Here is a 72089-nt window from a genome sequence, read left to right as displayed (position 1 = left end):
TCTCAAATCTTCATACAAGTATCACAACGTCGATTAACCACAGAATTCAATTAAGTCCTATTTCGATTGTGAAAACCTTCAGCCATGAATTCAGAGACATGTTCATCCTAGACGTTAGGAGCATCCTAAGACTCAAACAAACAAAAAGACTATAAAACCAACAAAATAAATTATTTTTTAAATTTTTTTTTTTAAAACTAAAATAAAGGTGTAAACTAAAATAAACTAAACTAAAATAAAGGTGTAAACCCACCCCCACACTTAGAATCTACATTGTCCTCAATGTAGGCAAGAAATATGGTATATAGACCCTAAATATGGGGGGCTACGAAAATAAGGGAAGGGTAAAATAAACAAACAAAGACACAAGTACAATTCAACCTAAGCAAGTGAAGGGATAGAAATGTCAAACTCTCGTTGATGGCTCCTCCACAGCTTCGGTTGAAATGGGTTGCCTCCCATGCAGCGCTTAATATTTATAGTCCTTCAGCCTGGACTCTTCTCCTTGTTCACACATCATGGGGTGCCTCCTGGAGGGGTATCTCTTCCAATGTGTGCCCCACAAAGGACTCATAGTAGGGCTTGAGACGATGCCCATTTACCTTGAACTCCTTCCCCGTCTGCTCACTCTTGATCTCTACAGCACCATGAGCAAACACATTTGTAACTATAAATGGGCCAACCCAACGAGAACGAAGTTTACCTGGGAAAAGCTTAAGTCTGGAATGAAATAACAGAACTTTCTGGCCCACTTGGAAGCTTTTTCCGCGGATCATTTTGTCATGGTAGGCCTTTGTCTTCTCCTTGTAGATCCATGAAGCATCGTAGGCCTCATTCCTTATCTCCTCTAGCTCATTTAGCTGTAGCTTCCTATGCAGGCCCACTTCATCATAATCCATGTTGAACTTCTGGACAGCCCACCAAGCCTTGTGCTCTAGCTCCACTGGAAGGTGGCATGCCTTTCCGTAGGCCAACCTAAAGGGAGACATCCCAATAGGCGTCTTTTAGGCTGTTCTGTAGGCCCACAATGCATCATCTAATCTCTGGCTCCAATCCTTCCTTGTTGGGCCCACTGTCTTTTCGAGTATCCTCTTGATCTCCCTGTTGGACACCTCTGCTTGGCCACTGGTCTGAGGGTGGTAGGGCGTGGACACCTTATGGGTTACCCCATACTTCTTCAGCAAAGCCTCGATTGTCCGGTTGCAAAAATGAGAACCTCCATCACTGATCAGCACACGTGGCACACCAAACCTGGAAAATATGTTAGTTTTCAAGAAACCTGCAACCACTTTTGAATCGTTAGTCCTGGTGGCTTTTGCTTCCACCCACTTTGATACATAGTCCACAGCCAATAGTATATATAAACAGCCATTAGACGAAGGAAATGGACCCATAAAGTCAATGCCCCAAACATCGAAAATTTCTACAGTTATTATTGGGCTCATGGGCATTTGATCTGTTGGGCCAAGATTACCAGTCCGTTGGCATCTATCACAAGAAATACAAAACAAGTTTGCATCCTTGAAGATAGTGGGCCAATAAAATCCACAGTCTAAGACCTTCAAGGCCGTTCTACGAGGCCCAAAGTGGCCTCCACAAGCCTCACTATGGCAAAATGACAGAATTGACCTATGCTCAGACTCTGGGACACATCTCCTAATGACTTGGTCACTACAATGTTTCCATAAATAGGGCTCATCCCAAATAAAGTGCCTAGCCATTTTCTTCAATTTATCCTTACTAGCTTTGGAAAGTGTGTCAGGAAATGTCCTAGTGACTAAATAGTTAACTATATCCGCATACCAGGGCACACTAACCTCTATCCCAAAGAGCTGCTCATCTGGGAAAGTTTCCTGTAGGGGCTGGACGTCCTCCTCATGTACTATCCTGCTCAAATGGTCCGCCACCACATTCTCACTTCCCTTCTTGTCCTTGATCTCTAGGTCAAACTCCTGAAGCAACAGGATCCATCGAATCAATCTGGGCTTGGCCTCCTTCTTGATCATCAGATATCTCAAGGCTGCATGGTCAGAGTAAACAATTACTTTAGAGTGCAATAAATAAGAACGAAATTTATCTAAAGCAAAGACTACAGCCAAGAGTTCTTTTTCAGTGGTGGAGTAGTTGAGCTGGGCGTCGTTGAGGGTCCGAGAAGCATAGTAAATAGCATAGGGCTTCTTATCCTTCCTCTGGCCCAACACAGCTCCAACAGCATAGTCTGATGCATCACACATAAGCTCGAAGGGTAGACTCCAATCCGGAGGACAGATAATGGGGGCCGTGGTCAACAACTCCTTGAGCTTTTCAAACGCCTTCTTGCAATCCTCATTGAACACAAAGGGCACGTCCTTTTGCAATAGGGCACACATAGGTCTCGCCACCTTGGAGAAGTCTTTGATGAACCGCCTGTAAAATCCTGCATGGCCAAGAAAAGAGCGTACCTCCCTCACAGTTGTGGGGGAGGGTAAGTGACGTACAAGATCAACCTTAGCCTTATCTACCTCAATGCCCCTAGCAGATATTATGTGTCCTAACACTATCCCTTGTGTCACCATGAAGTGACACTTCTCCCAATTCAGCACAAGGTTAGTTTCTACACACCTCTCAAGTATCAATCCTAGATTCTCTAAACAAGTATCAAAATCTTTACCGAAGACACTAAAGTCGTCCATAAAGACTTCAATAATATTTTCAATGTATTCTGAGAAAATGGAAAGCATACATCTTTGGAAAGTACCTGGTGCGTTGCATAAGCCGAAGGGCATGCGCCTATAAGCAAAGGTCCCAAAGGGGCACGTGAAGGTCGTCTTCTCCTGATCCTCGTGGGCTATGCAGATCTGGTTGTACCCACTATATCCGTCCAAGAAGCAATAGTAGGAATGGCCCGCTAAGCGCTCCAACATCTGGTCAATAAAAGGCAAGGGCATATGATCCTTCCTCGTTGTGGCATTCAGCTTCCGGTAGTCGATACACACCCTATGACCAGTCACTAATCTCTGGGGCACTAGCTCATTATCCTCGTTCTGTACCACTGTCACCCCAGACTTCTTGGGCACCACTTGCACTGGAGAGACCCACTTACTATCAGAAATGGGGTAGATCACCCCACAATCTAGCAACTTGATCACCTCGTCTTGGACCACCTTCATCATGGGCGGATGTAGACGCCTTTGGGCTTCTCTTGTGGGCTTGGCGCCATCTTCTAACAGGATCCGGTGGACACACGTGGTTGGGCTGATCCCCTTGATATCTGCTAGAGTCCAACCAATGGCAGTCTTGTGCTTCTTCAACACGTCCACCAACTTCCTTTCTTGCTCTACCTCCAGCGTTGACGATATGATCACTGGGAGGGTCTCCTTTTCTCCTAGGTACGCGTACTTCAAATGCTCAGGGAGTACCTTCAATTCCAACTTGGGTGCCTGAACAATAGAGCGTAGCATTTTATTAGTAGAAACCGGAATTGACAAATAGGAAATTGACCTCTTTATAGGCTGAGCCTCCAGTGAGGCCACAGTCATGATCACTCTAGGCTCCTCAACGTCCCACTCAACCTTGGGGATAGGTTCCCCATTTGCATCATATCTGACCCCCTCCTCTAGGGTCAGAGCCAATTCATCCTCAACCATTGCTTCAGAAAAAACCTGTGCGAGTGAATCAACTACATCAATAGCAAAGCACGGTTTCAAGTCAGAAACAGGGTACCTCATGGCTTCAAGAATGTTGAAGCGTATAACATCACCATCAAACTCCATGGTGAGAATCCCTTTGTACACGTCGATCTTCGTTCTTGCAGTCCTCATAAAGGGACGCCCTAAAAGTAATGGAGTGGTATTTAGGGGTGATTCCTCCATGTCCAATACGTAGAAATCCGCAGGGAATATCAGATGGTTTACCTGCACAAGAACATCCTCAACATACCCTTGAGGGTATTTGTTAGACCTATCAGCAAGTTGAATGACAACATTATCCCTTTTAAGAGGGCCTAGACCTAGGGACACATACAAATTATAAGGCATAACATTTATGGATGCCCCTAAGTCTAACATCACATTTTCAAACCTGGTGTCACCAATGATACAGGGAACAGAAAAACTCCCTGGGTCCTTTAACTTTGGGGGTAGTTTCCTCTGGATAACGGCTGATACCGTCTCGCTCATTTTCACCACCTCTTTCTCTCTTGTCTGCCTCCTTGTGGTGCATAGCTCCTTCAAGAACTTGGCGTATTTAGGCACTTGTTTGATGCACTCAATCAGGGGCATATTCACTTGAACCTTCTTGAAGATTTCCAAGATCTCTTGATCAGATTTATCTTTCTTCGTCTTGGCAAACTTGCTTGGGAAAGGTATAGAAACAACTGGGTTAGTCTTAACTAAACCACTAGAGTTAGGAATTGTACCTTTGGGTGCCTCAGCTTGGGGCACGTTAACTTCCATCCTTGATGTAGCTAGGTCCTTCTCAACATCCTCCTTAGACACCTCCACAACGTCTTCTTCTTCATTATGGGCCGCTTGGGTCTTCTTGTGGGCTCTGGGAGGGTCAACTAGTACGCGTCCACTCCTAGTGATGATGGCTTGGGCGTGCTCATTCCTTGGGTTAGGCACTGTGTTGCTTGGTAGCTTCCCTGTTTCAGCAATCCGACCCATGAAATCCACCACTTGGCCCATTTGATTCTTGAGCTCTGCAATATCCTTTGAATGGGTCGCCTGTCCTACAACCAAAGCTTGAGTAGCCGTGTTAAGTTGTTGTTGCCCCGCAGCAAGGGACTTCAACAGTTCATCATAATTAGGGGCACTCAAAGTATTAGAAACAGGAGGTGGAGGGACAGAATTGGGAATATCAAAAGTTTGAGGTACCTGAGGCCTCAAAAACAAACCTGGTGGGCGCTGAGAATTCTGACCTGGGCCTTGAGGTGGTCTCAAGGTGTTATCATTGTTGGCCCAACGAAAGTTGGGGTGATCTCTGAGCCCAGGATTGTACGTATTGGAGTCAGGGTTGTACCTCGGGCCGCCTTGACCTCCATGATACCCTAGGGCGTTAACAGATTCCCATCCTTCTGGAGAGGCAAGCTGGGGACATTTATCAGTGGGGTGCCCTTGAGTCGAGCACATCCCACACACTTGAGCCATTGCTCCTCCTCCATTACCGTTTAAGACTTGAGACAGCAGAGTAGACATCTTGTTGACCTTGTCTTCAAGAGCAGAGTTAGTGGACACCTCATGTACCCTCCGTTGAGAGGAAAGCACCCCCTCATATTGCTGATAGTTTAGTGCACGATTAGTAAGTAGCTCCCTTGCATCAGCAGGTGTCTTATCCATAAAGGACCCTCCAGCAGCAGCATCTAACAGACCACGCTCATTAGCGGTGAGTCCTTCATAAAAATACGTAAGGAGGGACCCCTCACTCATCCCATGGTTAGGGCATGATGCTACAAGACTCTTAAACCTGTCCCAATAATTGCAGAAATTCTCCTCATGTCCTTGCGTGATTCCACTAATCTGCTTCCTCAAAACAGTGACCTTTGAGGCAGGAAAGTACTTCGTAAGGAACTCGCCCTTCATCCTATCCCAAGTGTTGATAGTCCCAGCAGGCAGCTCAAATAGCCAAGTCTTGGCCTTGTCCTCCAAAGTAAAGGGGAATGCCTTCATCTTCAAGATATTGATATCAGCTCCTTTAGGGCACATACTCCCACAGACAAACTCGAACTCCTTGAGATGCTTGTTGGTGTCTTCACTACTCATCCCATGAAACTTGGGTAGGTGATGCAGAAACCCACTCTTTAACTCAAAATCATCATTAAGCCCCTCTCCTGGTTCTGGATAGGCAATGCATAAGGGCGCAGCACCCCCACCTGTAGGATTAGACAGTTGCCTAATAGTCTCAGCCATTGGTGCTTGTACTTGCTCAACACGGGCGTGCTCTTCCTCTTCTTCCTCTTCTGTGTCTGCAACGTCCTCTTCAGTGACCTCCTCTTCTTCCTCTTCAAAGACTTGTTCTTCTCCTTCTTCAGAATGGTCAGGTTTGTTGATCTCCTCGGTTGATCTAGTTGAGGAGTTATAACCTGAATAGCTAGAGTCCTGAGAATCCCTCCTTTCTAGAGGAGGGCGGTCTGAAAAAGTGAGTTCTGCCCTTTGCTTAGCACGTTCCAATTTCTCAAAGAGCTCCTTAGTCTTATCAGAGACAGTGGACATTCATGGACCTTTAAGATCAAATCAAGTGTTAGTAACATATACAAGGTTCGAAATACAAACATTATGTCTTTCCTACTTTCTAAGTTACTTTTACATTTACATACTTAGGTACTGGAACAGAGGACCTCGTTTGTGCAATGGGACTATAGAACAGCTACCCTCGACAAGGTCATGTTTAATCCAATATACCTTAAGCATGTCACACAACATTTTTTTTATTTTTTTATTTTGAGTTTGTTATAAACATAGTTAATATCTCAATTGATTCCAAGTTGTAAGTCGAGCCCAATAGAAACCACTACTATTGGTGAGATACGATATAGGGATAGTCGCCTAGACATAAGTCTCTTTCCTTTGTTTCAGAAGGCCGGATGGCCAGATTAAGAGTTAAGTGAGAGGGAGGACTCATTTTGGTGATACTACGGAGGCTACTCCCTCATTGAGGTTTACGCCCCTATCGGCTTCTCCCACATAGTGGTTTACGCTCATTCTATAGTATCTCTGAGATCCAATTGAACCCATCACCCAGGGTCCCAACCTAAGACACCATCCGTATGCGCCCCTTACTCAGCTGGGAAATTAACTTATGTGTTAGACCGTTCTCCAAGTGTTAATAAAGGCCGCCCTCAACCTCAAGAGACCTTAGCAGGGTACTAATGAAGGGTTTAGGCCAATATTAACAAAAGGGCCCTTGTCTACTCATACGATTTTACATACTTACAACAATTAAGTATTTAACTAAATTCATGACAACATACAATTTACAACATGCTTAATCTAAGTGAAACACATACAATTTACAACATGCTTAAAAAAAAAAAAAAAAAAAAACTTCTACAAATTGTACAACAATTATAAAATACATGCTTAATTTTGTAACACTCATAAAACTTAAACTAAATCACAATTAAAGCTTGGCCTAACATAAATTGCAATTTGTCACCATTCCACAAGTGTAGTACAAAAATTTGGCATGCATTCTATACAAACAACAAAATCGATGACACTTTAAGAGTTAGGGATTTTAACAATCCCCGGCAACGGCGCCAAAAATTGATGCAGCTAAAATAGCCTCACAATTTAACCCTGCAAAATGTAGTTGTCAGTATAGGATAAGCAGGGATCGTTCAGTCCGGGGATTGTAGGGTACACCTACACAAAAAGGTCAATTAACAAATAAAAGAATAAAATGGGGGTTTTGAGATTTGGTTCCTAATCTACTTAAAATAAAAACAAAACAAATAAAACTATATACAATGATCGACTTCCCTAACCTAGACCAATACCACTCGGAAATTACTAAGTGTAAAAACAGAAAATTCATTTCAACATGCTACAAAAACGTGCCCATCTTAAATGCCTAGATAAGAGCCGAAATGGAAAGCCTCAGCGGATCAATCCATTTATCTGATTCGTTCTAATGTAGGCTTGGATCGGAAAAGTCCTTACCAAGCCTAATACTACTAATTTTCGAAAACACTCAGCGTAATTCTCTTAACTAGTAGTATTATCTAACCCTCGAATCAACTCACATGTGCAAATTAACCATTACACATAGAATTTAACACGTAATTTCCAGAATCGTTTAATCATTAAAGCATGATTTTTACCACTTTTTAGAACTAATTGCTACTTGTTTAACTCAGCGCCTTAACAAATAACAATTACCCTTGGCAAATTAAGCAAACACACAAGAACTCTCACCATTATTCTTGCATGCAAACATATGAACCTAACTCTGAAAATTACCTAAACACATAAAAGGGCACAAGATTGTGACATGCATCATCAAAGAATTCTCGAAATTAACTCAATAATAAACTGAAAATCTCAAAAATATTAATAAAAATATTCTGAAAATTTCATGTCTCCAATTACACAACTCGCAAATCCAAACACACAAAACCGAAATAAAAATTGTAAGTAGAGTCATAGTTACACTTTGAAGCTTTCCTCAGCGGCTTGGCAACAAGGTGATGAACTCGTCTCTGCTATGGTGGTGGAGCGTCCTTGACTCAGCGCCTAAGAACTTCGTAGAATGATGGATGGATGGTGGTCACGGTCTTGTGAGTGATGGAAGTTTAAGGAGTGAATTGGGCAGAGTTTTGGAATAGTTTTTGGCCAGGAAGTGATGGAAATTCTGTTCTGGACGTTGCCTATTTATAGGGGAGCATTGGTTGGCTTTTGTCGATCATACCCTTCATCATTGGACGGATGGGATTGCATCATAATTCCTTTAATTTTCCAACTGAAAACGTCTCCTTTATGGCCTTAACTCCTCTCATAATGGGGTCTTTTAACAGCTGAAACGTCTTTCTCCTTTATTTCCCTTCTTCATTGCTTGGTCAAACGTCTTAAATTTCCTACAAAAAGGTGGAGAATATCAGATTTTTTTAAGAGAAAATAAAGGGAATTAATGTAAAGACCGCAAAAACGTCGACGGTAAGGAATCCTGATCCCGTTAGGATTTTTTTCATAAATTTCGCATTTTGCGCCTATTTTACGCCAAACACTGTACAAGACTCTTAAACTGACTCGATGACTCAAAACACGAAACTTAAGGGAGAAACAAGTCTAAAATGGGGCATATACTCAATAATATCGTCGCACTTTATGCTCCTATCAGGCACATGTAGAACTATATCAAGTGTAATAAAATCTGTCAAAATGACAGATCCAGCACTAGTAATAGGATAGGAAACACCATTTGCATTGGTTACGCCGGATTGGTGAACTGGGGTCAAATTTTGAAGGTTGCTAGAGTCATTAGTCATATGGTCTGTTGCGCCTGAATCAATTATCCACATATCTTTCCAATTAAAGTCAGAAATACTAGACAGAGAAGAACTCAGTGTACCTGAATCAGTCATGAAAGCTAAGGCAGGGCCACCAGTGTAATCACCTTCAGTTGGTTCTTTTGGAGCTGGTGAGGCAATCTGAAGGGCCGCCTTAGGTTTTCCTTTGGGCCGATAGCCTCTTGCTTCTTTCTCTTGGGTTTCCTTAAGACGGGCAACATGCCCCTCCCACCATTCTGGATAACCTTTCAATTGAAAACAATTATCCACAGTATGCTTCAGAGACTTACAATGAGTGCATTTCATAGGTCCTGGAGTGGGTGCTTTCCAAGAGGAGGCAGATGACGAAGACTGGGAATTACGAACATGTGGTGGCCGGTATTGAGTGTGCATGGCGGATCCTTCAACAATTGTTTCAGACATCATTTTTTGAAGCCTGTTATGTTCAGCACTGACTTGAGAATAAGTCTCTTCAATAGAGGGCAGCGGCTTTGTGTTCAGAATTCTACTTTTGACACCATCGAGGTGTGGATTAAGTCCTGCCAAGAAGAAGTAGACACGATGCTTACTGACCCTTTCTGCCATGTAGGCAATAGACTCTGCATCCTTGAGTCGGAGAGGATCTAAGATATCAAGTTCTTGCCAAATCTTTTTCATTTGGCTGTAGTAGTTATGAAGAGGAGCTCCATTTTGTTTGGTGGAAACCGAGTCAATTTGGAGTTCATAGTTTCTGGTATCATCTTGCGCAACAGAGAAAGTAGTCTTGACAGCATCCCATATCTCCTTAGCTGTCTCCAGTCCTTCATAATTTCCTCGTACATCTCTGTGCATAGAATTGAGTAGCCAATTAAGCTTGAACAAGACTGTCTTCTTGTACCCAAGTCTCATAGCCGTCTTCGATCATCTTCTTCCTCTGAAGGTGCCTTTTTCTTGCCAGTGAGATAACCAAGTTTACCTCTGCCAGTGATGTTCAATTTGGCATGTTTAGACCAAGAAATAAAATTGGTGCTATCCAATTTTTCAGGAGCAATGGGACCATTATCGTTGGATGATAATCGTCCCATAACCTTAGGTGACTCCTCAGATGCCTTCTTGGATGACTCATTGTCGAGAACCATAATTGCTGTTTTTTTTTTTCCTTTCTCTCTCTCTCTCTGTTTTTTTTTCTCTCTCTCTCTCTTTTTTTTTTTTTTCCTTTCTTTCTTTCTTTTTTTCTAAAACAGAAGTGGGTCAGGCTTTTAAAAAACTTCAATCAAGTGGATGCATGAATCACTTTGTATAGTTTAATAATACAATTAAGCAAAGGATCCGGGAATTAGATTTGCTGATTGGGCTCTCCCAAAAATGCTGATTACAGTTGATTTGATCAACTGTACAAATTGTCAACATCTTCCAGCCCTTGGGAATCTTCCGCTGCTCAAGACACTCTATATGCATGGAATGGAGGGCGTCAAGTGCATTGGTACAGAGTTCTATGGTGACGGTACTGACGTAAGGTTTCCTTCTCTGAAAGAACTATCTCTCAGTCATTTTCCAAATTTGGAACAATGGTCATGTGCAGATGATGGAAATGCATTTCCTCATTTGATCAAGTTAACAGTTAGAAGCTGCCCCAAGTTACAACAGATAGCATTACCTCAGTCTCCTCAACATTTGGAGCTACGGGATTGCAATCCAACATTGATGTGCATAGAAAATTTAACTTTGCTTTCTGTGCTTGTAATTGAAAAAATTCCAGAGCTAACCTCTCTCCCAGAAGGGCTTTTTGTATCAGCTCGTCTGTTTTCTCTGGAGATCTTGTCATGTCCTAAGCTTCGTTCACTGCCTTTGAAGATGGGAAACCTTACTGCTCTGAAATCATTGACCATTCGATGGTGTGAAGAGCTATCCACCCTACCCCAGAGTATAGAGGACCTCAAAGCTCTGGAGTCACTGGAGATTATTAACTGTAATAATATAATCTCCATGCCGGATGGTGGAATTGCAGGTCTGAGTTCCCTTCGAACTTTGTCCATTGAAAACTGCAATAATCTGATTTCTTTGTCATCGAGTTTGGAGAATCTCACATTCCTTGAGCACTTGGTCATTATATATTGTCCAAATCTTACTTCTTTCCCAGAGGGCACGGGCGCGCAACCTCTCTCTGCCCTACGAAGTTTGACTATCTTGGGTTGTCCTTGGTTTGATTCTCTACCAAATGAATTGCAAAATCTCAGGACGCTACAATGCCTGGAAATTGGTGGCTGCCCCAATCTAACTGCTTTGCCAGACTGGTTTGAGAAACTGGATTCTCTCCGATCCTTGACCATTTGTGATTGTCCCAATTTAATGGTACTGCCGCCCTGTCTAACGCTTCTCACTAAACTCCAGCATCTCTCCATTCAAGATTGTCCTCAGCTCGAAGAAAGATGTAGATGGGGAATTGGTGAGGATTGGTTCAAAATAGCCCATATCCCCCATCGATACATTGGTTCAAGTCAGGTGACTGAGGTCGGGCCGTCCATCATCCATGATACGATCACATCGTCCCTCGTGATCTTTTCTATGTAAGCAACTTCTAGGCCACTGTCTTGCTCTTCTTATGTTCTGTGTTTAGACGGATGATCACCTATTCTACTTACTGATCTTTCAAATTATGGTTTCTCTAGAATTGACTTCTGGTTTGTGAATCTCCATGTAGGCCTTTTCGTCGTTGAAAAGAATGTGAATCTTGTAAAACCATATATACATGCTCACAACATATGCACATCAAATCGACAATAATCATAAAAGGATCAAGGCTTACCTTCAGCAATCACTGGCATGGATTCCATCTTATGCAGCTGCTAAACTCGATCACTGAATATGGTCTTCTGTTACTTACCAACTTGCTTCTCAATGGACAGAACTTATGCAATTAACGTCGGTGGCAACATGGACCAATTCATCCATATATATATAGGTGACTTAACCCTCAAGAAGCTTCCCATTAAAGCATTCCTTATCGGATTAGGTTTCCTAGTTAGATTCTTAATGTATCACATCTTGTAGCCTTTCTTGTAGACTAAGCAATGGATTACTATCCTTAATGAATTGATACACTGCTTCATTAAGCTACTAGTATTGATTTATAGTTTGTATCCATGTTAAACTAGGTTTGACATTTAGCTAATCATCAATTCCTTTATGATGATATCTGTTAAGTCCATATTTGATCTAACAATCTCCCCCTTGGACTCACACATATCATGCTCGATGATTTGCACCAGAGAACATCAAAACCTACTTAACTTACTGAAGTGCGCGCCAGATGACAAACTCAAATCGAAAATCCATTCCAACATGGTCAGATCACAGTTACTTGTGCAGAGCAAGAAACAGTATACATTTTATCAAAAATGCAGAGTTTCAAAACCACAAATACAAGCTCCTGCAATCCACATATGTCAAAACCTGAAGTGATACAATATATGTTAGTGTGTACCAACAAGTAAACATATATTAGGTCCTCCTGTATGTTTCTAAAAAACAGAAACTCAAGCAAATTCACTGAACACTGATGGCTTAAAAATATTGCTTGAACCTTAACATCATGCTTCACATGATTTAAGCCATCTGATAGCAAGTATAACTTTAAAATACAAAATCGACAATTTTCAGAACATTCAACAAAAGCTGCAGCAATAACCAAAATCTGAAAAGTACCTCAAATTCCATTGATAATAATAAACTGTCATTACAAATGAGTTGTGATAAATAAAACAAAAGATCACAACTGAAAAGCACAAGAACTCAGAAACCTTAGAATTTTAATTGCTCCAACTGGACTAACTCTCTACTGAACCTAAGCATCTAAATTAGCTAAAACTCCAATGCTTCTGGAATGCTGCTACTGACAAGGCCTTGGTGAAGGGGTCTGCTAGCTGTGAATTCGTGTCAATGCTCAAAACAACTATTTCACCATGTTTTACCCTTTCTCTAACACTGTAATACTTTAAATCAATATGCTTGGAATTATTTGATCTTTTACTGTTCTTGCTAAAGAAAACAGCTGCTTCATTATCACAATAAATCACAAGTGTGCCTGCCACAATGTGACTTAACACTTTGGTCTGCATGAGAAAATTCCTAATCCAAAATCCTTCACACACAGTTTCATATACTGCAATAAATTCAGCTTGCATAGTAGAAGTTGAAACAAGAGTTTGCTTCATGGTTTTCCAAGCAACTGCACCTCCTGCAAGCATGAACACATATCCACAAGTCGACTTCTTGGAGTCTAGATAATTTCCTGCAAAATCAGAATCTGAAAATCCAACAAGTTTCAGATCCTCCACTTGCCTATAAACTAGCATGTAATTCTTTGTTTTCTGCAGGTACCTCAACACTTTCTTCCCAGCTACCCAATGTTCATGGCCTGGATTAGACTGGAATCTTGACAAAATCCCTACTGCAAAAGACAAGTCTGGCCTAGTGCAGACTTGTGCATACATGAGACTTCCTACAAGTCTGGCATAAGGCTTTGACTCCATATTCTCCTTCTCAACATCATTTTTGGGATTTTGCTTCTTGGTCAATTTATCTCCTTTGGACATAGGAACTTCTCCAGCTGCACATTTCTCCATACCAAACCTCTTTAAAATTTTGGTAACATAATTCTGTTGAGACAAACCAAATAGTCTCTGTGCCCTATCTCTTTTAATCTCAATACCTAGTACATAGGATGCTTCTCCTAAGTCTTTCATGTCAAAATTCTTTGACAGAAAATTCTTAGTGTCTTTAAGCAGTTTTAGGTTACTGCTAGCCAAAAGTATATCATCCACATAGAGAACTAGGAAAATAAAATTGTTCCCAACTGTCTTCAAGTAAACACATTCATCAACAAGGTTTTCTGTAAATCCAAAAGTAGAAATCACATAATCAAATTTCTTGTACCACTGTCTAGAAGCTTGTTTTAGGCCATAGATTGATTTTTGTAACTTGCACACTAAGTTCTCACTTCCAGCTTGTACAAAACCTTCTGGCTGCCTCATATAAATCACTTCATCTAGTTCACCATTCAAGAAGGCTGTTTTAACATCCATTTGGTGCAGCTCCATATCAAAATGGGCCACTAAAGCCATGATTATTCTAAACGAGTCTTTTGTAGAAACTGGAGAAAAAGTCTCAGTAAAGTCAATACCCTCCTTCTGTGTAAAACCTTTGGCAACTAACCTTGCCTTGTGTCTCTCTACATTGCCATTTGCATCTCTTTTGGTTTTGAAAACCCATTTACAACATATAGGTTTCTGATTAGGGTCAGGTTCAACTAATTCTCAAACTGCATTTTGGCTCATGGAATCAATTTCTGCTTCCATTACTAGCTGCCATTGATGAGATTCACTACTTTCAATGGCCTAATTAAATGTAGTTGGATCATTGTCCTCTGCACAGTCCATTTCAATTTCTGCTTCTTGCAGATAAACAATGTAGTCACTCTCTTCCCCCCCCATAAGTTGGTTTTCTTGCTCTTTATGATCTTCTAGGCTGAGGATTGTCAGGATTAGGTTGAGCTACAGGTACTTGATCAGTTACTTGTCCAGTTACAGGTACTTGATCAGTTACTTGGTCAGTTACTTGACCAGTTACAGTTACTTGATCTGGTACTCGATCAGTTACTCGGTCAGTTACTTGATCAGTTACAGCTACTCGATCAGTTACTTGACCAGTTACTTCTTGTTCTAAAGGCAATGCTACACTTATATTCTCATCTGACACAATTTCCTCAAAATCTGAGGATAAATCCTCAAGGTTTGTATTGTGAACTTTTTCACTTAGAAACTTTACTTGATGTGTTTCAAAAATTCTAGGTGAATGATGAGCAGAATATAATTTATAACCTTTAGATTTATCTGGATAACCTATAAAATAGCAACTAACAGTTTTGGGGTCAAGTTTATTCAAGCCTGGATTATAAATCCTAGCTTCTGCATGACATCCCCAAACATGGCAGTGATGAAGACTAGGTTTTCTGCCACACCAAAGCTCAAAAGCAGTCTTTTCTATGGCTTTACTAGGTGTCCTGTTGCAAATATAATTTGCAGTTTTTAAAGCCTCACCCCACAGAAATTTAGGCAAACCAGTTGTACACATCATGCATCTAACCATGTTCAAAAGAGTCCTATTCTTTCTCTCTGCAACACCATTCTGTTGTGGGTTATAGGGTGTTGTATATTGAGCTTTAATTCCATTGTCTTGCAAAAACAAGGCAAATGGACCCTTTTGTTGGCCGGATTCAGTGTACTTGCCATAGAACTCACCACCTCTATCTGATCTCACTGTTTTGATTTTCTTTTCTAGTTGATTTTCTACCTCAGACTTAAAGATTTGAAAGGCTTTCAATGCTTGTGCCTTTTCTGAAAGTAGATAAACATAACTGTATCTAGAAAAATCATCAATGAATGTGATAAAATACACATTCCCACATATAGTTTGATGCCTAAATGGTCCACATATATCAGTGTGTATGAGTTCTAATAAATTTTGGCTTCTATATGCAGTCTTCTTTCTAGTATTAGTTATTTTTGCCTTAAAGCATTCAACACAGTCTGTTAGATCAGAAAAATTAAGTTCATTTAGGATGTTGTTTTTCACCAAAATTTTCAGTCTCTCTTTTGAAACATGGCCGAGTCTTCTATGCCATAAAAATGCAGACTTTTCATTTAGTTTGGTTCTTTTAACACCTGTTAAAGTGCTAGTACTGTTAGTGTTATTTTCAACAAGTAAAATTTCTTGTTGAGCCATTGAACAATTTAACTGTAAGTAATCATTCATAATAACACCAGAACCAATTTGAACATAATTTTTAGAAATAAGAATTCCTTTACTATCCATAACAAGTCTACAACCAGATTTTACTAAAAGAGAAACTGAAACCAAATTCCTTCTCATGGAAGGTACATAAAAAACATTGTCCAGAACTAACAATTTTCCTAATCCTAAATCGAACTTTAAGGTTCCAATAGCCTTGACTGCCACTCTCATGCCATTGCCTACACACAGGTTCACTTCATCACTTTTTGGGATTCTCCTCCTTATGAATACCTGCAAAGAATTAGTAATATGAATAGGTGAGCCTGAATCTATCCACCAAGACTGTGGTTCAACATTTATAAGATTAATTTCTAAAGAAAAAACTGTATTAGAAAAAATCTTACCCTTTTTGGCTAACCAGTTCTTATAGCCAGTGCAGTCCTTTTTCATGTGTCCTACTCTTTTGCAAAAGTAGCATTTGAACCTAAATGGCCTGTTTTCCTTGGCCACTGCAGCTGTTGAACTTTTAGTTATGGCTTTGATAGGCTTCAACTTGTTCTGGGGTTTTTTCCTTTTAGGCTTCTCTATGAGGTTTATGGATGTAGCAGGTTCCTTTTCTTCCTTGATCCTAGCTTCCTCATCCACACAGATGGATATAAGTTCATCTAGAGTCCAATTTCCCTTTTGAGAATTGTAACTGGTTCTAAGATGACTAAAACTATTGTTTGGCTCCAATTTTGCTGCAGCTGGTCAACAGTCTCTTTTCTGCGCGGGCGTGCCAGCACCGTTCGGGTGCGGTCGTCGGGGGTGTCCCTTGACCTGACTTCTTTCAAGCAATTGTGGACGAGGAGAGCACCAACCTCGTCGTGGGATTCTTTGTGCCTCGTGGTGAGGACTTTTGCTAATCTTCTTACGTCACCAAATCGATACTCGATGTTGTAGATCGAGCAGAGCGAGAACCACCGGGAAGTAGAGAGAACTTGCTAAAGCGTGACTTTAGCTTGGCTGGGTTGCTAGGGCGTTACCCTTGCTTGGCTGGTTCTGTAACCGTTGTGGTCGCGGCACTACCGTCGGCTCCCGAGGAGACTAGGACCGAAGCACGTTGACAGAGGGTTTGGTGGCACTGAAAGTCGGCTTTTGAGAAGACTAGGACTAGGAGTATGATCACCGGTAAGAGAAAGAGAAGGAGAGGAGTTGCTCTTAGAGAGGTTTGCTCTAGAGAGAACTTAGATCATCTTAGAGATGTTGTTGTTGAATGTGAATGTGTGTTTTAGAATGAGAAGAGAAGGTGTTTATATAGGGAAGAAAAAGAAGAGTGAAATGATGAGTGGAAGAAAAATAATGAAAGTGGAATATGAAAGTGATTTGTAAAATATGGAAAAGATAGAGAAATGATGAAATGAAAGCAAGGCATGAAGGTGCAACAACATGGAAGTGATGATGATCTATTAAAGAGATTGTCTTGAAAAATATATCCAAGGAAAAGAAGAAAAGCATCTAGCTTTCTTCATGTGGGTAGGAAACATGAACATGTGAATATTGAGCTGGTTTTAGGTCAGTTTCTGCCCCTTTATTCCTTCAATTATTTCTCCAACAAGACTTCAGAATGAGCTTTCGACTTCTTCATAAAAAATGTTCCACTATGAGTGTAGATCACCCTGGTAAAATTTCAGATTTTTATTCCATGTGGTTGGGCCGAAAATGCTGCTGGACCTCTTACAGGTCCAGTTTTCCAGTTTTGCTTCTGTAGAAAATTGGGCTGATTGTTTGAAGGCCTTCCACTCAAAAAAAGCTCTTGCACTCTTCATAATAAATGATCCTTGGGCTGTCTAGAATGGATCTGGAAAGTTTCAGCACATTTCGATTTCATTTGGTTAGTCTGCCACCCCTCCTTCCTTGTCTAGCTCTGTTTTTCCTAGCCGAAGTAGGAAAATGTGCTAAAGTTGACTTTTCATACTTCCATAGTAGGCTTTATTTAGCCTCTAAATATATATTTCGAACTTGTCGACAATATATAGCTTGAGCCACTGACATTGGCTCAATTTCTCCAAGACACGCCTTGTCAGGCCAAAATGCTTATTTTGGGTCCAAACAACTATTAGGTAGGGAATGCAGTGCATAATGCACTACCTGTTCATCCCTAACTCCCATCAAGAGCTCCCTGAGTCTGCCATTTATATTGATCATCTTCATAATATGCTCTCTAACTCCCCCTGAACCCATGTACTTCAAATCATGAAACTCCTTAGTTAGCCTAGCTGCTTCTGCTTTTTCACTTTCTTTAAACTTAGCACCTATGAGTTCCAAAAAATCTGATGCTAGCTCAGGCTCTTCTATACTTCCCCTGACAGTCTTGTCTTAGACATAGATGTACGAATGAGGTTCTTAGCCATTCTATTGGATCTATGCCACTTCTTGTAAAGGTCAGTATCTTTCTTGGTGCTCTTTTCATTCAACTCTTCAGGCTTATCCTCAGTAAAGCAATAGTCTATGTTCTCATGCATTCCCATATAATTTTCCACAGAGTCTAGCCAAGCTCTATAGTTGGTTCCAGCTAACATCAAGACACTGTTCAAGTTCATGTAAGAGTTACCTAAGGAGCAAAACAAAATTCATGTGAGTTCTCAATTTGTAAAGAAAATAACTTTAAGTTTTCTGTGTTTTATTATGCTTTTAGCAACCAAAACAAGAACAGTTCAAGATAAGTTCATACAGAAAACCTAATCATTCCATACTTGCATTCATGTCAGTCCATAATAAAAACAATATCAAGCATCACTTTTGAGCAGAAGCCTAATATCCTGTAGTTCTTTATCAATATGCCATGTTCAATGAAAACAAGTTATCCAAAGAAATTTATCCACATCTTTAGACAGAAGAAAAATTTCTAAGTATCCGGATTTATTTTCATCAAGCATGCATACTACTGTTTTGTATTCTAAAACCACACTTGACCACTTCTTTGGAAGATAAAATTGAAGCATAATTTTAAAACACAAAACACAATTTTAGTTTTGTTACTCGATCAGGTACAGTTACTTGATCAGTTACTTGGTCAGGTACCTGATCAGTGTTTTCTGCCAACATCAATGAAAGATGCTTTGTGCAGCATAATCACTATTGCCAACAGAAAACCACAAAACATATGAGCTCTTTTACTTTACATTCTATCCAGATTCATCCTTGTAAGAAAATTAAGCTCTTGTATCTGTCAACTTTAATAATGTGTAAACAATTTCTGGGAGATTTTTGTCCTTCATACAATTTTACACAATCACAGATACAATACCATATAAGCAATCAATTCATCATGCATATTCAAGCACAATCTAAATTGTTTCGATTCCAAGAAACCACAGAACAATCAAGAAATTGTAAATTTCATCTGGTCACCATCTACTCTCTAGCCTAACGCACACTGGGAATGCTACTAGGGTTCTTGAGCACAATCAAAAAACAATTATGCTATGAATCGAAAACAATTTTCACAGAAAAACCTGATTTTGCTTTTTCCCCAATTTGCTGCAAAAAATCTCAGCGGAAGCGTGAATTAGATAACCAGATGCAACAATCGACTCTATTGGCTTCTTGATTCACAGCAGTTGGGGTTTTGAATCCCTTCTCAAGATAAAAACATCTCGCGCGTTTCCGAATCCAATCCCAGACCTCGTTCTTGATCAAAACTAACCGTTGTGATACAACGGTCACTTGTTCTTGATGGTTTTGGTCGGGTCTGGGCTTGGATGCTCCGCGTGCTGTGACTGGGCCTAAAGTAAGTAACTTACCTTGATCAGGTACTTGATCAGTTACTTGGTCAGTTACCTGATCAGTTACTTGACCCGTAAAGCAAAAACCCTTTTTTTTTTATTTTTTTTTTTATGTTTGTTTTGCAAAACCCTAAAACGATTTTCTTACCAAGCAAAACTAAATTCATATTTGTGAGCCTATGCTCTGATACCAATTGTAAAACCATATATACATGCTCACAACATATGCACATCAAATCGACAATAATCATAAAAGGATCAAGGCTTACCTTCAGCAATCACTGGCATGGATTCCATCTTATGCAGCTGCTAAACTCGATCACTGAATATGGTCTTCTGTTACTTACCAACTTGCTTCTCAATGGACAGAACTTATGCAATTAACGTCGGTGGCAACATGGACCAATTCATCCATATATATATAGGTGACTTAACCCTCAAGAAGCTTCTCATTAAAGCATTCCTTATCGGATTAGGTTTCCTTGTTAGATTCTTAATGTATCACATCTTGTAGCCTTTCTTGTAGACTAAGCAATGGATTACTATCCTTAATGAATTGATACACTGCTTCATTAAGCTACTAGTATTGATTTATAGTTTGTATGCATGTTAAACTAGGTTTGACATTTAGCTAATCATCAATTACTTTATGATGATATGTGTTAAGTCCATATTTGATCTAACAAATCTTTCATATATGATGCTAATTAAAAGGCAGATTTTGCTACATGTGCTGGAAAGTAGATTCAACTCCTGCCCTGCAGGTCGTAAGATACTACTCTCTTGGAAGTTGGATCTGTCTGCCTCTGCAGTTCAATACTAGATCCTAAAGTTGATCGATCACATTGGTATAATTTGTGCCAATCATCTCTCAGGACATCCTGAAAGATGTAGACAAGGAAGCGGTGAGGATTATTGGTTCATGTCAGATCAGGAGGTCCAACGAACTTGTTTTCAAACATATATCTACTCAGTAAGCGCTCATCTTCTCTTTCATCATCATCAACAGGGTATTACCATTGTGGCAATCTTCTTTCCGGCCTGCTAGTGTTTTTTTGTTTTTTGTTTTCTTATATTCGTTGCTTAGATGGAGAAGTGACCCTAGATTAATATTAATGTCAGTATTTTAGGTGTAATCTGAACAAGAAGTCTTTCTCACTTATTTATAATGCATTTTACTTCCTAATTGGTCACCTACGTACATTCTTTGTGCTTCAGTTGACCCTTTGTAAGGGCACCTGTCCAACTTCTATATCCTCTTCATGTTACCTGTGGAATAAATTAGTCATTTGATGTGTATACATGTACCGGAGTAATTATGTACTTATAGAGTTTAGTTCCTTAGAGTTTAGATTTAATACCTTGAAGTCTTGAACCTGTTTACTTCAAAGCTCGTTTATACGATTAACAATGTGAATGTAAAGACTAAATATAGGAGATACTATTTCAAAGCTCGCTTATACAACTGACTTGCGAGAAGTGAATTGTGAATTAGCAAGTGCTTGCGCGAAGCATTACACCAGCGAGCATACGAAGCATGTAAATTGGGCCAATCAGAAGAGGAGCAATATGTGAATTGGTGGAGCCACAAGGATAGAACTCGCTCTTGATCTTCTTCTGCCAGCTTCTCTATGGTCTCTTCCAGTACTCTCTCCAGCTCAGCCCTTTCGCTGATGCTCAAAACAGGCACATCAGTGCCATTGCTGGCTGTGCACAGCAATGGAATCCACAACACCATCATCTGCATTTGCATCTTTGCTTGTTTTCTTTCTTGCTGCTCTTTCGTGCTCTCATTATCATCATCTTCATCCACTCCCATATCTTTGGCATACTTCAACAACAATGCTGCATGCACGTAATCAATCAATAGTGAGTCATAGATTTGCGGCTAATCAACTGTTGTATGTACTGAAATATCTCTACTTTAGTCTACGAAAGTTTTCACTTTCAACAATTCAATAATTCAATCTCGCCTCAGTGGCCAAAATAGAAAACAAATCCTCTTCAATTACAGATCAAAAAGTCAAATGAAGATGGCGCAGTCTGTGATCTCTATTGCTTATACCATCATGTTACTGCACTTGATGAGACTTAATCTAATCACTCAATCATCTTAACAATGACAGAATTAGAACAGAGATACGAAAATCTTGTATAAGGCAGAAACGTACAAACAAGGAAAAAGAAAACCTACCGGTCAAAGACAAACAAAAGGATATATAAATCCTTTTCTTTGTTTGGCAATAAACAAGGATAAATCCTTAGGACTGGCATATTCTAGTGCATAAACTTCCCACTAGATGCCAACTTTGCTATCATCGATGTATTGGAAATTTGGAATTAATAGTTATATTGGAATCGTTGGAGCTCCTTTTCCAATCTTGTATTGCTATAAAGAATGCAACTTTCTACGCTAAAGGATGAGTGGGAGAGGATCGTACTATATATAATGAAAAATCTTGTTTGTTTGAGAACTCTGAGACTGCTAAACAATCATTAAACAACCACTGCAAGTGGCCTAGTGGTTCTTGCCTAGTTGGGTGTGCTCCCCAACCTAGGTTCGAACCCCGAAGCTGTCAAAGTGGCCAGGCACTGTGCTGCAATGCACAGTTGAAGCATTTCACATACGCCGAAGGGGTTTATCTTGGGCCTAGGAAGCCTTTGGGTTCCCCTTGACAAAGTCAAAAAACAATCCCCTAACAGATTTATAATCAGCCAAGCAATTCATTATAAGGCATATGCAAACTCCATTTATATCACTGTGTAATGTTGTAATTGAAAAGAAAAAGAATTACAACGAAGAGGACTGGAATAAAGAAAAATCAAAAAGAGGAATTTACCTGTAATCTTGACTAAGGAGGCCTGCAGGCGCGGCTCGGCTGAAAGAGAGAGGCGAGCCAAACTAGAGGCTGACGCCCATCTCCTCACAGACTCTTTAGCAAAGCCACAAGCCGCCATCGTCTCAGCCAACCAGAGCAGCTCCGCCGCTAGCTTCTCCGCCGAGCTCCTCGAGCCGCCGCTGCTAACCCCCTTCGTCCACACCACGCCCGCAACGGACCGAACGGCCCGTACTATCCAATGATGATGACCAGAATCCAAACCATCAATATCACCATCGCCGCCGCCCCCGCCGTCCTGCTGCTGTTCGAGAGTTGCGGCTGCTTCAAGCTGGCTTAAAGTCCTCGAAAACGCTGCCGACAGAACCGTGCGATTCACTTGACGCAAAGCCTCCACTCCCTCTCTCTGGTTGTCATAGATGACGTTCTCCGCTAAAGATCGAACTCCTTGGTACTTGCGGGAGCTTACCGGGATATTATTGACGATCGACAGTAGCTGCGAAAGTGCTCGAGCTATAGCCGTGTCGCTGCCGCTGCCGTCGTCGTCTCCGCTGATAGCTGCGGGCATATACTTGTGATTTCTTCCGCCAATACCCTTCTTGGGAGGCTTGTCTTTATAGTCGTACAAGATGGAATAGGGGGATTCATTATTGTTGGTCGACCTAGGGTTTAAAGAAAGAAGCAAACGCAGGAAAAAGAGGAAGGAAGAGACGAAAACGCAGCGTATGAGTTCTAGGGCTTTGTGTTTTTGGGCCAAGCTGCAAATGGAATTCTCTGCCAAAAGGAAGAGGGAGGTTATAAGGTTGCGGAAAAGCAAAGGAGTTATGGACGACGAACTCTCCATCATCGTCGTCGTCTCTAGTACGTCCACCGTTAGGTTTAGCTCTGAAGCTTGCAATTGCTTGATTCTCGATCTCTCTCCTACGTCCTAAAAACCAGAATAAGTAAACAAAGAAGGCTAGGAGAAGAAAGGATGATTGGAAATGTTGGGCGGTAAAATTTGACGATGTTGAAATTTAGGGTTGTGTTGTGACTTGTGAGTACGTGATCCATTGATTGGTGGCGTGCAGATTAGTTGGGTGAATTATTAGTGATAGAAACTTGTGAGGAAGAAAATTAACGTACAGGGATGGTGGTCACTGCTAGCTCCAGCTGTACGTTTAGATGACATATACAACTCATGAAGACAAATCTTTAATTTCGACCTTATACTTTTTTGTACGTTTACGCAGAACCTCTTTCTTTAGGATAAATCTAATTAGCGAGATGAGATGGAGGTGGATCTCCCCAAATATTTCACACGGATTCTAAAAACAGTGCGGAGAATCCAAGTCTGTGCTTGCAAATAATAATTTTCTTTTTGTTTTATGAAAAATAAAGAATATTACTGATTACTTAATAAATGTTGGGATAAATCACAATTCTCACTTTTTTTATTCTTAAAAAATATTGGCTCGATAATGCTACTTCTCAAACTAGGTTTAGTGATTACTAGGAATGAATCCCGCATGCTGCTGCGAGGCAGAAAGCTAGTTGTAGTGTGTTATGGTTTGATTAACAAAAATAATTAAGTTATGCCCATATGAAATGAAAGATACGTGAAATTAAGTGATTCGAAAAATTCAAGCAATATATCCCGCACTTAAATCTATAGATTTAAATCTCTCATACGCAATTGACCTAGCCGCTCTGTGCTAGGGTTTCTCGAGGATCTTACTTAGACAAAATTTCCCAAATCTCATCTCCAGACCCATGGCAGATGCCATTGCTAGTTTAGCTGCAGCGTTCCAGTTGGCTGATTCCGCTCGGGTTGATCTAGGATCGGCGGGAGCAGCTGCTCTTCACGATGATCACTGGTATATGGTGGGGCGCTTGCTTGGTCCGAAAGCAAAATTTCCAGGGTTCAAGGGTTCTATTCCTATTATTTGGAGGATTAAGAATGGGCTTACCATTCGCGATGTTGGCAATCGTTATGTATTCCAGTTTTCTCAGGAGGCGGAAAGAAACCGGATCCTGCATGGTGGACCTTGGTTCTATAGGAATACCATGTTGATTGTGGGGGAGTATGATGGTTTCGGTGCTGTGGAGGCTGTTCCCCTTCAAACTTTGGAGACCTGGGTGGCTGTCAAGGGATTACCTCCGGCTCTGCGCAATAAGGTGGCCTTGGCGTTGATTGGATCCTCCATTGGGCGGGTCATAAAGTTTGACCAAACGGTCCTTAGCCGAAAGGAGGAAGAACAGAGGATTAGGCTTGTGTTTGATGTGAGGCGCAGGGTTAGGGTTTGGAGGGTCTTTACCTTTGCTCCCACGGTTGAACCTGAACTCGATCTAGTGTTTGAAAAGGTGAAGGGATTCTACAGAGATTGTGGGCTCTTTGATCATGATGCAACGGGTTGCGATCAGCTTCTGGTGAAGGAACGAGAAGAGTTCATGCTTCAGCCGCCGGCGGCGGCATTGGTGGATCTCTCTATTTTTTCCCCTACCTCGTCCCGGGGTTCTGGTGCTTCGATGCCCAAGGGTGTGGTGTCGTTGTCTAGTGCAGGGGCTATCGGGACTGGGAGCAATGCCATGATTATTGGTTCTAAGGAAGATTGTGGTGCTAAACTGATCGACATGGCTTCGGTGGAAGGACAGACATCGCTGCACTCTAAGGGTGTGGGAAATCCCAGCTTAGTGGCGAAAGGTATAGCGGGGCTAGATAATGCATTACTGAAGAATTGGGTGAGTACTTTTTCCTCCCCTCCTGTTATGGATGTTATGAAGAAGATGGAAATGCCTGTGGTTGTCGCTCCCTCACCTGTTATTATGGATGAGGATGTGCCTATTCAGGAGTTGGCTTCTCTGTCTGGGAAGAAACGGAAGGCATTGAATGAATCTGCTCGAACCGGGAAGCGATTCTTGGCTCTTCCAGAACCGGGACTCTCAATTGAGGATGGATTAACTTTGGCTCTGAACCATAAGCATGGTCATCTTTTGATATCTCCCAAGAAGAAGAAGATGGGAAGACCGAAGGGCAATAAGAATAAGTCCAAGCTAGCTCGGGATTTGACTCTTGATGTGAAACCCAAACGTCCGAAAAAATGGAAGACTCATAGTCAGGCTTCTGAGACTGCAGATGCCAATATCATTGAGGTGGTAGGGGTGCAAGTTGAGGAGGCTAGTCCTATTGTGGCCACGGTTTCAGTTGGAGGGGGAGTGGGCGAGGACTCACCTACTTCATTTGTTTCTATTTGATTTATTTTTAGGTCGCAAAGATCAGCTGCTTCGTTGAATTTTTTATGTTTGCTTCGGAGTTGCTAGATCTTTGTTAGAATAAAGGTGCTTAATCTTTAAAAGGTGGGTGTACTTGGGGTATGTTGGGTTCTTATTCTGCTTCTAGAATAGGTTTTTAGGGTACTCTGTAATACGGCTCTTTCTGACGGCCCCTTGGGGTGTGTCGTGTTGGTACTGCTTGCTGAAATACAATATCGGGATGACCTCTTTTTACCCAAAAAAAAGTGATTCGAAATTGTTTAAAAGTTAGGTTACATTATATTGTAAGAATTATTAGGACTTGTCTTTGTTAATTCTTTGGTTCAATAACTTGTCATACTTTTGTTGAACAAGTAATCGAGAGAATATGGTAAGTTATGTTTAAGTGCCTAGAACATATAGGAATCATAAATGTTCAGGATTGCAGACCTATTGTATTAAGGATTAATAAACTTTTCCTATAGGACATGAGTCAGGAAGCTCTTTACATTGTTGGATTAGGATTAGGAATACTTTATGGGAGGTTCCTAATCTATATATATAAGCTAGGGACTTAAGCTCTGCTCTATCAATTACAACAAGCAATTCAGATTCACTGTCTCATAGAGTGATTGCATTCAGTCTATTGATCAGAGGAGAAGCTACGAGTTCTAACAAGTTTTTTGCCTAATGGATTCATCACTATCATCTATTCCAAGTAAGTAATCCATCTAATGTATTCTTATTATTGAGCATTAATTATAAACTTAAAATAACATATATCAACACAACTAGCTGCATTGTGTATGCAGCATATATACAAACATTTTTTTTTATGCGATTTCATCACAAAGGATTGCCATGTAGGGAATAAAAAGTACCTTCATGACTTCATTGGTCTTCCACTTGCATGAGAAATTTTTTAGTGCTCCTGTCACTCCACGTGGCATATGTGACGGACCACTCTGATTGGTTCACGTCATTTTTTATTTTTTCTCTGTTAAAACATTCACTACAACGTTATCTCTATTCAAAAAGCAAATGGAAAGATTACTTCAAAAAAAAAAAAAAAAACAAAACAAATGAAAAGAACGAATAAAGTTTCGAACTGAGATCCAATTGGGAATGATCCATGCAGGCTAGGTGGAAGATAATTGGGATTTGGCCCTTTTAAAATGGATGAATACCAAGAACCTTGTCCTTTCAATTGAGAGAGTGAAGAGAATGGCAGACTTGCTTCTCTGGCTTATGTTAGGAGGAATCGAATTGAAAAAACAAAAATGAATTGGGAACATCCAACAAAAGGTGGGAGAGAACTGGGCTTTTGGGCGTTATGAAATTCCCATTGAATAATCCCAGTGGAATACATCCAATATTCAAACTACAGCCAAGCAATAAGCTCGAACTGTATGAGATTAAATGTTTTTCGAAAAGAATTATATGAGATCAGATCAATGGATGAAGCTTAATTTTGGGAAGGAGAAATTCAAGAACAATCCAGCTTTGTATAATTGCTCAAGCTTTTTTGAATCTCCCAATTTCTCTGGCAAAGTTGAAAATTCCAGCTTTGCATATAGTCAAAATGGAAGAACTTTCAGCTCTTGTTCATAATTCCAAAGTTCTTGGTTGACGGCGTTAGGTTTCGAGTTCCAACAGAAAAAGAAAATACAATCAATAATAACGTGGACCAATTAGAGTGGTCCGTCACATATGCCATGTGGAGTGATGGGAGCACTCAAAAATTTCTCTGCATGCATTGTTCAAAATTGTATAAACCATTGTTTGATTAAAAAAAAATGAAGGCTTGCTTAGTGAACTAACATTTATAATATAAAATACTAATTCAGAACTCATATGCTCTGTTTCAGTTTCAAAAACATCAAAAGAACACAAATAAGAAATGAAGAATCCCATCGGATCAATGAAAAACTAAAAAGTAGAAATGTACCTTCATCACCTCCCAATGAACTGTTTTACGATTCTTTCTTTCCTTTTGAGCATAAACATCTTAATAGCACTGCATCATGAAGAGCTCAGTAAGCTAATGATCTGATCATTAAAGAAACAACATCAATCCAATTTCAGACCATAAATAGCTTAGCAAACTATAAATTAGAAAACACTACATGTCATTTTATTCAATGTTCGAAATGAAAATTAGAGGATATAATCATTACAGCTCTACGATTTTCTTCATCCCTGTATTGATGCTAATGTTACTCAATGGGTCGAAGTAATACACCAACGCAGTAAAAGGGTTAATGGCAGCCAATAACCAATGATTCCTGCATTAAAAAATAAAGTAAATCTCTACTTTATGGTGCATGCATCTCCAAAGAAAAATAACCATGAAATGTCATACAACAATAAACATACCCTGTATTATAAGGAACAAGAATTAACTGATCTACTTGGGCAGACTCTAATCTAAGTGATAGTGCACATGATCTAGCCTCAATCTTTCCAGCTTCATTAGAGATGCATCCAGGATCCTTAAATGCATACAAGTGATCTTCATCCTTTAGTTTCAACAACAACCATAGGTGTCTACATAAAATAAAAAAAGACCAGTATAGTTTTCTCAAATCAAAAGGGCACATGCGAATTATTCATTAAACATGTAAAAATTTCTAACCTCATGTAGATAGAAATGCAAATAGTGGATATTGGCTGCATCAAACAAAATTGGATGATGTTGTTACTGTTTATGAATGTATTGTGGTCATTGTCAAACACACCATCCTCCATTGGGACCATCACTGCTGTAGATTTGTCCATTATTCTTGCCAAATGCTGTAGAAGATGCACAGACACAGGCATCTTGTATGTTGCTTGTGTGATTGGTTTTTTGCTCAAAGACTTCAAAGTGCTCCTTGAGTTCTAAATGAGAATTAAAATAACATGCAAATACTATATTTAACTTCTAGTGATGGAAATAATAGCAAGGCTTACTATATACCTCTTCATGTGACATTAAAACAAGATTTCGGGGCCAAGCAGCATGAGTACCTATAGCTTGCTTTACTGTAAATATGTCACCTAACAAATTTGGGATTAGGAGATAAGCATCTTCCTTGATAGGCACTTCAACTGAGATACGTACATTTTCTGCTCCTAGGGGCACTCCATGTATTGGCCCATCCAACATTTTTACCGTTCCCATTGCAACAATATTCTCTTTGGTGTCTACTGCTAGCTTGCATTTTGTTTCCTTAAAATAAATGAATTCAAATCATAAGCTTATATGTATTATAAGTGGATGCCACATGTAACATACTAGACCTAAGATAACTAAAATTAATAATACAAGTATAAGAATGCACAAGTCACAAAGGGCACGTACCTTTTTTCCAAATTTTGTTGTCTTTGTATTCTTTTCAATAGGAATGTATGCTGTTGATAGGTTCATAATTTCATATATTTTTATACCCTTAAATGTAGGATTCTAGGCTTAGTTCTTATCATTTTTGAGTCATTTACTTTGTGTTTGTGTTTTGTAGGTTAAATTGGAGAAAAGAAAGATTTGGAGCTTAAAGTCAAACGCGGGATTGAAAGGATGCTTGCTATCCTGATCATCCAGAATTGTCTCTACTGTGCGTCAAGTTCGCGGATTAAACTGTACCTTCTCACAAGGAATTAGCAGGCGAGCCTTATACCATTGGAAAGATACGGATGTTAGCTTTCTGAGGAATTTTACGGAAGTGGATTCGCGTTCTTGTGGAGGAAGTTATGATGGTTTAAGTGAACCTAGTTCGGGAAGGCAGATTCTGACGGATTTTCGGAATCTGACTTGTGAGGCCCAAGTCCGTTGTTCTTAGCACTTGAATGGAACAAGGCTGAACGTGTTTGACATATTTGGAGTAATTTCTTGCATTGACTTTAATAACCCTGCGTTTCTTTGGAGAGAAGAAAGCTATTCCAAGTTAAACTAGAAGACCTAAGAAGCCCAAGTCAAGTAGGGATTGGGGAGGAACGTACAAGGCAGAAAACCTAGAACGTCTAGAGACACAAGAGGCAGCATATTCCGCAGAGAATAAGGAGAAGAGAAGCTCTCACCATCGCTGGACCCGAGTTCCTCAATTCTTCCATTGTTTGTTTCATGTTTTCTTTGATTCTAGTCATGGTTTTCATAGTTATGGATTGCTAAACTTCTAAGCTAGGGCTGAGATGAAGCCCCTAGTATGACTATTCTATTTATTTAGTTGGTTTGCTATTGAATTTCTAGATTTCTATGTTAAACTCTTAATCACCGTTTCAATAGAACTTTTATTCAAAATCTTTGCTCGGGATCAATAAGACCTAGGTTTTGTTTATGAGTTATTTGGTTAGAGAACATGATGCTTGATCAATGAGTAGATGTTTTCTAGGGTGCCAAAAGATAATTCAATTTTGTGATTAACGAGTCGTGAATTGAGAATACAAGTGCTTGATCATAGTCGATATTCTTGTTTGCATGATTTCCTAGTTCTTTTGTGCTTAATGGAGTTGAACATGTTTGCTTGAACCTGATCATTAAGTGGAGTAAATTATAGTTTGGCTACTTGAGTTCTATACAGGATCAATAAGTTGGAATTCATAGGTTAGAAGAACTTTGGCATATGTCCGGGATCAATAAGGCTTATGTACGGAAATCTTTAGCATGAAATCTAGGTGTTCAATAGTTAACAACTAGAGAATCGGATGGAAGTATTAGGTGGTGGATTCAATGCTTTAGCATCTTCATAATCTGTTCTTAAACTCTAAAGAATCTCATTGCTCATTCTTGTCTTTAATTTCAGTTTTTCTTTCTTTAATTTTCTGTTTAAAACTCAATCACATCATAAAAATCAGTTTGTCTCACTTAAGTATAGCACATTTGTCGTAACAAAATTGTTTCAATCAGTCCTTGAGGGAATGACCTCGTGCTTGCACCTCTATTCTACAATTGATTCGTGCACTTGCGAGTACTAAATTAAAATTGACAACAAGTTTTTGGCGCCATTGCCGGGGACTGATTTAATTCAATTTGATTTGTCAGTTGTGCCATACTTAATTTTTGTATAGTTTTTTTCTTTTCTTTTACTTATTTTTTTTGTTTGTTTTCTTGTAGGTTTGAATTTTGTTTATGCAAGACCAGACTTTAGATCTCATTGTATACGATCCGGAGATTGAACGAACTCGTAGAAGACTTTTAAGGCAAGCAAGAACTCAATTACAAGTTGCGGTTCCAATGGCAGAAAATGAAACAAAAGCATTGAAGGAGTTCACGGCTCCTACTGCACTCACAACATCATCTTGTATTGTTGTAGCTCCCATTCCTACAGGAGTGCGTTTTGAGATTAGACCAGCAACAATCCAGAGCTTGCCTAACTTTTATGGGAAGAAAAATGAAGATCCTTATCTCCATGTGGAGTAATTCAAAGACATATGTGGAACTTTTCGGTATGAGATATCAGATGAGCAGATCCGTTTAAGGCTTTTTCCTTTTTCATTGAAAGACAAAGCAAGAAAGTGGCTAAGCTCTCTTCCCCCTGGTTCCATCAATACTTGGGATGATTTGGTTAAAAAGTTCTTGTTGAAATTCTTCCCAGCTAAGAAAACCAATGCTCTCCAAGCAGAAATTTTTGTCTTCTCCCAACCTGAGGGAGAACCTTTTTATGAGAGTTGGGAGCGTTATAAGGATTTGTTCTTGAAGTGTCCTCACCATGGATTTTCTAAACCCCAAAAGGCTCAATTTTTCTACAGAGGGTTGAACTCCCAAAGTAGAAGTATGGTGGATGCTACAGTTGGTGGAAGCTTGATGGGAAAGACAGAAGAAGAGGCAATTCAAGCTTTTGAGACTATATGTGAAAATTCGCAGCAATATGATCCTTACACATCAGTGCCCAAAAGAGGAGGACTATATGAGGTTAGTGCAAACACTAAGTTGGAAGAGCAAGTTGCAGCCTTGGCAAGACAAATGAAGAGCCTTACTCCTCTGTTAAATAAGGCTGCAAGGGAGACATGTGCTTTGTGTTCAAGTATTGCACATACCACAGAGGCTTGTCCCGAAAATTTCTTCCAAGATGAGCAAGTCAACATGGTGAATAATTATAGAAGGCCTGTGAATGATCCTTTTTCAAATACTTATAATCCAGGTTGGAGGCAACATCCAAATTTCTCTTATAGCAATAATAATCAAGTGCAGATGCCAAGGAATCCTCCCATGCAAAATTATCAAGGGCCAATTGAACAAAAGAAACCATCTCTTGAAGAAACCATGCAGCAACTTGCACAAAATCAGATGGAATTTCAAAAGGCCAATGCTCAGATGCTTCAAGCTATTCAAGAGACCAAGAAAGAGCAGCAAGTTCAATCTCAAGCTATTTCTAAGCTAGAAGTTCAAGTTGGTCAGATTGCCACTGCCTTGAATGAGAGAGAACAAGGGTGTTTACCTAGCCAAACTCTTGCTAATCCAAGGGGTCAATTTGAGAAACATGAGCCTATGAAAGCTGTGATCACGTTGAGGAGTGGAAAAGAAGTTGATATTAAAGTTCGTAGTCCAAGAGATAAAGAAGAAGTCGAGCAAAAAGAAGAATTTGAACAGGGGATTGATGAGTCTGTTGCTGTCCCAGAAATTAATGAATCAGCAGAGAAGGATTCTGCAGGAGGATTGAAGCTGCAACAGCAATCCCGAAAACGAACTGATTCAAACCCAGCGACTTCTAGCACCCCAGAAATGACTTTAAGGCCTACTGCAGAGTCTCAATTTGTTCCTCAACCTCCATATCCACAGTTGCTTCAGAAGCCAAAGAAAGATAGGCACTTGACCGAGATTATGGAACTATTTCGCAAGGTGCAAATTAATATTCCTTTGCTTGATGCCATTAAACAAATCCCAGCTTATGAGAAGTTTTTGAAGGAGTTATGCACTAATAAGAGAAAATTTGAAGATCATGAGAAGGTGTTGTTGTCAGAAGAGGTCAGTGCCGTAATTCAAAGAAGACTCCCTCCAAAGTTGAAGGATCCAGGAAGCTTTACAATCCCTTGCACAATTGGTGACCATTATTTTGAGCGTGCTTTGATGGACTTGGGTGCCAGCGTTAACCTGATGCCGCACTCTCTATATTTGAAATTAAAGCTTGGTGACCTGCAACCAACATCAATCACCTTGCAATTTGCAGACCGATCAGTCAAGAGGCCAAAGGGAATTGTTGAAGATGTGTTAGTGAAGGTTGATAAGTTCATATTGCTTGCAGATTTTGTCATTCTTGAAACTGAACCAGATGCTTATTCAAGTGAGGATGTACCAATCATTTTGGGTCGTGCATTTATGGCTACTGTTGATACCATAATTAAAGTAAAAGATGGACTTCTATCTATGACAGTTGGTGACATGTCAGTGGAGTACAAGATTTTTGAAGCGGGTCGACATCTCTCTGATGATGGTAAATGCTTTATGGTTGATTCTATTTCTCCTATTACTCATGAATCTTTTGTTTTGAATTCATCTCAAGATCCCCTTGAAGTATGCTTGACACAATCTGGAATGGATTTTGATGCCAAGAAAGAGGTTGATGAGTTAGAGAAGCTTCTTAATGCTGCACCGGTTTTTGAATCAAGAAAGTGGAACCAATTTGAGTCTTTACCTCTGTCCACAAGTAAAGTTGTGCCTTCCATTCAGCAAGCACCAAAGTTAGAGCTCAAGCCACTGCCATCACACTTGAAATATGTATTTTGGGGTGAAAGTGAGACACTTCCAGTGATTATTGCTTCGGACCTTTGTGAAGAAGATGAAAAGAAGTTGTTGCAAGTTCTTCAAGCTCACAAAACAGCGATTGGATGGACAATTGCAGATATTAAAGGTATAAGTCCTACAATGTGTATGCACCGAATCCATCTTGAAGACAATATGAAGCCAACACGTGATGCACAAAGGCGTTTGAATCCACCAATGAAAGAAGTTGTGCGTGCTGAAATTTTGAAGCTCCTCGATGTTGGAGTTATATATCCAATTTCAGATAGCCAATGGGTTAGCCCAGTTCAAGTGGTGCCTAAGAAGTCGGGAATAACCGTTGTGAAGAATGAAAAAGATGAATTAGTGCCTACAAGAATGACTACGGGTTGGAGAGTGTGTATTGATTACCGAAAGCTCAACAGTGCCACACGCAAAGACCACTTTCCATTACCTTTCATTGATCAAATGCTCGAGCGATTGGCGGGTCATAGTTATTATTGTTTCCTTGATGGCTATTTAGGATATAATCAAATTCCTATTGCACCAGAGGACCAAGAAAAGACTACATTTACTTGCCCTTTTGGTATTTTCGCTTACCGGAGAATGCCTTTTGGATTGTGTAATGCACCGTACGTCTACCTTCCAACGGTGTATGATGAGTATTTTCTCCGACATGGTGGAGCGATTTATTGAGGTATTTATGGACGACTTCTCTGTTTTTGGTTCTTCTTTTGATGATTGTTTGCTTCATTTAGCTCTAGTGCTCAAAAGATGTCAAGAAACCAATCTTGTGCTCAATTGGGAGAAGTGCCATTTTATGGTCAAGCAAGGTATTGTGTTGGGACATATTGTTTCAAGCAAAGGCATTGAAGTTGACAAGGCAAAAGTGGATTTAATTACCAATCTTCCTCCACCAACAACAGTAAAGGGAGTGCGTTCTTTCCTTGGCCACGCTGGATTTTATCGGCGTTTCATGAAGGATTTTAGCAAAATTGCAGGACCCTTGAGCAATTTATTAGCAAAAGATGCAGAATTTGTGTTTAATGAAGCATGTCTAGAGGCGTTTAACAAGCTCAAGGCCCTCCTAACTTCAGCTCCTATCATAAAGCCTCCGGATTGGAACTTACCGTTTGAATTAATGTGTGATGCATCGGATTATGCGGTGGGTGCAGTTTTGGGGCAGCGTATAGAGAGGCTTCCTCATGCTATTTATTATGCTTCAAAGACTCTAAATGATGCTCAGCTTAACTATTCTACCACTGAGAAAGAGTTGCTTGCGGTTGTGTTTGCTCTAGACAAGTTCAGGTCTTATTTGATTGGTTCCAAAGTAATTGTCTACACTGATCATGCTGCCCTTAAATATTTACTTGCCAAGAAAGATGCCAAGCCTCGGCTAATCCGTTGGGTTCTCTTACTTCAAGAATTTGATTTGGAGATAAAAGATAAAAAAGGAAGTGAGAATGTAGTTGCAGACCACTTGAGTAGATTGGTGCATGAAGATGATGAAGTGGACTGCCTTCCTTTGAATGAAAATTTCCCTGATGAACAATTGTTTATGGTACGTGATTCTCCTCCTTGGTTTGCTCATATTGTGAACTTTATTGTTACTAAAAAAATTCCAGATCATTGGAGCAAGCAAGAGAGGGAGAAATTTCTTTCTAAAGCGAAGCATTATATTTGGGATGAACCATATTTATTCAAATATTGCCCAGATCAATTGGTTAGAAGATGTGTACCAGAAAGTGAGTTTCAAAGCATTCTTCGTTTCTGCCATAGTTTTGCTTGTGGCGGGCATTTTGGAGCCAAGAAAACAGCAGCTAAAGTTCTTCAAAGTGGCTTTTATTGACAACATTATTCAAGGATTCTTTTGAATTTTGTTCTTCATGTGATCGCTGCCAACGAATGGGTAATATCTCTAAACGTGACATGATGCCTTTGAGTAATATTTTGGTGGTTGAATTATTTGATGTTTGGGGAATAGACTTCATGGGACCTTTCCCTCAATCTTTTGGCAATCTCTACATATTGGTGGCAGTGGATTATGTATCAAAGTGGGTTGAAGCAATTGCTTGCAAGACTAATGATCACAAGGTGGTACTCTCCTTTCTCAAAGACAATATTTTTGCTCGTTTTGGCACTCCTAGAGCCATTATAAGCGATGGAGGACTACACTTTTGCAACAAGCCATTCGCATCACTTATGAAGAAGTATTCCATCACTCACAAAGTGGCTACACCTTACCACCCTCAAACTAGTGGTCAAGTTGAGATTTCCAACCGGGAAATTAAAAATATTTTGGAGAAAACAGTTCGCCCGGATAGAAAAGATTGGTCTCAACGTTTGAATGATGCTCTATGGGCGTATAGGACAGCCTATAAAACTCCAATTGGCATGTCGCCATATCGCTTAGTTTTTGGGAAGGCTTGTCATCTTCCGGTGGAGTTGGAGCACCGAGCATATTGGGCAATCAAGCACTACAATTTTGACATGAATGCAGCCGGTGAACAGAGAGCATTGCAGCTGAATGAGATGGAGGAAATTCGTAATGAGTCTTATGAGAATGCAAAAATTTACAAGGAGCGCACCAAGAGGTTTCATGATAAAGTCATTCGTCAAAAGACATTCGAACCAAACCAAAAGGTGCTGCTATATAACTCTCGACTGAGACTCTTTCCAGGGAAGTTGAAATCTCGGTGGATGGGTCCTTTTCTGGTCACAAAGGTGTTTCCCCATGGAGCAATTGAAATTAAGAATTTGAGGAACAACTCTATATTCAAAGTGAATGGTCAACGTCTCAAACCTTACTTGGAGACATCTTTTGACACCAATGAGCATCATGTTTCCTTCACTGATCCTCCACATGAATGAGCTTAAACTTGGTCTGGCTGAAGACATAAAACTTAGCGCTTGTTGGGAGGCAACCCAATGATTCTTGGAAGAAAGAGGCTTCTAATCGTGTTCACATCTGCTACCTTCATACCAGGGACGTTTCCTAACTCTTTTCTTCTCTTTTAGTAGTTCTTTTTCATCCATTAGTTGTTTTGGTCGTGTTCTGTCCCCTTACTGTTATTGCTGTACTGCTGTTTTATATTCGGGGATTGCAGTCTGCACTTCAATCCTGGTGCTGATTTGTTCTTCACATTGCGGACAATGCTCAATTTAAGTTTGGGGGTGGGATTTCATATTTTTATTTTATTTTAGGTCCGTGTTCGGTGTTTTGTTTTACCTTATTCTAAAAAAAAAAAGAAAAAAAAAAGAAAGAAGATAATAATAAATAAAAAATTTGTGTTTTTCATTGGGTTTTTAGTTTTGTTGGTTAGTCTAAGTCTTAGGGTTCTTTCAAATACTATGATGAGCATGAATTTCTAACGGATAATATTATGGTCTTAAGATGATAGCAAGCATGTATTGATTCATGATTTTAAGTAATTGTTAATAGATTTTTATGACCATTGTGCTCAGCTTGTCTTGCATTGATGGTTAGATTGGTGTTATGATTGAAATTTGATTGATGCATGCTAGGATGAGTTAATCTTGATTTTAACCCTTGTGAGAATTTGAGCCTATATATGTGCTTTTCTTTTCTGAGTGAATTAGAATAGATCATCCTATTTTCTTGACGTGAATTTTGCATGGTCTCATCTTTTATTCATCTTGGTTGAGACTCGGATTTGGCGTGCATATTTTATACAAGGACAAATGCTAGAACTTACCCCAAAGCCTCTTGAAGCGTATGGTTGAATTGCATGATGGATGGGAAAGGATAAAGACACTAGGATTACCCACCATAGCCAAATAAAGCCTGTGTCCATTTATGCACACAAGTTGTGCAACCCCCTAGAGAAACCCCCTTGAGCCTACATTAGGCCTTTTCTTTTGTCAACCACAAATTCCTTACCCGTTAACCTAGTATAGTTATATATTTACCCTATTCTAAGGAGTTAGTGGAGCACAAATTCTTAAAGATTCATTATAGTTCAAGGTATTTTTGTAAGCAAGTATGGGGGAGTGTTATTGTAAATGTCGATCCAAGGAAGAAGAAAAAATATTGTTGGCTATTGAAAAAAAAAAAAATATTCCCGAGAAAGAAAAAATCAAACGTGCGAAAAAAATAGAAGAATTTCCTTGGATTCGATAAGTTGTTTTATTGTATTGTGGTGATTAGAATGAAACAAAGACCCAAAAAGATGACATCCGGCCTTACGAAAAATGTCTTGCTTCATGTGTTTCGAGTTTTATTGCCTTGAGGAAATTCATTGAAGTTCTTATCTCTCTACATTATCATCTTAGTGCTCCACTAAAGTTCTTAGGGTCTTTGTGATTTCTCTATCCTTTCTTTCTTGAAACTTACACCCATAGCCCCATTACAACCCTAAATAAAGACCTCTTTGATCTTTGAAGTTATGCATTCGATTTGTGGAGACTTGTGCAGAGGGGTGAGCATATGGTGTCACTGGCCTTTCATCTGAGTTTTGGCATTCCTTTAATGAGATCATAACTAAAAAAAATATTTTCAGAAAGGGAAAAACTCACAAACAGTACCTGAACTTCAAGCCACTAATAACTTTCGTACCTCAAGTTCAAAAAATATCAGATTGGTACCTGAACTTCTGACCCCGACCCAATATCAGTATCTGGGAACAGTAAAATCGTTAATGGAGTTAATTTTTGAAGGGTAAATCTGTCATTTCACTGTTCATCATCTCCAAAACTCTCCCCTCTCTCTGTGCAAACCCAGATTTTTCATTATCTTCTTCATACCTCACACACACAAACCCAAATCGACCAAAGGAGAGGTGAAAGGTGAGAGGTGAGAGGAGTTGGTGGTGGATGGGACGGTGGCTATTGAAGAAGTGAAAGGTTGGTTGATAGTGGTGATGAGGTATGAAGAAGAAGAAGAAGAAATCTGGTATTGCAGAGAGAGGGGAGAGTTTTGGAGATGATGAATAGTGAAATGACAGATTTACCCTTCAAAAATTAACCCTGTTAACGATTTTACTGTTCCCAGGTACTGATATTGGGTCGGGGTCAGAAGTTCAGGTACCAATCTGATATTTTTTGAACTTGAGGTACGAAAGTTATTAGTGGTCGATAGGTCAGATACTGTTTGTGAGATTTTCCCTTTCAGAAAAAGCTTTTCTTTCTTGTTTTCATATGTGAGCTATTTGTTTGCCTTTATACATCATTCGTCTCACATATAATTTGAGTGAAGATGGAAGCTTATACCATAGTCAGAAAATCGTGAGTGAAAAGAAATTGAGTGCATCCTTGTGAGAAATTGAGTTGACACTTGTTTGAAACATGAGGAAGTTGGGTTTCTTTTGTCGCATTGGTTTGATTGTCCTTGCACTAAATTTTGAGCATGATGGTCATCAAAATAGATTAGCTTTTAAGTGAAGTTGTGAATTTGATATTGTGATTGCTTGAATCTTGACTGACCATACTTGTGGGCAATATAAGTTCTCTGAGATGTTTGGAAGACATTAGGTCCGTGCTTGAGTCATATTTATTTTTCTTTTCTTGTTTGCTCGAGGACTAGCAAAATCTAAGTTTGGGGGTATTTGATAGGTTCATAATTTCATATATTTTTATACCCTTAAATGTAGGATTCTAGGCTTAGTTCTTATCATTTTTGAGTCATTTACTTTGTGTTTGTGTTTTGTAGGTTAAATTGGAGAAAAGAAAGATTGGGAGCTTAAAGTCAAACGCGGGATTGAAAGGATGCTTGCTATCCTGATCGTCCAGAATTGTCTCTACTGTGCGTCAAGTTCGCGGATTAAACTGTACCTTCTCACAAGGAATTAGCAGGCGAGCCTTATACCATTGGAAAGATACGGATGTTAGCTTTCTGAGGAATTTTACGGAAGTGGATTCGCGTTCTTGTGGAGGAAGTTATGATGGTTTAAGTGAACCTAGTTCGGGAAGGCAGATTCTGACGGATTTTCGGAATCTGACTTGTGAGGCCCAAGTCCGTTGTTCTTAGCACTTGAATGGAACAAGGCTGAACGTGTTTGACATATTTGGAGTAATTTCTTGCATTGACTTTAATAACCCTGTGTTTCTTTGGAGAGAAGAAAGATATTCCAAGTTGGACTAGAAGACCTAAGAAGCCCAAGTCAAGTAGGGATTGGGGAGGAACGTACAAGGCAGAAAACCTAGAACGTCTAGAGACACAAGAGGCAGCATATTCCGCAGAGAATAAGGAGAAGAGAAGCTCTCACCATCGCTGGACCCGAGTTCCTCAATTCTTCCATTGTTTGTTTCATGTTTTCTTTGATTCTAGTCATGGTTTTCATAGTTATGGATTGCTAAACTTCTAAGCTAGGGCTGAGATGAAGCCCCTAGTATGACTATTCTATTTATTTAGTTGGTTTGCTATTGAATTTCTAGATTTCTATGTTAAACTCTTAATCACCGTTTCAATAGAACTTTTATTCAAAATCTTTGCTCGGGATCAATAAGACCTAGGTTTTGTTTATGAGTTATTTGGTTAGAGAACATGATGCTTGATCAATGAGTAGATGTTTTCTAGGGTGCCAAAAGATAATTCAATTTTGTGATTAACGAGTCGTGAATTGAGAATACAAGTGCTTGATCATAGTCGATATTCTTGTTTGCATGATTTCCTAGTTCTTTTGTGCTTAATGGAGTTGAACATGTTTGCTTGAACCTGATCATTAAGTGGAGTAAATTATAGTTTGGCTACTTGAGTTCTATACAGGATCAATAAGTTGAAATTCATAGGTTAGAAGAACTTTGGCATATGTCCGGGATCAATAAGGCTTATGTACGGAAATCTTTAGCATGAAATCTAGGTGTTCAATAGTTAACAACTAGAGAATCGGATGGAAGTATTAGGTGGTGGATTCAATGTTTTAGCATCTTCATAATCTGTTCTTAAACTCTAAAGAATCTCATTGCTCATTCTTGTCTTTAATTTCAGTTTTTCTTTCTTTAATTTTCTGTTTAAAACTCAATCACATCATAAAAATCAGTTTGTCTCACTTAAGTATAGCACATTTGTCGTAACAAAATTGTTTCAATCAGTCCTTGAGGGAATGACCTCGTGCTTGCGCCTCTATTCTACAATTGATTGTTGCACTTGCGAGTACTAAATTAAAATTGACAACAGCTGTCTCTGCTGAAGTTATCAGATTGTCATCTTCCAATGCAGCATTCGAGTTAATTATTCCCCATCGTATTGTTGTTTTGCCTTCCATAGAAATATATAAAATGTCAAAAAGATTAGTTCAGTAAAAGCTAAATAAATTATGAAAATTTATGTACCTTCTTGCTCTCCCTACTGCTGTCAATTGGAGATGGAATATCATCCACTTTTCGAACCTTTTGTGCAGTAGTTTTTTTCTCAAATTCTTTCTTGGATGCCATCCTAGATACCTCCTCCTTAGAAGACTCATTTTTCTCCTCGTCCACTGAGCAACTAGCTTTTTTAGATGCATTAATAGATCTGAACATCTCTCACATTATGCTTAGTTTAGCTGGATCCAACTTATCAGGATCCAATAATAAAGCAAACATGTTGATCTAGTTTTGCATCAATTCCAACTGGTGTTCCAACATTTCTGTCTTGGTTGCGGGCTTATACCTAGATGTATTGAAGTATACCTTGTGTGTAACAAATGCTCCAACACCTCTTACACGGCTTGATTGTTTAGGCGTCTCCAAAGTTTGTGTCAAAATGTCGTTCCTACCAACATCGGACACAATTCCCTCTTGAACTTCTTTCGTTAAAGCATCCTACGATAGATTACAAACATCAATGAATACTAAAATATGACAAATGAAGTAACCATGTACATCTAAGATTAAAGGTGGTTAAGGTCTAATAAATATCAACTCACAATTTTCTCAGCACGTTGTTTGGTTGTCTCACTTAAATAGTTACCCTCTTTATCAACACTCCCTTTCTTCCATAAGATGGCTTTATCAATATCTTCTTCAGTCCTTAATTCCTGTTTCTGTTTACAAAAACATGTAATTATATCATATGCACATAAATGTATATTAACAAATGACTCCACAAAAGCATGTGCTTACTAGTTCCTCTTCCAAATTAGCATAACCTTTCCTGGACATTCGATGGTCATACTCATGCAAAGCTCCTCTATTTGAGTGATCCTCATGTTTTTCCTATTACCATAAACCAAACGATGTGAGATTTTAACAGTCAGTTTTCTTAACAATGACTCATCAGTACAAAACATTAAGTAACATAAATTTTTGTAAAGCTAATGTTAAACAAAAGATGTGGCCTACCAAAAATTCAGGAGTTAATCGAGATTTCACAAAAGCTTCCCACTGAGGTTGAGTAATGAACTCATATTCTTCAGGTTTTATCTTTAGGAGGCTCCGTCGATCTTTATACCTTAATATATATTTTGTTGTTAAAGTGCTCTTGAATGATTTCCATTTCCTTCCTGCACTACTCAAGACATCTTTCTTGCTTCTTGGATCCACAATGAATGATTTCTAGAAATATGCAATAAAACAGCAACAACTCATTATCGAAATTTATTCAAAGTACAAAAAAAAAATATGAGGAAAAAGGTTTACTAACATAAAGTCATACCTGAACCATACTCCATATCATTTGTTTAAGTGAATCCTTAGGCCAAGTATCATATGTGATTGGGATAGTAGTTCGAGCCATTACCCCAATGAAAGTAGCTCATGAGTGAAAAAAAAAAAGGACCTAAATTACATACGATGAGTAATTGTATTTAACAAAACGTGAAGGGGAAATAATATAAGGGGAAATGATCATTTACCCATTTTTGGGGCTAATTAACCCCAATTACCCAATCACTCTAAGTGATTGACTACTTAATCAACAAGTTACACTTTTTAACCCCATTTACCCATCTTTTCAAAACGGGCCTACTTTTTCTCTGAATTGCTGCCGATTTTGCCCTTTTATAACTGACATCTTTCAAATTCTTAACAGTAACGAGATTTAGGGAGAGAATCTCTCAGTTTTTAGAGAGAGAGATGATCTTCTTTATTTCCTCAGTGATGATCGGCTAATTTCCAGAGAGTGAAGCTCGCCTGTTTTGAAAGATTGAAGCTCTCACTTTTTCGGAGAGAGGAAGGAGCTGTGCGTTTTTCATTGTAGCCCTGCGTTTTCTGGAGTCAGAAGCTCTGCGATTTCTTTTGTCAGAAGACCTGCGATTTGATAGTGGGAAGATCTGTTGCGATTATCACATGCAGCGAGATGGAGTTCCTCTTTCTGTTCCTCCATTGCGGTTAGCTTCTTCTTCTATCTGTTATTGTTTTATGTTTATCTCTATTTGAACTTCTAGGTCTTTTCTGTGTACGATTTGGTTTATTTGCTCTTTTTTGTGTGCCGTCTTGTTATTTCTGTATATCTGTGTTATCTTCGTTCTGGTTTTTCTCCTCTGAGATTCGTCTTAGTTTTGAGCTGGTTCTGTGGTGTTTTGTCATTTTCACTATATTATGGGGGTCCAATAATGTGTCTACTGGGGGCCAGTAATGTGTTCTAATTATTACTCAGATTCTAGATTTGTAACTTAATGATCTTTTATTTTCTTTGAAGTGCTATTTGTTACATTTTTGGATGAGTTTTGGTAGTTTTTATTACTGTATTGGGTCCCAATAATGTGCGTATTGGGGGGCAGTAATTTCTATTTTCTGTTATCAACCTTCTCTATTTGTTGTCTATAGAGACTTTTATATAGTTTAAGAGTAATTTGTTAATCCTTCTGATGTATATTGGTAGTTCAATTTAAATTATTGGGGGCAATAATGTCTCTATTGGGAGCCAATAATGTGAGTATTTGGGGCCAATAATAGTTTTGTTCTATTATTTTCTTTTCAGGATTCTGCCTGAGCCCCTGGTTGCTAGGTGCATTTATTCTGGCAAAGGTTATATGATTCCTCTGAATCATTGTATGAGCTTTTCTGACTTGTATGAAGACGTTTTCCGTACGTTCCAGTTTTTGCCAAGAGATGTTATTGAGCTTCAGTATTCACTACCGGGGTGTGAAATATGTTTTCTTTGTTCCGATCGTGATTTCCAGATGCTGTTCTACGGTGCTAGAATACATAAGTTAGAATGTGTTGAGATTTCTGTTTTAAAGATTGGTGGAAGTTGCAGCAATACGTGTTCAGTGGATATTCGTTCGGGAGGTGTGGATGAGGATGATTATTTGGGGGATGCATTTAGGATTGAAGTTCACAAGTCGTATTTGTCTAATGAGTGGAGTTCCTATATTGATCATGTTGGGGATAAGTTTCATGATGCAGCTGATCTCCGTGAGAAACTCAGGAAGTATGCAATTGTAGTTGGTTTCAAGTTTGTGTTTTTGAGAAACGATTTGGACCGTATTCATGTGGTTTGTTCAAATGTTGGAACCGAAGGCTGTGATTGGCGTCTTCGCGCTCTTTCATCATCTCAAAGTGGTTGCCTTTATATAACAGAGTTGAATAATATTCACGCTTGTAAAGGTGTAGTTAGGACTCAAAAGCACAAGCTTCTGGGATCCAAGGTTGTGAAGACTTGCATTGCTGCTGATGTTAGCTACAATCTTTCCCTGAAGCCAAGGGAAATTATGAGTAAATTCAAATCAACTTATGGTTTTGATATTACCTACAAGGTTGCCTTGAAAGCGAAGCAAAGGGCTACGGAAGCGATTTATGGTTCTGATGCAGATTCATTCAGCAAGTTATCTTGGTATAAGGAAGCCGTTTTGGAGAGTAATCCGGGCTCTTCTTTTGTCTTGGAAGTTGACCCATCCGCTAATCGTTTTCATAGGCTTTTCGTATCATATGGAGGTTGTATTGAAGGATTCCAATTATGTTTACCTGTGTTGTATGTTGATGGAACGTTTGGTAAAAGCATTTACAAGGGTCAGATTCTTTCTGCAACTAGAAGGAATGGAATCAAGGTAACTCCTTATTTTATTGCCCCCCAATAATTTGTTTATTGTGTACTAGTAGTCTGACATTTTTGTTCTCTGGTATGTGCAGGTTTCTACCCTCTAGCCATATGTTTTTGTGATTCTGAGACAGAAGCAAATTGGTCATTCTTTCTCAATCATTTGAAGAGTTTACTGGAACCTCAAGGAAGAGTCATCACATTTATTAGTGATCGGGGTACCGGTCTTTTGAGTGCTTTTGATAGGGTATTTCCTGGACATCCTCACCTGTTTTGTTACAAGCAACTGGTGGCTAACCTTGCCGGTAAATATAGGGGTAAAGGTAATTCTGTCGTGATAGAAGATGTTAAGCAGAATTTTTTTAAGGTTGCATATTCCTCCACCGAGAAGAAATACCGTTTCAATTTGCATAAACTTAGAGAAGTTGGAGGTGCCGAGATTATTGACCCTTTTCTTGCTGAAATTCCAGTCAAACATTGGTGCCGTGCATTTTATACAGGCCACCAATATGGAATAATGGCCAATGGGATTGCAGAATCATTTAACTCTTGGATTTGACTTGAACGTTTGATGTCGGTATATTGTATGTTGGATCAGACCAGAATTAAGCAAATGGAGCAGATGGGTGAGAGGAGGGATGAGGCACAACATTGGACGACAGAACTAACTCCCAAAATGGAGGAAAGGTTGAAGGTGCAGATGGAGAAATCTTGTCGTTTCAGTGTCCATTATTCTAGCCCTGGGTTTATGAGGTTCGATCTGACTTTTCTTATGTAGTCAACATTGCTGAGCATTCATGTTCATGCGTTAAATGGCAGATCAATTGTTTTCCTTGTCCTCACGGCCTTGCTGCAATACAAGCTGCCTTGGAGAATGTCTATGATTATATTGATAAGTATTTTCATGTTGATATGTTCAAGAAGAGCTACAGTTTTCCTATCCGGCCGATAACCAATGTTGATATGTCTTCTTCTGAATCTGCTACTGACTGTATATTACCTCCCCTTGCAAAGAGGCCACCCGGGAGGCATAGGGTTAAGCGGTTCAAGTCGGTTGGAGAGGTGGAAAAGAAGCTGATTCGTTGTGGCCGTTGCGGCAAAAAGGGCACTCATAACAAGTTGAGCTGCACAGAACCTCTTGTTCAGCAATAGTATATGTTATTGGGTCCCAATAGACAGATTATTGCCCCTCAATAATAAATGATTATTGGACAACATTAAACCAGCAAGTAATTGGAAACCTACCAAAACAGTTGTAACCTAATTTACTACCCAAATTTGATACATGTGACCATCTTCCTATCTATTATTTTGATCCATTAATAATATTATGACCCCCCACTAAACCCGATTATTGGTGAACAACCATTTCATCATGTTTTTGATTCGACGATGTTTACCTACATAAACTAACTTAAAGCCCAAAGTCCACCTTCTGACCAAATTTGTGAAGATTATTGGGTGGCAATAATCCTGATTATTTGATTGCATGATTCTAATAGCTGCTTTTTAGAAACGACCTGTTATAAATTGAATGTAACAGAGGTACATTACATCATCCAATACTGCTTTTAAATTGACCATAATTTCAAAATATGTTGAACTGCCCAAGTATTTACAATCCCTGCTTTTGAAATTCAAAAATTCAATTGCTACATATGTTATCTGGGATTTGGGGCTTCACTTTCTTCCGCAGTTCAGCTGCATTATTCTCTCTAGTAGTCTTTTTCTCATGTTGTCCCCTCCTTCCTTGCTTGGTTCTACGCCATTCACTATGCTCTCCATGAAATGGAGCATAAATGGTGCGCAATCAGCACTGTATTGAATAAGTAAAGTCATGTTCAATTTATTTGTTTGCAATTAACACATATTTCATGTTTTGCAACTTTAAGATGTAGTCAAACTGTGTGGTTGAGGTACTTACGATGTTGTGTTCTGCTGCGGGCAGTCGAAGTCTTCATAGAGTTCATAGTCTGTCTCCACAATGTTGTTCTTCAATATCCAGTTCCTGGTTTCTTTTTCATCCTCAGTCATTGCCTCTTCAACTATAATCAGGTTTTCTTTTTCGTCTTCTCCTTTGCATTTTTCTCTCGTGACATCTGGATCTTGGCTGTCACCGGGGAACCTTAACTTTGTCAAGTTCACAACATGTATGAACTTCTTGATGTTCCTCACCTGTTTTTTTTTTTTGCAGATTTAAATTGTTAGTTTTGGAAATTAATCCTCAACTGTATGTAAACGAACTTGTAAGCAGTGTTTGGCTCATACCACTCTTGATGCATTCAGGTGGTACTTCTCCTCATTTGTGAATTCATAAATTGGGGGCTTCAAGGAATTCATGTGAGTGAAGCATCTCCTTACATTGTCGATTACCAGCAAACTGTAGTGCATGCTTGTGCTGTGGTGAATTGGTACAAGCACCTTTGGGAAACGGAAGATAGACCACAGTGGTTCCATCAACATTGTTTCGACACCACACTCGAACGGTCTGGTATCCTCACCTGCTTCCTTCCTCAGCTCATGATTTATCGCATAGTACTGTGTATACAACATAAACAAGTTAATACAAGTTTACTTCCGAAACATGTAATGTTGATAAACCCTTTTTTGGGGCAATAATACTTCTACTACCCCCCAATAGACCATCATAAAACACTTTATTCACAGTCAATTATCTCCATTCAACAGATCAGTGTCCAAAGACATGAAATAAACGATGTATAACCCAGAATCAAAACATTATCCGGGGGCAATAATTTGTCTATTGCCCCCCAATAATCCACCAATATAACGCTCCATACAGTCATTTCACAGTCTACTTACATTAAATAGACAAAAAACTCCATTTGATTTGTTTTGATTACTTACCGCTGCTTCTATACTGAGAAATCCCACTTTAGCTTTTAGCTTTCCGGCATCATATTTCAATAAGTCAATATAAACGCTGATCACCTGCAAAAGTGTCATATTACTCACCATCAGAACAGTATATGAGAGGAAATTAAACTTATTTTTCTAAAAATTAACCATTTTACTGGGGGGCACTAATATCATTATTGGCCCCTACTAGACGTGTTGGTTAGACAATACTTACATCTGTTTCGACATCACCTTCTTGTATTATCACTCTTAGGTCATGCTTAGTTATCCGGCGTAAAAGATCTCTGCTGATCCAGTATTCTGTACTGCACAAACAAAAACAATTGATTCTAATTGGTTTGTAAACCATATGTATTACATAAACTAAATGAAAGCAAGCTGTTTACTTACGTGTCTTTAGCAGTAGCATTGAAGAATTCTTGAAAGTGCTTTCCGATTGCCGGGTCCAGTGTCTTCCAAGTAGGCTTTTCACAGTTGACTCCCTTGATCTTTATTTTGTTGTCCATTTTTCTTCGGGCCTGTGGCACGATCTTTGCTCTATTAGGTGGCGCTCTCTTCCTAAGCTTTGCTTCTTCTGGTGTGCCGTACTCCCAGTCATCGTCTTTTGCTTTCTTCGCAGCCCGCTTGTAAGTCTTGATGTTTCTCTCTATAGACATTATCTCCCTGTTGTTCTTATCTTTTGGCAAGTCTGGGCCACCTTTTACCGCCTTTTTCTTTCCAAGGTCTGCATTCACTTCATTATTGGCAATCATGTTCACAATCATATCAAGCTGCGCGTCCTCCTCTTTTTCCCCACCTTCTTGGTGTTCAGGTAGTACCATAGACACTGGACATGCTGCTATCACACTCTCCGTCTCATGTCCCACAGTGGTTGGATTAATTGTTTCCTCTCCCAGACTTGCTCCAAAGTTTGGAGTTTCTTCCTCAACCTCTTCTTCTACCAATGTGGGGGTAAATGGGACTACCTGAAGCTGTCTGTGTTCTGGAGGCACCTCTCCCTTTTCTTTGCCGAGTCTAATGTATAGAGCCCTGATGAGGTTGTTTTTGGCTCTCTTTTCAACCTCGAGGCCTTTAATCCTCTCATCTGCCAATCTTAACTTTGCCCATAAATCCCTGTTCTGTGCATTGAGGTCCTCGTTTGCTTTGGCAAGCCTCCCTAGCTTTTCCTCCATCTCTTTGGTGTGATTCGTCTCACCAAAGACTGCCCCCATCTCACCGATGAGTTCTTTGATACTCCCCGTAAGCCTTTCGTTAAGTTGCTCTTCTGCTTGACTTGCCTGGGGAACCTGCAAAAATGAGCACAAAATCATTTAAGTTACTGAGGCCTAAAAATGACGTTATGGGGGGGGGGGGGTACTAAACAAATTATTGCCACCCAGTAGACAAGCAGAATAGCAACCTTTTGAATGTATCGCTGTCCAAAAAATTTCAAACAACTAATGTATGAAATAACTTCAACCGGTAAAAACATTACTGGGCTGCAATAATCACATTATTGCCCCCAGTATTTGGCAGTAGACAAGCTCAAATCGTTATACTCACCCAGTTGTCGAAGCTTGGGGTGACCTGCATATCATCACCTAGCTCGATGTCGCCCAGTCCTATATCCGCAGTCCACGGTCCAGTTTTGATTAGATCCTATTAAATTTATAAGTCAGTTCTACGTAATAATTAAGCTTCGTAAAGTGTATGAAAATACAGTTTTCTTGTTTTGCTTACCACAGGCAGGTTCTCATTCTTGAGAAGCTGCTCCAAGTTGAAAATTTCTTTTATTGACCATCGAAGAAACCTTGGACTTTCATTTTGCTTGCCTGGGATCCATGTCTTCGCCTTCGTCTTCTCGACAAACCAGTAATAAATCAGAAGCAGGCATCCATTCATTGTTGCAGGGTTGTTTCTCCTATATTTTTGCAGCCCTTCCATCAAGAAGTCCAGAATCAACCTTGGCCAATTGTACATGTTGATGGTCCCAATTTCTTCGCAAACAGCGACCATATCCCATGTAATCTGAGCCCCAGTTCTGGCAAAGAAGAACGTGCTGAACAGGTACGTGATCATTAACACAGCTAACTTCCTCGCGTCCTTCAGTTTTGCTGGCTTCTTCAACTCAGTTATGAGCTTTGTTTCTACTTCAGATCTAAGGACGGCCTGCTTCTTCGAAGGGCTGCCAAATATTGTGGATTTTTCCATTTCGTCCCTGACCACCCTCTTGTTCACGTTGAACACTTCTCCATTGGCAGGTAGGTGAAACAATGCTGTGATGTCTTCTTCCGTAATTTCCTTAACAACATCACTGAACTTCCAGTTGTTATTGTTGCGGTCGAAGTGCCTCATTATTACCTCCAAGTCCGCTTCATGTTTGTGGAGCTGGTTCTCGGTTATCTTGTCTTCCCAGAATGGTTGTATCATCTCACCGAAATCAGTACCCCTCAAAATTTCCTTTGTTTCTTCTGGTATTGTCTCCTTGTGTGCGTCTACCACTTGCCAGAACGCACTGAGTGTGCATTTCTGCTGCCTCCATTCAATCTTGGCTTTCTGGACCTCCTTCTTCGGTTCTTGCATTTTCTTTGTCCATTTTATTGCCTTCTTCCCTTTACTCTTCGGCGGTTGAACATTTCTCCTCTTCCTAGTTTCTTCTTCGCTTGAATCGTATTCATCTTCAACAGTTTTCCTTTTTGGTTGTTGTCTTGTTTTTATGAAAAATCTTTTCGTTGTCTGTTCACCTTGTAATTCTGATTCGTCCTCCAGTGATTGTTCTGAAACTTGATTGACCCCTTCTTCTGCAGAGGCTTCATCGGTAATCTCTTCTGCCTCTTGTCTCTTCCTCTTTCTAAGTTTATTAAGCTTAAGTTGAAGTGGCTGGTTAAATGTACTATCAGTTGCTGCGTCAGACGACTCTGAACTGCGTACAAATTCTTCAGAATCACTCAACAATTTGAATTTAGGTCTAGTCATTCTGCGCAGCAAGCAAAAAACAAAATAATCATTTTAGTAACAACACTAGAAGATTGCTGTACCAAAAAAAAAAAAAAACATTATTTATGTGCAATAATGAGTCTACTACCCCCCAATAGACCCCCTAAAAACTCATATTTCTACGGCTACCATAGTGTTGCACATTTTTATGCGCAAAACACCAGAGAACTTCTCAAATCAACACGTTTAAACAACAGTTAATACACTACTGGTTGGCAATGATCTCCCTATTGCCCGCCAGTAGACCAACGGTAATATCTTCTTTTACATTCAAACAGCAGTTTACAGTACATAAATGACCAGAACATTGATGAATGACACCCCAAAACAAAGTCTACAGGGGGGGTAATGGAGTTATGTTTGGTTTGTTAGAACACCCAACAAGGTGAATTTAGGTGTAGACCTTTTTTGCATCAAGCAGAAACCGAAATGATCATTTTAGTAACAACATAAGAAGATTACTGTCCCAAAATATAAACATTATTGAGGTGCTATAATGAATCTACTGCCCCCCAATAGACCCCCTAAAAACACACCTTTATATGTCTAAGAGAGTGTTGCACATTTTTAAACGCAAAACATCAGATTACTTATCTAACGCAGTGAAAGCTACAAGGATGATAGATGAAAACGGTAGACAAGCGTCGAACCGAATATGGAACAATAAGAGAGATAAATCTCTGAGAAACTGAATTGTTATTGAATTGTTGAATGCCTAATACAACGTAGAGGGTGCCTTATTTGTTATTGAATTGTTGAATGCCTAATACAACGTAGAGGGTGCCTTATATAGGCTCTAACTCATAATCCTATTTATTTTAGAACTAGGAAATAACAAACTTGCTGGACTGGAAGTCCTTATTGAAATAGTAAATGTATGCTTGCTTATGAAGATAAGGAAAATAAACCTAAGAATTATAGGAAACTTATGCTTGCTTACGCCGTTGTTTATCGATGCGTTTCTCAAGCTGCTCTTCGAATTCTTCTGCAAGGCGTTCTACATCATTATCAAATGGGCTAAATACTGGTTACTACCCTGTGATTTAGGTCCAAAATCAATTCAGTCCCTGGACTTCTAATTTCATCAAAAACACCCCTGCACTTTCAATTTTGGGGTAAAGCTATGATATGTTAACATTTCTCATACATCAACTATTTTTACCACTTTAAGGACTCATGTTACCACTTTGAGGACTAATATTACTATTTTGAGGACTCATAGGGTAAACTAAGAAAATTTACCACTTTAATGACTCATGTTACCACTTTGAGGACTAATATTACTATTTTGAGGACTCTTGTGGTAACTAAGAAAATTTACCACTTTAAGGACTCATGTTACAACTTTGAGGACTAATATTACTATTTTGAGGACTCAAATTACCACTTTTAAGGCAATTGTATGCATGTCATACGTTAACATTTTGTAGAATTTTCCTCAATTTTGATCTAATAGGTCCAATTCGTTAATATTTTGTTATGGGTTCAAGTTATAATTGGATTATTTATTGAAAAACTATTTATTTTTAATAGTAGGACTCACTCCTAAATTGACTATGCAGGCCACCTCGACACCACATCATAAAACATAGGTCATATATGAGCCACGTTAACAAGTTAAATAACTCAATTGTAGGAAAACTAACAAATTGGACCTATTATATCAAAACTAAAAGTGCAGGGGTGTTTTTGATGAAATTAGAAGTTCAGGGACTGAATTGATTTTGGACCCAAACTACAGGGTAGTAATTTGTATTTAGCCCTTATCAAATTTAACACGTTTTTTTGAGGCAGTAATGAGTTTATTGCCTCCCACTAGACCAACAATACTCACACCATTTCATTCAGTCACAGACTACTGCTAGTTAATGAAAAAAAAAAAAAAAACGTAATATCACATTTCAAATACATAATTGAAAGAAATAAATGAACCACATGAAAGACTATACTGCTTGGCAATAATCTCCCTATTGCCCCCCAGTAGACAACCAGTAATACAGTTTTTTACAGTCAAACAGCATATTAGGGGGGTGTATTGTATTTGGATTTGTGCAGACTTTTTTTAAATGACAGACTTTTTGAAAAGTCCACAGACTCTTTAAAAAGTTGATAGACTGTTATGGATTTCTTAAAACCATTGATTTTAGCAACAGACTTTTATTGATTCATGAAAATCTATATACTTTATTATGAATGACTTCTACAGATTTCCTAAGATGTACAAAATATTAAAAAAAAACGAACAAACAAACAAAAACAAAAAACAAAAAAAATTAAAACAAATGCAGCTCAAACACAAAACAAAATAATAACTTGTTGTCTCTTCAATGCTCCAGTATCTTCTAATAGAAATTGACTCAAATAAATGATTGTTAGTCTGTCTAGCGAGTTTGTTCTTATTCCTAATCTCCCAACAACATAAATATACAATATAGATCACTTGATGTTTATGGTTAATTATTCTCATCAATTTTGTTTTCGCCGATTAACATATATTGTAGCAATATTGGTCAATGTCTTGATCTATAATCAATCAATTGAAATTCAATTGTTCAACCTTTTTTTGAACCATAATATAAATTCAAATTAATGAGAATAATTCATTAATAAGATAAAATTTAGTATGGTTCAAGGTCTTAGGGTTAGACCACAATATTTGAGTTTTAGGGTTTCATAAATCATTTTTATTGCTATAGGGTTCAAAGTACCACAATTGAACAAACAAAAAAACAAAAATCACATTCAACAACTACAATGAACATGTTGGGTATCAAAAAAGGTTGATATCATAAAAGGGGAAATTCTACAATATGTTAACGTATGACATGCATACAATTGCCTTAAAGTGGTAAAATGAGTCCTCAAAATAGTAATATTAGTCCTCAAAGTAGTAACATGAGTCCTTAAAGTGGTAAATTTTCTTAGTTACCACATAAGTTCTCAAGTGATAAAATGAGTCCTTAAAGTGGTAAAATGAGTCCTCAAAGTAATAAAAAAAGTTGATGTATGAGAAACATTAACATACCATAGCCTTACCCTCATAAAAGATTAGAGAAAAGACAAAAAATTAAGAAAGAGAGATGATGAAGGACAAACTTCTTCGTGCGTGGAGAGAAGAACTTTGATAGACCTTTTTTTTTTTTTTTGAAGAGGAAACTTTGATAGACTTTTTGAAATCTTTGGTCTGGAGGCTGGAAAATTATTGGAGTTTGGTATGTATAGTTAACACTACAAAGTCCATGATTATCCATGATTTTCTAATTCCATAAGTATGAATGATATTTTGAATACCTCTGTACTTTTATTCATTTTTAAAAGTCCTAATTGAATACCCCTAGATTTTGGTGGAATTCATGAAGTCTTTAAAAATCCTAATTCAATACCTCAAGACTTTCATGGACTGTTAAAAGTCTATATTGAATACACCCAGACTTTTAAATTCCATAGATTTCTTTAAAAGTTCCACTAATTCCATATACAATACACCCCCCTTAGTTTACTGAAATAAACAGAACATTGATCATTCATTCCCAAATCAAAGTGTAGTGGGGGGTAGTAGAGTTATGTTTTTATGTCAACACATCAAAATAGGCTTTCATTCAGTCTTCATTATCACTCAAAAACCAGATTATCATCAATCAACAATTTCCCGAACTGTATTCCACAAATTCAATTCAGAAACCTTAGTGCATGCAAAGTCAATATCTCTGATTTCACAAAAATAAACAAAATTGATTCCATCACAAGTTTAAATGCAAAATTTATGTAATAGTTTCGGTAGAAAATATGAAAATCTGGAAAAATTTATGTAATAGTTTCACCTCTTTCGATTTTTCCATACCCTGAGGATCAAGAAGCGTTGCCTGACCGAGAAAATTACTCGACGGTCTTCGGTTAGTATCAATGTCGTTTAACCAGGATTAGAGATCTTGATGTATTGAGCAAGCGAGCGAGTGGGCGAGAGAGAGAAAGAAAGATAGAGAGAGTTTAGGGGGAAAGGAGAGTTTGAACCAGGTTTGACTTGTGTGAGAGAGACAAATCTGACACGATTTGAGTCGTGTATTTAGTGGTTAGTGGCAGATTTGTAAATTGATTTATTTCAGGAGCCTATATGCGTCGTGTCACAGGTGGTTTGGGTGAGTGGGCACAAATAAAAGTAGGTGGAGTGTTTGGGGAATGTTGGGCCATATTTTGGGTAAGTGGTCACGGCCCCATAATATAAATACAAGACCTGTTCTTTAGTTAATTGTATTTCATGTCCTATCCAATCCTATCCCATCATTATTAAAACAGAGTGGTTTTTCCAGCTAAGTCAACACTGATCATTCACTCTCTACTCTACTTCACTCTCTCTCAAATCCCCTTGACTATAAAAGTAAACGGCAAATCGCATTTCATCGATCCCGATACGAAAACCCCTTTCCTCGATAACACCGCTAGCTCAAAAGGGCCAAAAGTTTCTCTTCCTCATCATTTCATTCTCATTCTATAATGTTTAGCCAAATCAGAGCTCGTTTTTCCTTTGCTCGGCTGAGCAATGCTATTTTCAGGGTCACTGATAGGGGAGATAAGCACCTCAGCCTCGGGGATTATGATTCGGAGAGGAATGTTCTTAGGGTGCTTCCCAATCTAGTAGTGCTAGTGAGGGAGCATTCTGGTGCTGTGGTCGAATCGAGAGGGCATTTTGTTCGGTCACTGGGTCCTGGCTTTCATTTTCTCTCTCTGTTCAGGAGGGAGAAAATATGGAACTCTCTGAGCACCCAGCCCCAGATGGTTAACATATCGGATACGGTTTTCGAGTCCAAAGATGGAAAGTGGTGTTCTTCTGAATGTGTAGTGACTTTTCGGGTAATTTTTCTTCTATAGCTCAAAATTGGGTATATGTGTTGTTTGTAAAAAGACTACTACTGTTGTGATATCTTGTAAATATATATTGGGTAATATGTTGATTTTATTTTTTAAGAAAACAATTGTATCTGTGTTAGATTTGATTAGTCTGACATGTCATTAAACAAAATAGAAGCCTAGCCTCTTCCCTCCAAGCCCAATTTGTTGCCCTTTTTTGTTATACGTCACTTCTATTCGAGCCCCCTTACTCCTACCATGAATAATATCGGACATCAGAGTTGGACCTCTTCCATTCTTTTCATCAGATGACAAGCCATCTTCAGTAGCATGATTTTCTTCTTCTCCATCCATATCTTGACACCTAAAAAAAAAAGGATCAACAATCAATATATACGTACAGAATAAACTATACTGCAAATCAAAAACAAAACCACATCGATCAGTACAAAACCTTTACAGCAGCTCAATATATACAAAATAAATATACCAGATAAAAAACAAAACCACATCAGTAGAAAACCCAAAGAAAATTAGTTCAAAACTAACATCATGACAAACAGCAACAAGTTGTGTTATCTAAAGCAGAAGTTAGTCAGTTATGCTCTTCGACCCATGTGCGTTCACAATCACTTCTCACATAAACTGTCTCATTCTAAGTCATTCTATCGAATGTCTTAACAAATGGCAATGCATGTGGAAAATATTGATGATCAAGTGTCGTATCCCCTAGCTCATCGATCTTCATTTAACCAATCCACTTGAGGTGCTTGCAATACAACTGACCACTTTAAGTTTGCTGGATCTTCAATGTAAAATATATTTTGCACAAGATCAGTCTTAACAAAGGAATCAGACTTGTGCCCAATCCTACTAAAGTCAACTAAGGTGAATCCAAAATCCTCTAATTTTATCCCCTTCTTACTGTTTGCAACTCAATCACATTTAAATATAACTTGCATGAAGCTATTGTAGTTGAGCTCCCATATCTCTTGAATTACCCCATAGAAAGTCATCTCATCATCTATAGGATTTCTATCTTTGGCACTAGAAGTTAGCAATGCATCCATTTTTAAGGTCACCCAACTATTTTGTTGGACATGGACATTATCTCAAGCCTTTGTGTGATAATCACATCCATTTACTGTATAACCAGAAAACTTTTTCACTTCACTTCACATCGAGGACCATGAGCCAACCTCCTCAAGCTTTCTAATATGTCATTTTCAGGACTATTAAGCTCAAGCTCTACCTGGACAAATATGAAATTGTTTTTTAGAAAGTATTTGAAGAATTAGCAATGACAAATAAAAAAAAATTAAAAACTAATCTGCTGGAATGAATACTCAAATCTGCTCTGTTCTACTTACTCTTTGTTGTAGCCAATTGCTAAATCTTCGATTGTGTTCATCTTTAAGCCACTTTTCTGCTTTAGACTTTTGAGGGTGTTCCAATTTCAATCTCTCCAAATGCTCACTGTAAAAATTGAGGTTCATAACATACAACAAATTATAAGTCATCCATAATGTAGGAAATCATTTATAAAATCAATTGTAAGTAAACTAAATAATAAGTGACTTCGAAACATACTCTATATATGGCTGAACTTTAGTTGTGTTTTCCAAAATAGAAAGATATGCTTGATATGATTACCTAGATTTTCATTATGTAATTTTAGTAATTTATAATGGACCTATTGTACGAATATTTGTTGTTGTGCTTTATTCGTAAGTCGCATGTGAAGTGGAATGGTTTTCGTCCGTATAATTATTCGAATTTCACAATTTAGGGGGTCGTGTGAAGTTTGACTTTTTGTACGTTGGGATTCTCGGGAAACTTCCTTCACGAAAGTTGTAGTGCGCGTCGATACGAGTTCGTGGACATGCGGAACGCGGGAATTGGAGTTCGTATGAGAAAGATAGGGCTATCGGAAGAAGTTTCCGTTTTAGTATAAATAGAGAAAATCACATCTTATTTTCATAATTTCAGTTTCCATTTCCGAAAACCTTTTTTTTCTCTCTCTTTTCTCTCTCGGTCGATACCTTCACTATCTGAGTTTTCCGTCTGACCCGACCCGAACCCGGCGGATCCGACCCGACTTTTCAGGCGAACTGCGGCGGTCTCCGGCGACGAAAACTCTCCTGATCAGTTCGCCTCCTCCGTCTGGTCGTCCCTCTGGTGTCCTCTAGCTCCGATTCTCCTCCACGGCGGCGGTGCAGTTGGGTGTTTTTGGACCCGATTGGATTTCCGGCTTCCAACGTCGGCGGCGCTTCGACCTTGGCTTGGAGAGTTCGCAGCAGCCTCCTTGTGCGATCTGTGGTGGTTGTTTGGAAGGATTTACGTGAAAACTCGATCAACTCAGTTTGGATTATTGTTCACGGCTTGTGAGGTAGTTTTCGATCCCTTATGGTTGTTTTCTGACTTCGAGCTAGTTATGAGATTTCACAAGCATGCTTAGATGAAGCTTTTTGATGTTGGGAGTTTTGTGAAATAATGAGTTTTGGCCGGCGGCGGTGCGCCTCCGTCTGTGGTGGTGTTACGGCGGTGTTCCGGCCATCTATGGGACTGTTTCTGGTATTATATGTCTTCTACTCGTTGATACGAGCGTTTCGATATATAATATGCAAGTTTTGGAGTTCGAATGAATTTGTTATGATTTTTATCGTTTCATATCGGTGAATTTATTCGATCCGTGAGGATTTGAGTATCCGATCGACTTGTGGTTTTGACACATCGATCGTGGAAGTGTTCCGGAGACCTTGGGAGGTCTTGGATGTGGTTTCGCCTCGATTGGCGCCACTTTGGGGATTTTAGTTCAAAACAGGGGTTTCGGACTTAAATCAAATGTGAATCATTACTAAGTCGAAACCGTATGTGATTAGGTACTTGACTAAGTATTTGGACGGTTATTCCGTGGTTTGACTACTTATTCTGCATTGAAGACGCAGCAGGAGTTTCGAGGTGAGTAAATCTCACAAAGATCTTTATGAACAGAAGTACCATTATTGTTTTGGCGTTAATTAATTAACTGCAAACTATAGTTGGTATTAGTAGGCATTCCTGAGCGAATGACTACGTATATATATATTTACGCAAAATATATATATTCTTGTGGATGGTATTTGATGAATAATATGCATGATGATGCTTATATTATTGTTGAATGTGACTTTTCATGGAAACAATATTGTAGAAAAAGATGTTTTCTATTGTTTGAAAAGTATTGAATTGATGTTACATTTTTGAGTCAAGCGTGACTCATTTAAATGTATTGGTCTTTGTACCAAGGGTCACAGATGGTGAGCAGGAATAAGGAAAGCCGAAATTAGATGTTAGTAACGTTTTAGGTCAGGTGTGACTTACTTAACGTTTGACTTTGAGACCAGACGGGGTCTGAAGGTCATATGTCACAGATGGTGACAGGTTGCAGATGGCGACCTTGATGTTTGATTTCATGATCAGACGGGGTCTGAAATCATATGTCACAGATGGTGACAGGTCGCAGATGGTGACCAAGGCAGGAAATAGGTAATCACGTCCTTGGTAGGACGAGTGATTACGATTTCAATAGAGCTCTAGTCTGTCTGCCATGATAGCTTATGGGAGTAACGGTCGAGGTTGCTGGAGACTCATAGGTATGTAGTTTAAAGGAGAGTTCCGATGGTATTCTTCTTTAATTGTCTAGATGAGACTTGAATTGCTACTTGATGGTTAAGTTAGCAAATAGAACATTGTCACTGCGGTGACTCATGTTGTCCTTTCCTTTCTGTGGAAAAGATATGGAATGTTAGAAGGAATCATGGTTGCATGTGTTCCTTAAGTAGATTGATGTGAGTTGTTGATTGATGTTCATGAGTTACTCATACGGGCTTGCAAAAGCTTACCGGGTTTGTTGTTTGGCAACCTCGGTGCACCATTCAAACGGTGTAGGGGTTAATCCTGCAGGTCAGGAAAATCGTGGCTGAAGCTGAGGTAGCTTGTTGGCAGCAGAACGGGTAGGAAGCAAATTTTGTTGGCTTTGCCAGTGTATGACTTCCACTATGTAGTAAGCTCTGAGGAGCATTTACGTTTTATTTTGTGATGACAATTTAATTCGTAAATTTGTGTAATATATAACTCTGTGGAGCGAGTGTATATTAACTTGGATTGGTTCAGAGCATCAGTATATACTTGTGTTAAGGGAAAGATGTTCCAGGTATTTGTATTGATGACTGAACGTTCACGATTGTATAATTATGGGATTATATATATCGATTTTTATTGTTGTTAAAAATCAGGGGCGTGACACTTGATGCCTTAACTTGGGACAAGAAGCCATAACACATCCACCTCCTAATGGAGCATTATAATCTTTAAGATCTAAATGAGTTTTTATAGGGAGACCAACAACATGTACACTGGACAAGTAATCTGCACAGAAGTCTACCGCTTCCTCAGCAATATAAGCTTCAGCCATACAACCTTCAGGGCGATTGTCATTTCTCACATAGTCTTTAAGGACACTCATGTACCGTTCAAATGGGTACATCTAATGCAAATATACAGGACCACATAACCTAACTTCTCGAATAAGGTGGACTGTGACATGCACCATTATGTAAAAAAAAAAAGGTGAGAATATCTTCTCAAGTAAACACAATGTCTCAACAAGACCACTTTGAATTTCATCTAGCAATAAAACATCAATGGTCTTACTACATAAAGCATTGAAGAAAACACAAAAGTTTGTGTCAAAATATCGTTCCTACCAACAGCGAACACAATTCCCTCTTGAACTTCTTTCGTTAAAGCATCCTACGATAGATTACAAACATCAATGAATACTAAAATATGACAAATGAAGTAACCATGTACATCTAATGTACATCTAAGATTAAAGGTGGTTAAGGTCTAATAAATATCAACTCACAATTTTCTCAGCACGTTGTTTGGTTGTCTCACTTAAATAGTTACCCTCTTTATCAACACTCCCTTTCTTCCATAAGATGGCTCTATCAATATCTTCTTCAGTCCCTAATTCCTGTTTCTGTTTACAAAAACATGTAATTATATCATATGCACATAAATGTATATTAACAAATGACTCCACAAAGGCATGTGCTTACTAGTTCCTCTTCCAAATTAGCATAACCTTTCCTGGACATTCGATGGTCATACTCATGCAAAGCTCGTCTATTTGAGTGATCCTCATGTTTTTCTTATTACCATAAACCAAACGATGTGAGATTTTAACAGTCAGTTTTCTTAACAATGACTCATCAGTACAAAACATTAAGTAACATAAATTTTTGTAAAGCTAATGTAAAACAAAAGATGTGGCCTACCAAAAATTCAGGAGTTAATCGAGATTTCACAAAAGCTTCCCACTGAGGTTGAGTAATGAACTCATATTCTTCAGGTTTTATCTTTAGGAGGCTCCGTCGATCTTTATACCTTAATATATATTTTGTTGTTAAAGTGCTCTTGAATGATTTCCATTTCCTTCCTGCACTACTCAAGACATCTTTCTTGCTTCTTGGATCCACAATGAATGATTTCTAGAAATATGCAATAAAACATCAACAACTCATTATCGAAATTTATTCAAAGTACAAAAAAAAAAATATGAGGAAAAAGGTTTACTAACATAAAGTCATACCTGAACCATACTCCATATCATTTGTTTAAGTGAATCCTTAACATTTGGCCAAGTATCATATGTGATTGGGATAGTAGTTCGAGCCATTACCCCAATGAAAGTAGCTCATGAGTGAAAAAAAAAAAAAAAGGACCTAAATTACGTACGATGAGTAATTGTATTTAACAAAACGTGAAGGGGAAATAATATAAATACAAGACATGTTCTTTAGTTAATTGTATTTCATGTCCTATCGAATCCTATCCCATCATTATTAAAACGGAGTCGTTTTTCCAGCTAAGTCAACACTGATCATTCACTCTCTACTCTACTTCACTCTCTCTCAAATCCCATTGACTATAAAAGTAAACGGTAAATCGCATTTCATCGATCCCGATACGAAAACCCCTTTCCTCGATAACACCGCTAGCTCAAAAGGGCCAAAAGTTTCTCTTCCTCATCATTTCATTCTCATTCTATAATGTTTAGCCAAATCAGAGCTTGTTTTTCCTTTGCTCGGCTGAGCAATGCTATTTTCAGGGTCACTGATAGGGGAGATAAGCACCTCAGCCTCGGGGATTATGATTCGGAGAGGAATGTTCTTAGGGTGCTTCCCAATCTAGTAGTGCTAGTGAGGGAGCATTCTGGTGCTGTGGTCGAATCGAGAGGGCATTTTGTTCGGTCACTGGGTCCTGGCTTTCATTTTCTCTCTCTGTTCAGGAGGGAGAAAATATGGAACTCTCTGAGCACCCAGCCCCAGATGGTTAACATATCGGATACGGTTTTCGAGTCCAAAGATGGAAAGTGGTGTTCTTCTGAATGTGTAGTGACTTTTCGGGTAATTTTTCTTCTATAGCTCAAAATTGGGTGTATGTGTTGTTTGTAAAAAGACTACTACTGTTGTGATATCTTGTAAATATATATTGGGTAATATGTTGATTTTATTTTTTAAGAAAACAATTGTATCTGTGTTAGATTTGATTAGTCTGACATGTCATTAAACAAAATAGAAGCCTAGCCTCTTCCCTCCAAGCCCAATTTGTTGCCCTTTTTTGTTATACGTCACTTCTATTCGAGCCCCCTTACTCCTACCATGAATAATATCGGACATCAGAGTTGGACCTCTTCCATTCTTTTCATCAGATGACAAGCCATCTTCAGTAGCATGATTGTCTTCTTCTCCATCCATATCTTGACACCTAAAAAAAAAAGGATCAACAATCAATATATACGTACAGAATAAACTATACTACAAATCAAAAACAAAACCACATCGATCAGTACAAAACCTTTACAGCAGCTCAATATATACAAAATAAATATACCAGATAAAAAACAAAACCACATCAGTAGAAAACCCAAAGCAAATTAGTTCAAAACTAACATCATGCCAAACAGCAACAAGTTGTGTTATCTAAAGCAGAAGTTAGTCAGTTATGCTCTTCGACCCATGTGCGTTCACAATCACTTCTCACATAAACTGTCTCATTCTAAGTCATTATATCGAATGTCTTAACAAATGGCAATGCATGTGGAAAATATTGATGATCAAGTGTCGTATCCCCTAGCTCATCGATCTTCATTTAACCAATCCACTTGAGGTGCTTGCAATACAACTGACCACTTTAAGTTTGCTGGATCTTCAATGTAAAATATATTTTGCACAAGATCAGCCTTAACAAAGGAATCAGACTTGTGCCCAATCCTACTAAAGTCAACTAAGTGAATCCAAAATCCTCTACTTTTATCCCTTTCTTACTGTTTGCAACTCAATCACATTTAAATATAACTTGCATGAAGCTATTGTAGTTGAGCTCCCATATCTCTTGAATAACCCCATAGAAAGTCATCTCATCATCTATAGGATTTCTACCTTTGGCACTAGAAGTTAGCAATGCATCCACTTTTAAGGTCACCTCACTATTTTGTTGGACATGGACATTATCTCAAGCCTTTGTGTGATAATCACATCCATTTACTGTATAACCAGAAAACTTTTTCACCTCACTTCACATCGAGGACCATGAGCCAGCCATCTCAAGCTTTCTAATATGTCATTTTCAAGACTATTAAGCTCAAGCTCTACCTGGACAAATATGAAATTGTTTTTTAGAAAGTATTTGAAGAATTAGCAATGACAAATAAAAAAAAATTAAAAACTAATCTGCTGGAATGAATACTCAAATCTGCTCTGTTCTACTTACTCTTTGTTGCAGCCAATTGCTAAATCTTCGATTGTGTTCATCTTTAAGCCACTTTTCTGCTTTAGACTTTTGAGGGTGTTCCAATTTCAATCTCTCCAAATGCTCACTGTAAAAATTGAGGTTCATAACATACAACAAATTATAAGTCATCCATAATGTAGGAAATCATTTATAAAATCAATTGTAAGTAAACTAAATAATAAGTGACTTCGAAACATACTCTATATATGGCTGAACTTTAGTTGTGTTGTCCAAAATAGAAAGATATGCTTGATGCCTTAACTTGGGACAAGAAGCCATAACACGTCCACCTCCTAATGGAGCATTATAATCTTTAAGATCTAAATGAGTTTTTATAGGGAGACCAACAACATGTACTCTGGACAAGTAATCTGCACAGAAGTCTACCGCTTCCTCAGCAATATAAGCTTCAGCCATACAACCTTCAGGGCGATTGCCATTCCTCACATAGTCTTTTAGGACACTCATGTGCCGTTCAAATGGGTACATCCAATGCAAATATACAGGACCACATAACCTAACTTCTCGAATAAGGTGGACTGTGACATGCACCATTATGTTAAAAAAAAAAGTGAGAATATCTTCTCAAGTAAACACAAAGTCTCAACAAGACCACTTTGAATTTCATCTAGCAGTAAAACATCAATGGTCTTACTACATAAAGCATTGAAGAAAACACAAAAGTTTGTGTAAAAATATCGTTCCTACCAACAGCGGACACAATTCCCTCTTGAACTTCTTTCGTTAAAGCATCCTACGATAGATTACAAACATCAATGAATACTAAAATATGACAAATGAAGTAACCATGTACATCTAAGATTAAAGGTGGTTAAGGTCTAATAAATATCAACTCACAATTTTCTCAGCACGTTGTTTGGTTGTCTCACTTAAATAGTTACCCTCTTTATCAACACTCCCTTTCTTCCATAAGATGGCTCTATCAATATCTTCTTCAGTCCCTAATTCCTGTTTCTGTTTGCAAAAACATGTAATTATATCATATGCACATAAATGTATATTAACAAATGCCTCCACAAAAGCATGTGCTTACTAGTTCCTCTTCCAAATTAGCATAACCTTTCCTGGACATTCGATGGTCATACTCATGCAAAGCTCGTCTATTTGAGTGATCCTCATGTTTTTCCTATTACCATAAACCAAACGATGTGAGATTTTAACAGTCAGTTTTCTTAACAATGACTCATCAGTACAAAACATTAAGTAACATAAATTTTTGTAAAGCTAATGTTAAACAAAAGATGTGGCCTACCAAAAATTCAGGAGTTAATCGAGATTTCACAAAAGCTTCCCACTGAGGTTGAGTAATGAACTCATATTCTTCAGGTTTTATCTTTAGGAAGCTCCGTCGATCTTTATACCTTAATATATATTTTGTTGTTAAAGTGCTCTTGAATGATTTCCATTTCCTTCCTGCACTACTCAAGACATCTTTCTTGCTTCTTGGATCCACAATGAATGATTTCTAGAAATATGCAATAAAACATCAACAACTCATTATCGAAATTTATTCAAAGTACAAAAAAAAAAATATGAGGAAAAAGGTTTACTAACATAAAGTCATACCTGAACCATACTCCATATCATTTGTTTAAGTGAATCCTTAACATTTGGCCAAGTATCATATGTGATTGGGATAGTAGTTCGAGCCATTACCCCAATGAAAGTAGCTCATGAGTGAAAAAAAAAAAAAAAAGGACCTAAATTACGTACGATGAGTAATTGTATTTAACAAAACGTGAAGGGGAAATAATACAAATACAAGACATGTTCTTTAGTTAATTGTATTTCATGTCCTATCGAATCCTATCCCATCATTATTAAAACGGAGTCGTTTTTCCAGCTAAGTCAACACTGATCATTCACTCTCTACTCTACTTCACTCTCTCTCAAATCCCATTGACTATAAAATTAAACGGTAAATCGCATTTCATCGATCCCGATACGAAAACCCCTTTCCTCGATAACACCGCTAGCTCAAAAGGGCCAAAAGTTTCTCTTCCTCATCATTTCATTCTCATTCTATAATGTTTAGCCAAATCAGAGCTTGTTTCTCCTTTGCTCGGCTGAGCAATGCTATTTTCAGGGTCACTGATAGGGGAGATAAGCACCTCAGCCTCGGGGATTATGATTCGGAGAGGAATGTTCTTAGGGTGCTTCCCAATCTAGTAGTGCTAGTGAGGGAGCATTCTGGTGCTGTGGTCGAATCGAGAGGGCATTTTGTTCGGTCACTGGGTCCTGGCTTTCATTTTCTCTCTCTGTTCAGGAGGGAGAAAATATGGAACTCTCTGAGCACCCAGCCCCAGATGGTTAACATATCGGATACGGTTTTCGAGTCCAAAGATGGAAAGTGGTGTTCTTCTGAATGTGTAGTGACTTTTCGGGTAATTTTTCTTCTATAGCTCAAAATTGGGTATATGTGTTGTTTGTAAAAAGACTACTACTGTTGTGATATCTTGTAAATATATATTGGGTAATATGTTGATTTTATTTTTTAAGAAAACAATTGTATCTGTGTTAGATTTGATTAGTCTGACATGTCATTAAACAAAATAGAAGCCTAGCCTCTTCCCTCCAAGCCCAATTTGTTGCCCTTTTTTGTTATACGTCACTTCTATTCGAGCCCCCTTACTCCTACCATGAATAATATCGGACATCAGAGTTGGACCTCTTCCATTCTTTTCATCAGATGACAAGCCATCTTCAGTAGCATGATTGTCTTCTTCTCCATCCATATCTTGACACCTAAAAAAAAAAGGATCAACAATCAATATATACGTACAGAATAAACTATACTGCAAATCAAAAACAAAACCACATCGATCAGTACAAAACCTTTACAGCAGCTCAATATATACAAAATAAATATACCAGATAAAAAACAAAACCACATCAGTAGAAATCCCAAAGCAAATTAGTTCAAAACTAACATCATGCCAAACAGCAACAAGTTGTGTTATCTAAAGCAGAAGTTAGTCAGTTATGCTCTTCGACCCATGTGCGTTCACAATCACTTCTCACATAAACTGTCTCATTCTAAGTCATTATATCGAATGTCTTAACAAATGGCAATGCATGTGGAAAATATTGATGATCAAGTGTCGTATCCCCTAGCTCATCGATCTTCATTTAACCAATCCACTTGAGGTGCTTGCAATACAACTGACCACTTTAAGTTTGCTGGATCTTCAATGTAAAATATATTTTGCACAAGATCAGCCTTAACAAAGGAATCAGACTTGTGCCCAATCCTACTAAAGTCAACTAAGGTGAATCCAAAATCCTCTACTTTTATCCCCTTCTTACTGTTTGCAACTCAATCACATTTAAATATAACTTGCATGAAGCTATTGTAGTTGAGCTCCCATATCTCTTGAATAACCCCATAGAAAGTCATCTCATCATCTATAGGATTTCTACCTTTGGCACTAGAAGTTAGCAATGCATCCACTTTTAAGGTCACCTCACTATTTTGTTGGACATGGACATTATCTCAAGCCTTTGTGTGATAATCACATCCATTTACTGTATAACCAGAAAACTTTTTCACCTCACTTCACATCGAGGACCATGAGCCAGCCACCTCAAGCTTTCTAATATGTCATTTTCAAGACTATTAAGCTCAAGCTCTACCTGGACAAATATGAAATTGTTTTTTAGAAAGTATTTGAAGAATTAGCAATGACAAATAAAAAAAAATTAAAAACTAATCTGCTGGAATGAATACTCAAATCTGCTCTGTTCTACTTACTCTTTGTTGCAGCCAATTGCTAAATCTTCGATTGTGTTCATCTTTAAGCCACTTTTCTGCTTTAGACTTTTGAGGGTGTTCCAATTTCAATCTCTCCAAATGCTCACTGTAAAAATTGAGGTTCATAACATACAACAAATTATAAGTCATCCATAATGTAGGAAATCATTTATAAAATCAATTGTAAGTAAACTAAATAATAAGTGACTTCGAAACATACTCTATATATGGCTGAACTTTAGTTGTGTTGTCCAAAATAGAAAGATATGCTTGATGCCTTAACTTGGGACAAGAAGCCATAACACGTCCACCTCCTAATGGAGCATTATAATCTTTAAGATCTAAATGAGTTTTTATAGGGAGACCAACAACATGTACTCTGGACAAGTAATCTGCACAGAAGTCTACCGCTTCCACAGCAATATAAGCTTTAGCCATACAACCTTCAGGGCGATTGCCATTTCTCACATAGTCTTTTAGGACAGTCATGTACCGTTCAAATGGGTACATCCAATGCAAATATACAGGACCACATAACCTAACTTCTCGAATAAGGTGGACTGTGACATGCACCATTATGTAAAAAAAAAATGTGAGAATATCTTCTCAAGTAAACACAAAGTCTCAACAAGACCACATTGAATTTCATCTAGCAGTAAAACATCAATGGTCTTACTACATAAAGCATTGAAGAAAGCACAAAAGTTTGTGTCAAAATATCGTTCCTACCAACAGCGGACACAATTCCCTCTTGAACTTCTTTTGTTAAAGAATCCTACGATAGATTACAAACATCAATGAATACTAAAATATGACAAATGAAGTAACCATGTACATCTAAGATTAAAGGTGGTTAAGGTCTAATAAATATCAACTCACAATTTTCTCAGCACGTTGTTTGGTTGTCTCACTTAAATAGTTACCCTCTTTATCAACACTCCCTTTCTTCCATAAGATGGCTCTATCAATATCTTCTTCAGTCCCTAATTCCTGTTTCTGTTTACAAAAACATGTAATTATATCATATGCACATAAATGTATATTAACAAATGCCTCCACAAAAGCATGTGCTTACTAGTTCCTCTTCCAAATTAGCATAACCTTTCCTGGACATTCGATGGTCATACTCATGCAAAGCTCGTCTATTTGAGTGATCCTCATGTTTTTCCTATTACCATAAACCAAACGATGTGAGATTTTAACAGTCAGTTTTCTTAACAATGACTCATCAGTACAAAACATTAAGTAACATAAATTTTTGTAAAGCTAATGTTAAACAAAAGATGTGGCCTACCAAAAATTCAGGAGTTAATCGAGATTTCACAAAAGCTTCCCACTGAGGTTGAGTAATGAACTCATATTCTTCAGGTTTTATCTTTAGGAGGCTCCGTCGATCTTTATACCTTAATATATATTTTGTTGTTAAAGTGCTCTTGAATGATTTCCATTTCCTTCCTGCACTACTCAAGACATCTTTCTTGCTTCTTGGATCCACAATGAATGATTTCTAGAAATATGCAATAAAACATCAACAACTCATTATCGAAATTTATTCAAAGTACAAAAAAAAAATATGAGGAAAAAGGTTTACTAACATAAAGTCATACCTGAACCATACTCCATATCATTTGTTTAAGTGAATCCTTAACATTTGGCCAAGTATCATATGTGATTGGGATAGTAGTTCGAGCCATTACCCCAATGAAAGTAGCTCATGAGTGAAAAAAAAAAAATGGACCTAAATTACGTACGATGAGTAATTGTATTTAACAAAACGTGAAGAGGAAATAATACAAATACAAGACATGTTCTTTAGTTAATTGTATTTCATGTCCTATCCAATCCTATCCCATCATTATTAAAACGGAGTCGTTTTTCCAGCTAAGTCAACACTGATCATTCACTCTCTACTCTATTTCACTCTCTCTCAAATCCCATTGACTATAAAAGTAAACGGCAAATCGCATTTCATCGATCACGATACGAAAACCCCTTTCCTCGATAACACCGCTAGCTCAAAAGGGCCAAAAGTTTCTCTTCCTCATCATTTCATTCTCATTCTATAATGTTTAGCCAAATCAGAGCTTGTTTTTCCTTTGCTCGGCTGAGCAATGCTATTTTCAGGGTCACTGATAGGGGAGATAAGCACCTCAGCCTCGGGGATTATGATTCGGAGAGGAATGTTCTTAGGGTGCTTCCCAATCTAGTAGTGCTAGTGAGGGAGCATTCTGGTGCTGTGGTCGAATCGAGAGGGCATTTTGTTCGGTCACTGGGTCCTGGCTTTCATTTTCTCTCTCTGTTCAGGAGGGAGAAAATATGGAACTCTCTGAGCACCCAGCCCCAGATGGTTAACATATCGGATACGGTTTTCGAGTCCAAAGATGGAAAGTGGTGTTCTTCTGAATGTGTAGTGACTTTTCTGGTAATTTTTCTTCTATAGCTCAAAATCGGGTATATGTGTTGTTTGTAAAAAGACTACTACTGTTGTGATTTCTTGTAAATATATATTGGGTAATATGTTGATTTTATTTTTTAAGATAACAATTGTATCTGTGTTAGATTTGATTAGTCTGACATGTCATTAAACAAAATAGAAGCCTAGCCTCTTCCCTCCAAGCCCAATTTGTTGCCCTTTTTTGTTATACGTCACTTCTATTCGAGCCCCCTTACTCTTACCATGAATAATATCGGACATCAGAGTTGGACCTCTTCCATTCTTTTCATCAGATGACAAGCCATCTTCAGTAGCATGATTTTCTTCTTCTTCATCCATATCTTGAAACCTAAAAAAAAAAGGATCAACAATCAATATATACGTACAGAATAAACTATACTGCAAATCAAAAACAAAACCACATCGATCAGTACAAAACCTTTACAGCAGCTCAATATATACAAAATAAATATACCAGATAAAAAACAAAACCACATCAGTAGAAAACCCAAAGCAAATTAGTTCAAAACTAACATCATGCCAAACAGCAACAAGTTGTGTTATCTAAAGCAGAAGTTAGTCAGTTATGCTCTTCGACCCATGTGCGTTCACAATCACTTCTCACATAAACTGTCTCATTCTAAGTCATTATATCGAATGTCTTAACAAATGGCAATGCATGTGGAAAATATTGATGATCAAGTGTCGTATCCCCTAACTCATCGATCTTCATTTAACCAATCCACTTGAGGTGCTTGCAATACAACTGACCACTTTAAGTTTGCTGGATCTTCAATGTAAAATATATTTTGCACAAGATCAGCCTTAACAAAGGAATCAGACTTGTGCCCAATCCTACTAAAGTCAACTAAGGTGAATCCAAAATCCTCTACTTTTATCCCCTTCTTACTGTTTGCAACTCAATCACATTTAAATATAACTTGCATGAAGCTATTGTAGTTGAGCTCCCATATCTCTTGAATTACCCCATAGAAAGTCATCTCATCATCTATAGGATTTCTATCTTTGGCACTAGAAGTTAGCAATGCATCCACTTTTAAGGTCACCCCACTATTTTGTTGGACATGGACATTATCTCAAGCCTTTATGTGATAATCACATCCATTTACTGTATAACTAAAAAACTTTTTCACTTCACTTCACATCGAGGACCATGAGCCAGCCACCTCAAGCTTTCTAATATGTCATTTTGAGGACTATTAAGCTCAAGCTCTACCTGGACAAATATGAAATTGTTTTTTAGAAAGTATTTGAAGAATTAGCAATGACAAATAAAAAAAAATTAAAAACTAATCTGCTGCAATGAATACTCAAATCTGCTCTGTTCTACTTACTCTTTGTTGCAGCCAATTGCTAAATCTTCGATTGTGTTCATCTTTAAGCCACTTTTCTGCTTTAGACTTTTGAGGGTGTTCCAATTTCAATCTCTCCAAATGCTCACTGTAAAAATTGAGGTTCATAACATACAACAAATTATAAGTCATCCATAATGTAGGAAATCATTTATAAAATCAATTGTAAGTAAACTAAATAATAAGTGACTTCGAAACATACTCTATATATGGCTGAACTTTAGTTGTGTTGTCCAAAATAGAAAGATATGCTTGATGCCTTAACTTGGGACAAGAAGCCATAACACGTCCACCTCCTAATGGAGAATTATAATCTTTAAGATCTAAATGAGTTTTTATAGGGAGACCAACAACATGTACTCTGGACAAGTAATCTGCACAGAAGTCTACCGCTTCCTCAGCAATATAAGCTTCAGCCATACAACCTTCAGGGCGATTGCCATTCCTCACATAGTCTTTTAGGACACTCATGTACCGTTCAAATGGGTACATCCAATGCAAATATACAGGACCACATAACCTAACTTCTCGAATAAGGTGGACTGTGACATGCACCATTATGTTAAAAAAAAAGGTGAGAATATCTTCTCAAGTAAACACAAAGTCTCAACAAGACCGCTTTGAATTTCATCTAGCAGTAAAACATCAATGGTCTTACTACATAAAGCATTGAAGAAAACACAAAAGTTTGTGTCAAAATATCGTTCCTACCAACAGCGGACACAATTTCCTCTTGAACTTCTTTCGTTAAAGCATCCTACGATAGATTACAAACATCAATGAATACTAAAATATGACAAATGAAGTAACCATGTACATCTAATGTACATCTAAGATTAAAGGTGGTTAAGGTCTAATAAATATCAACTCACAATTTTCTCAGCACGTTGTTTGGTTGTCTCACTTAAATAGTTACACTCTTTATCAACACTCCCTTTCTTCCATAAGATGGCTCTATCAATGTCTTCTTCAGTCCCTAATTCCTGTTTCTGTTTACAAAAACATGTAATTATATCATATGCACATAAATGTATATTAACTAATGCCTCCACAAAAGCATGTGCTTACTAGTTCCTCTTCCAAATTAGCATAACCTTTCCTGGACATTCGATGGTCATACTCATGCAAAGCTCGTCTATTTGAGTGATCCTCATGTTTTTCCTATTACCATAAACCAAACGATGTGAGATTTTAACAGTCAGTTTTCTTAACAATGACTCATCAGTACAAAACATTAAGTAACATAAATTTTTGTAAAGCTAATGTTAAACAAAAGATGTGGCCTACCAAAAAATCAGGAGTTAATCGAGATTTCACAAAAGCTTCCCACTGAGGTTGAGTAATGAACTCATATTCTTCAGGTTTTATCTTTAGGAGGCTCCGTCGATCTTTATACCTTAATATATATTTTGTTGTTAAAGTGCTCTTGAATGATTTCCATTTCCTTCCTGCACTACTCAAGACATCTTTCTTGCTTCTTGGATCCACAATGAATGATTTCTAGAAATATGCAATAAAACATCAACAACTCATTATCGAAATTTATTCAAAGTACAAAAAAAAAATATGAGGAAAAAGGTTTACTAACATAAAGTCATACCTGAACCATACTCCATATCATTTGTTTAAGTGAATCCTTAACATTTGGCCAAGTATCATTTGTGATTGGGATAGTAGTTCGAGCCATTACCCCAATGAAATTAGCTCATGAGTGAAAAAAAAAAAAGGACCTAAATTACGTACGATGAGTAATTTTATTTAACAAAA

The 72089-nt window shown here is 38.4% G+C and overlaps 3 protein-coding genes and 1 non-coding gene across 4 annotated transcripts; 1 reads left to right on the top strand and 3 right to left on the bottom strand.

Moving 5' to 3' along the window:
- Positions 1 to 20793: 20793 nt before the first annotated feature.
- Positions 20794 to 23431, bottom strand: LOC133739571 (uncharacterized). The gene is made up of 2 exons (XM_062167352.1): positions 22362 to 23431; positions 20794 to 21366 (listed from the first exon to the last, which is right to left on the bottom strand). The coding sequence occupies exons 1-2, from the start codon at positions 23203 to 23205 to the stop codon at positions 20963 to 20965; spliced, it is 1248 nt and encodes a 415-aa protein (XP_062023336.1). The 5' UTR covers positions 23206 to 23431; the 3' UTR covers positions 20794 to 20962.
- Positions 23432 to 27762: 4331 nt separating this feature from the next.
- Positions 27763 to 28737, bottom strand: LOC133737408 (uncharacterized). Its single transcript, XM_062164965.1, has 4 exons — positions 28549 to 28737; positions 28225 to 28469; positions 27966 to 28136; positions 27763 to 27874 (listed from the first exon to the last, which is right to left on the bottom strand). The coding sequence occupies exons 1-4, from the start codon at positions 28735 to 28737 to the stop codon at positions 27763 to 27765; spliced, it is 717 nt and encodes a 238-aa protein (XP_062020949.1).
- A 2436-nt stretch (positions 28738 to 31173) lies between these two features.
- Positions 31174 to 31280, bottom strand: LOC133741635 (small nucleolar RNA R71). The gene has a single exon (XR_009862068.1). It is a non-coding gene; the product is annotated as a small nucleolar RNA R71 (small nucleolar RNA).
- An 11227-nt stretch (positions 31281 to 42507) lies between these two features.
- LOC133737407 (uncharacterized) lies at positions 42508 to 45352 on the top strand. Its single transcript, XM_062164964.1, has 5 exons — positions 42508 to 42548; positions 43142 to 44172; positions 44293 to 44669; positions 44799 to 44894; positions 45020 to 45352. The coding sequence occupies exons 1-5, from the start codon at positions 42508 to 42510 to the stop codon at positions 45350 to 45352; spliced, it is 1878 nt and encodes a 625-aa protein (XP_062020948.1).
- Positions 45353 to 72089: the final 26737 nt, after the last annotated feature.

This window comes from Rosa rugosa, chromosome 3, assembly GCF_958449725.1.
Source record: "Rosa rugosa chromosome 3, drRosRugo1.1, whole genome shotgun sequence".
In the NCBI taxonomy this organism is placed as follows: Eukaryota; Viridiplantae; Streptophyta; class Magnoliopsida; order Rosales; family Rosaceae; genus Rosa; species Rosa rugosa.
Note: the sequence above shows the minus strand (reverse complement) of the source record. Positions and strands in the feature narration are given on the sequence as shown.

Coding starts and splice junctions, on each gene's coding strand:
- LOC133739571 (XM_062167352.1), bottom strand. CDS start 23,205: ATGATGGAGAGTTCGTCGTCCATAACTCCTTTGCTTTTCCGCAACCTT. Junction 21,367..22,361: donor CTCCTTAGTCAAGATTACAG/GTAAATTCCTCT, acceptor ACGTGCATGCAG/CATTGTTGTTGAAGTATGCC.
- LOC133737408 (XM_062164965.1), bottom strand. CDS start 28,737: ATGTTGGATGGGCCAATACATGGAGTGCCCCTAGGAGCAGAAAATGTA. Junction 28,470..28,548: donor TTTTAATGTCACATGAAGAG/GTATATAGTAAG, acceptor ATTCTCATTTAG/AACTCAAGGAGCACTTTGAA. Junction 28,137..28,224: donor TGCATTTCTATCTACATGAG/GTTAGAAATTTT, acceptor TATTTTATGTAG/ACACCTATGGTTGTTGTTGA.
- LOC133737407 (XM_062164964.1), top strand. CDS start 42,508: ATGCAGCGAGATGGAGTTCCTCTTTCTGTTCCTCCATTGCG. Junction 42,549..43,141: donor CTTTCTGTTCCTCCATTGCG/GTTAGCTTCTTC, acceptor TTTTCTTTTCAG/GATTCTGCCTGAGCCCCTGG. Junction 44,670..44,798: donor CTTTTCTTGCTGAAATTCCA/GTCAAACATTGG, acceptor ATGTTGGATCAG/ACCAGAATTAAGCAAATGGA.